Source organism: Rhododendron vialii, chromosome 11a (assembly GCF_030253575.1).
Source record: "Rhododendron vialii isolate Sample 1 chromosome 11a, ASM3025357v1".
Lineage (NCBI taxonomy): Eukaryota > Viridiplantae > Streptophyta > Magnoliopsida > Ericales > Ericaceae > Rhododendron > Rhododendron vialii.
This window is the reverse complement of record NC_080567.1, coordinates 21084011-21155208: the sequence shown is the minus strand read 5'-3', so window position 1 is coordinate 21155208 and position 71198 is coordinate 21084011. Positions and strand designations below refer to the sequence as shown.

At 38.5% G+C, this 71198-nt stretch overlaps 3 protein-coding genes across 4 annotated transcripts; 1 reads left to right on the top strand and 2 right to left on the bottom strand.

Moving 5' to 3' along the window:
• Positions 1-13527: 13527 nt before the first annotated feature.
• On the bottom strand, positions 13528-14091 carry LOC131306988 (uncharacterized). The gene has a single exon (XM_058333421.1). It carries the CDS (start codon positions 14089-14091, stop codon positions 13528-13530), a length of 564 nt encoding a protein of 187 aa, XP_058189404.1.
• A 10499-nt stretch (positions 14092-24590) lies between these two features.
• Positions 24591-31394, top strand: LOC131307427 (receptor homology region, transmembrane domain- and RING domain-containing protein 2-like). 2 transcript variants are annotated; one of them, XM_058333923.1, is made up of 4 exons: positions 24591-25000; positions 26003-26233; positions 29268-29672; positions 30348-31394. In XM_058333923.1, the coding sequence occupies exons 1-4, from the start codon at positions 24871-24873 to the stop codon at positions 31031-31033; spliced, it is 1452 nt and encodes a 483-aa protein (XP_058189906.1). In that variant the 5' UTR covers positions 24591-24870; the 3' UTR covers positions 31034-31394. The 2 variants fall into 2 exon arrangements, with proteins under 2 accessions (XP_058189906.1, XP_058189907.1); XM_058333924.1 differs by having other exon boundaries at positions 24597-25000; positions 26012-26233.
• Positions 31395-36323: 4929 nt separating this feature from the next.
• Positions 36324-43626, bottom strand: LOC131307426 (protein disulfide-isomerase 5-2-like). The gene is made up of 5 exons (XM_058333922.1): positions 43264-43626; positions 41304-41407; positions 40654-41024; positions 37555-37862; positions 36324-36986 (listed from the first exon to the last, which is right to left on the bottom strand). Exons 1-5 carry the CDS (start codon positions 43471-43473, stop codon positions 36672-36674), a joined length of 1308 nt encoding a protein of 435 aa, XP_058189905.1. The 5' UTR covers positions 43474-43626; the 3' UTR covers positions 36324-36671.
• Positions 43627-71198: the final 27572 nt, after the last annotated feature.

The window sequence follows — 71198 nt, the reverse complement described above, 5'->3', positions numbered from 1 at the left end:
TCTCCAACCAGGCAGTGAGACTATGCAATGCAAGCTTAGTGTCATTGTAGCATACACAGAGCCAAGAACTGTAGTTGTTTTACAATTTTCCTTTAGCAATAATTCTGTCTTCCACTCATTAAATCCTATATTAGCACTGATATGCTAATGGAAGAGGAACAACTCATTCTGTTTTTATTTATTAGGTGCATTCCTTTTTGGGCTGGTTTTATGAACATGTCACACTGCCTATAGGCTGGTGATTACCAGTATTCACATCAGCTTGGCGCTCTTTCTTTTTGGCTTGTTGCTCATAATCATGAGTTCATGACTAGCTAATGGTACATGCCTTGGATTATAATTTGTATTCCAAAGATGGTTGACTGTGAGGTACTTGAGATGCTAAAGTTTGTTATACTTAAAGCTAAGCATTCTATTAGTTATGTCTCAACATTCCAACTTATACTGGAATGAGTGAAGATGTGTTTTTGATTGAGATCACGTGGTCTGAAAAGACTTGCAATTCTAATTTCAGTTCCTATTTTGCGGGAATCAAGCTACCAGTAACAAATTCTACTCCTCGGTTTTCCATCATGGTCTGAATGCTAAATTGTTGCGAGTTGGCTTATTTACTTGCATTATCATGTTGATTCCAGAGGCCATGGACGACCAGGTGTTCTAAGTTTAAACTATTTCATGTGTAAAATTTGGAAGTTTTTGCCTTCTGGGTAATTAATTTTCTGAGACTTTCTTACTGATTTTGGGATGAATGAATTTTTTTGTTTTTGCTTTTAGATTATTTTCAGCTAATAGCTATTAGAAGAAAGATCTCGATTTTGGGTCTAATTATTGTGTTTTGTTCTTTCCACAGATATTGGAGTATCTGGCATCTCGTTAAGGACTATATATATGAAAAAGTTGGATTTTTACCGTGGATTCTACCGTAATTTAGTTTTGTTGAACTTTTGTATTATTTTGCGCTCTAGGGCATGGATATGATATGTTTGATGGTAGCACTTTTGTGGTACGATTTTTCGTTATTTTGTACTTTTGCGAATTCGGATACCGTATGTTAAGTATTTTGTGAACACCTTTTATTTATGGAAATTATGAATGAATTGTTCTTGAATTTCAATACTTGATTACAGTATATTGGTGAATAGATGTTCAATTTAATTTATTGTGAATCACCAAAAAAAAATCTCAGCAGATTTTAGAATTAATTTTAAAATTTGTAATATTATATTTAAAACAAATGTTACATTTCCCGACTAAATAATTAGTCGGCAATTTATTACACATTTTCCGACTAAATAATTAGTCGGTAATTTGTCAAATATTTTCAATGATTTATTAAACATTTGCCGACTAAATAATTAGTCGGCAATTTATATATCATTTTCCAACTAAATAATTAGTCGGTAATTTGTCAAATATTTTTCGTGATTTATTAAACATTTGCCGACTAAATATTTAGTCGGTAATTTATATAACATTTTCCGACTAAATAATTAGTCGGTAATTTATGCAATATTTGCCGAATTTATTAAATATTTACCGACTAAATAATTAGTCGGTAATTTATCAAATATTTGCCGACTAAATAATTAGTCGGTAATTTATCAAATATTTTCCGACTAAATAATTTTTCCGACTAAATACTTTGTCGAAAATAATTCATATTGGCCGACTAAATAATTAGTCGGCAAAAACAACAATTTTCCGACTAAATGTGTTTTAGTCGGTGTTTACCTTTGCCGACCGCAATACCCCGACTAAATTGCCGACTAAATTTTTTAGTCGGGAATGACTATTGCCGACTAAATTCCTACCTTTTGCCGACTAAATTGTTAGTCGGGAATGGTGTTTTTTCTTGTAGTGAGCCACCCATTGCTTACCCCACCGGTAAGAGATGGGAAGAAAAGTATGACTCGTGAGATCGCGTGATGATCGGGTGGTGCATTGCATTCCATTCTGTTTTGCATGTTTTTATTTGTTTTGTGTGTTTTCTTCGTGTCTTCTCTATCTTCTCTCTTTTCACTTTCTGTTTTGTTTGGAAGCCGGATAACACGGGCCGGTGGTTCTAATGTCAATTGTTTTGTGGAAGGTCGTTCTCTTAAGTCTTCTGCAGGGTTTATTTGCTACCACACCAGCCTTGGTAGTTTGGGTCTAAAGCCGGGGTGAGTGAGGCGTTCAGGAGCCCTAAGCATGGGTGCGGCTAAGCGCCGCGGTTGTTAGTCCGATAAAGCTTTGGATATGGCCCAGTGTGACTAGCTATGGTTCCGAGTTGGCAGAACCGAAGGTGTAAACCCTAGAAGCATCTAATCTGGCTGGAGCAAAGCATTGACATGAAATCCTCCAACTTGGTCGAGGTATTTAGGGGTTGACATTCCCCTTGGACGGTACATTCACGTACTCTTCCTTTCTTCGCTCTTGATTCTTAATGCTATGAGGGCATAGCATCGTTTTAAGTTGGGGGGAGGGGTTAGCTTATGTGCTATTTGTTTGATTTTTGTGAAAATTTGAAAACATTTTGAAAACTCAAAAACATAAACATTTGAAAATTGAAAATTGAAAATCAAAAAAATGAGAAAATGGAAAATTTCAAAAATAAATAAAGTTTTTTACTTGCAATTCTTTCCTTTTGTCATAGTTTTTAGTTTTTGTTTATGACTAGTTGCATGCTCAATAGTTGTTAGTTGGCAAGAGTTCGTAGCAACTCTAAGAATTTTGTGCTTCTTGATTTGCATGTTTAGTTGAAAATTGAATGGGTTAAGTTTTGAGTTAAGGTTTTGAGCAAGCTTTGGCCCATATCCCCACCTTTCCAATCAATTACTTGTAGTGTAGGTGAATAATCGCATATCCATCTCTAATTGTGTTTGAATGTCGATTTTCAATCATTTTGGAATCCAATGCGCACTTAGGAAAGGATACAAGGCATTCTTTGTATGATCATACCACATATGTGTCACCTAGTCCTATTTTGCATCCTGGTCCTCTTTTCCGTTCTTTGTTTTAACCTAGGCAACCGGATATTTGGAGGGTTGTGTGAAAGTGGTTTTCAATGATTCAAGGAGATTTTGGGGTGGTGTGAATGTGATAAAAGTGATTGGAATGCAAAAAGGCAAAGAATTGATACATGATTCCCTATCTTTCCTCTCTCACTACAAAAGCAAAAGCCCCAAATTTTCATCTCCCTCTCCAAAAAAACCCCAAAATTGGCTCCAATATCTCTCTCACTGCAAATTTCACCTCAAATGACTCTATTCCTCAAAGAAAGGAGATCAAAGAAATGTTACGAAAGAACAAAAGTGAATTCGAAAGAGGGTTGAATACTTTGATAAGAGAATTGGTTGACTTATTGGCTAGCATACATTCTAGATGAGAAAGAATCCGATGGAAAGGGAGAGCTTGAGGCTCAATACTGTGAGAAGCCGGATGAGGTGGTGACTTGGTGATGATCTGATAAGAGAGTCGGTGGCTCTAGAAATTCCCCTTACTTGGTCGGGGTCTTGGTTGGTTGACATGCCAACTATCCTATCCTTTTATTTTGTTTTGTTGCATTTTCATTTCGTAGTACAACTTTGCACATTGTTAGTTAGTAGTTGGTTTATTGGTTTGGCCGGTTTGGCCTTGACTTGGTTCATTTCATATGTTGGCGGAGGTCACTCGGGTAGTTAACCAAGCTAGTAATAGACCGTCGCCCATTTTTGCTAACCCGTTCTTTGTAACCAAGGTCATTACAAGTTGAAAAAGACCTTAGTTGATCTTTTGTGCGCATGGATTCCATTTTGATTGACTGTCTGATAGTTGCATAATTAGTTAATGGCATGCTTTCCTTTCGTTATCCAAATATCATCAGCTAGTTTTCAATTCTGTTGAATAAGTGCTTTCATTGTTTGAGGCATAGTATTTCTTGTTCACTGTTGCCTGTTTGTCAAGCACTTCTTCGGTGGATATGGTTTAGTTTGAATTCGCAAGTTTTGTGTCCCGTATCCTCCCATTGTTCGAGGACACAAACCTTTTTAGCTTGCTCTTTAACTTGCTTGATACTTAGCCTGTTTAATTGAATGCTGAAAATGTGAGTTGCAGAAATGAAATAAAAAGCTAGATTGTTGAACTCTTGCTAGGTTACAGAATTCAACATGTTCTAAGTTGTGAATTCGGAAGAATTGCATAGTTGCTAATGTTCTAATTTTCTGCATTTCGTTCGCTAGGGACTAGCAAACCTTAAGTTGGGGGGTGTGATAAGCACTCGAGAATGTAATGTAGGGTGCGCTAGTGTTTAGTTTTAGTTTAATTTAATTACTAATTAGTTATTGTTAACGTTGTTTGCTTGTATAGTGTTCTAGTTCTGTTTTATAGGTGAATCGCCAAACAGGAGAGTTTTCGAGGCGTAAGGCATGTCATTGCCCGAGCAGAAGCTGATTTGCCCGAGCAGAAGATGATTTGCCCAAGCAGAAGCTAATTTGCCCAAGCAGAAGCTGAATTGCCCGAGCAAGAGGCAGGCAGCCAAGGTAGAGGATGACGGCCAAGCATCGAGCTATTGAGCTCGGCATCGATGTCAATGGAGAAGGTCCATCGATGCCGAGCCTCTTAGTGGTCCAGTCCCTTAACCACCTCGGCATCGATGGGATGTATTGTGTTGCATCGATGCCGAGACCCATAGTAGAGCACTCTAAGGCCGTTGCCATCGATGCCGAGGGACTTAAGAGCGAATTTTCTGAGCATCTTGGGAATATTCCAGGCGCGGATCTTCAGGATATAAAAGCTTATGTCATTTTTTGTACAAACAAGTAGCATAGATTCAAGTAGTACAATTTTCTAGATCTAGATTAGATTTCTTTGCAATTCAAATTGTTCTTGAGTGTTCTTCATTTTTCAGTTTTAAATATTTCAATTTCTGCCCTTAGTTGTTAATTTTTGACATTGTCTCTTTAATTAAAGTTGTTTATTTTCTCCTTATCTATCTTAATCTCTAGTTTATTTCAAGTCTTGTTATTTCATTATGTTAAATAGATTTTTGCTTGCTCTTATCTCTCTAGATATGGGTGAGTAGTTTCAAGGGTTAGGTCATGGGATAATTAGCTTCTCATGGCTCGGGCGAAAATTACATTTTGCACCCAATAAAGCTTTAAACTTTGATTTGAAAATTGATGTGGGGTTCGGGTTTGTTTGACAAATTACCGATGTGTTAACCTCTTTGATCATGTGTAGGTGGGAGCATCGCCTACCCACTACACATGATGCTTAGAGCTCTGTCGCTCGAGGTATTTGCCAAATGAATTCTAGAGCTAGCTTGGTTCTCAAATCATTTTATCTTCCGATTTGAAAACTATAATCAAGTATCTTAAATTGTATAATTGGGTGAAGAGTGTGATTTAGCTCGAGTCTTGGGTGTTAATAATTCCTGGACCTAGCCTATCTTTTTTCTAGTTAATTCGTTTTTAATTTAGCCTTTTATTTCCACCGTTTAAAGTAAAACAAAGTTGGTTGTCTAAAGGCCGAAAGCCCTTACTTGCATCTACAAATCCGACCAAGCCATATAATTATTCCCTTGGGTACGATCCCGGATTTCCGGATTATCATGCTTCAACTGATGTATTAAGCCCTACGCTTGGGGCATTATCTCTTATATCGGAGCAAACGAAGCACCTCTCGTCGAAACGAATGATTAATCTCAAATATTACGACAAAAAACTCAACAAAAATTTACGAAAAGTAAAATTACCCAAACGTTTACAAGAACGCACCCTAAGACCTATATATAACATTACTCTTATTTGTTTATGAGAAGTGATTGTCACACTCCTCTTTTTACAATCCATACTCTCTCTTTTTTGTCTCCATACACATGAATTTACTATGTTGTCCTTTTTTCATTACACTTTTTTCATACATACAAAGGCAACATAGTAAATTCATGTGAATAAAGATAAAAAAAAATTTGTAAATTTTAAAATGGAAAGTGAAAATCATTTCCCTTGTTTATTACTAGTAGGATATAAATTCCAAGAATCTAAAATCTTTACAAAAGCCAATTATATATCCGGTCCAGTTGACCAAAACATATCTCTATTATAAAACAGAAGGGTGTGGGGACAAGTTGTTGGAGTGGCTAGGATTGGTTTGATCCAAGGGCTGAGAGGCATTCTCCTCATCTCATTAAAGAGCCCATTTTTAAAGCTAATTACACAACTGCCATGCATGCCTAGCCACCACATCCCAAAACGTATTCATCGTACTTCGTCTTTTGAAACCTCTACGCCAGAATCTCTCTCTCTCTCTCTCTCTCTCTCTCTCTCTCTCTCGGCACTACCTCCATCACCATCGTCCTCTCTCCCACTTCCTAACCCCCAACTTTCTCTATCCACCCTCCTTTGTCTCTGAGCAGCCCCGACCACCAATTTGTCGTCCATCCTAGCCTCCTCCATCCATTGCAGTCCTTCTCCGATTCATCGCCAACATATCAAACAACCTTTGTAAGTTCGATTTTTTATTCGTTTAGTACCCTTTTCTATTTTGAAGTTTGCAATTATTACTGGTTTTTGGTTCCTTATTAATCACACATGGCATATGTTCATTGCATTCTAGGTGTTTGTTAAAATGCATGGTAGAAATAGAATGAACTCCATTTAGACATCTTAAAAATTTATGGGCTTCCTGATATTTTTGTTGGTAACTTTACATCAGGGGCAAGGAAACAAATTTGTAGTAGATCTTCCATATTTTTGTTGATATTTTTGTTGGTAACTTTACATCACGGGGCAAGGAAACAAGTTTGCAGAGGCTCTTCAAATTCCAAACATCATTCAAAACTCCCCAATTATAGGCTCTTTTTTCCCATTCAAGCATTTCTTCCCACCCCTTTTGGAAAAAAACAAAAACAAAATAAGCAGCAAATTGTAGACGAAAAGCAAAACCCAAAGGAAAAAATACCTACCAGCATTATTTTTTTGATCAGTACTTACTGATGATGAAGTATTCTTCAGCCAATTAAGCAGAATAGGCCCCGAGGAAAAACAGAAAATAGTGGAGGAAAGGTTCAAAACGACCAAAACATATCAACAGGACAAAAAGTGATGTATAAAATCTAAAGCTGTCATTTAGTTACCTAACAGCGCTACGGGCGACTTATCAAGTGATTCAAGTGGAGTTCACATTCCCGCTAAGTTGTGTGTGGATTTTCTCCCTTAATTTATGCACTTCCAATTGAACTGTTGTGAATGTGATTGTGCGTTAGTTTTTTTGTGGAAGGTTATGAAAAGGAGAAAATATAATACAAAGACATTGAATAAATAATTATTAAGTTGCAGTTACTTGCACGTAGTAGTAGGTGCCCATATTCTACGGGTGACTTTCTCTTGCAACGGTCAGGTGGTCAAACGATGAACTGGTCGGCAGCCGGGCAGTGAGGCGGTGGTCAATTCCATTGGTGCATTCTTACAACTAAGCATTGACAGTCACTGTCCATGCCTACTACTCGCACTTACACTCATAGGCTGCTCTAAAGCTTTACTGATACTGTCCACACCTACTACATTCACCGTCTGACCAAGTTTACTTCTTGCTAAATATTAATTTCAACCTCATTTTTTATTTCATTTGCACGTTACATCTGATCAAGCTCACAACACACTCTTATAGAGACGATTCAATATCAGCCACAATAAGAGAAACATTCAAACAGCCTCTATTTGAATTATTCGCAAACTACTTACTTTTCCACATTTTATGTTTTTGGTATATGTATGATGTTTTTGGTATATCTATGATGGGGATCGAATTATTTGCATTGTTGGTGAGGTGCAATACGTCAGCAAGTAGAATGCTAGAGTCTATGATGGGGATCGAATTAACTTTTGCTTTACTGTCAATTTCCATAACCATCTTTCCCAACGTTGGCAATCAATTTCATTTTTCAGTCTCACCGACAAACACTCGATCACGGTATAAAATTGGTTTTTTTTTTCATCTTTTGCTAGGGCTGAATCACGATACTTCAGATTCGTAAGTATTCCCTTATTATGCAGAGTACTGACTGATGTGCTTATATCTGCTCTTATGTTGTTAAATGCAGAGCACTGGCTGGTGTACTTAGATTTTTTCTGATTTCGTTGATGCAGAGTACTAACTGATGTGCTACTTGGTTTTAACCTTTTACTTGGTATTTATTGGAATTCCATAAGTAAATTGATAGTTCTTTTCTCTTTCGTGCCACTAAGAAGAGGATCACATACTACACACTAATGTTTGAGCCATTAGCTAGCAATTGCCGTAGGCATGGGCAATTCCAAACCGAGGTGCGTAGTGCCGTAGGCACAGACAAGCACTAGTACTCCTATATCATACGGCTATCACAAAGCATTCATTGTGGGATCTAGAGTTCTAGTAAGGGTCAACCTTTGGATTTAAGTAGGTGTAAACCGGTTATTTTGAAAGTAAAAAAGTTTTTTGTTTGATCATGTTTATCTTGTCTTGTTCGGGTAAACATGATTTATAGTAGTCCGTCAGGGTCAGCACCCTCGTCACGTTTAGCTAAACAGGATACGTTATTGAAAGTAAATAGAGTTTTTTTGTTTAATGGTTTTCATCGTGTCTTGTTCGGGTAAACATGGTTTATATAGTAGGCCATCAGGGTCAGCACTCTCGATACATTTAGCTAAACAGGTTAGATTAGTGTCGAGGGCTATACAACATGAAACCCGACTTGACACAACACGATTTGCACAACCCTAGAGTCGTGGTGTCGGGTTGGTTGGCACTCACCTCGAGTAATTCTTACGGGACCAATCTCACCGTCTACTAGCTTGACGCAATTAATGAATGAACTGGTTCAATAAGATTTGGTAGCAACATGGGAGGTTTCGAATATAGGAGAAAGAACACACGTAAGTTCCAGACATTGACCATTGTGATAATACTTGGGATTGAGGAAATAAACTACTAAATAAATAAGGCCATGCACCCACTAAAAAAAAAAATCCAGATGAAACAAACTCATTTGTTCCAATTGTTTGTTGAGCTCATGTTTACACCCATTTTTGGCCAAAATTAGGAAAAGAACAGAAGAATGGCCTTGGAGGTAGTTTCAGGCCTTGAGAAGCCTTATAAATCGGTTACCTGCAGAATTGCGCCAGTTTGAATGCAAAAGGGCCAATTGAGTTTGCAAAGACTTAGGACAAACTAATGCCCAAAATATTACTTTCACAAATTCGGGCCCAGGACTGACCAAAGTCTTGGGTCGACCCACTAGGTTTGAGCATTTTATTCAAGCCTAGGCCAGTTCTTAGAAACAATAAGACCTTTTAGTAGGTTCAAATAAGTTAAAGCCTAGGTTTTTCTCTAGGTTTGGGCTCACAAGGCTTACAAAGGATGGAGGCCTATGATTCACCTCAAGCTCAGGCCCAAGTGACGGATGGGCCTGCTTCTTAAAAAGTCACATATGGCCTTCATTTGGCAGGAAAAGGCCTTAAGCTGCTCACAAGCAATTCAAAGGCCTAGAATGTTCTTGCTTAGTAGGTCTAGGTAAGTTGCTTGCAAGCAGCTCAAGGCCTAAGTCTCTACCATCCTTCAGTATGAAGGAAGGCTTGGGACACATGGCAGCCATGCATGGAGACATCCCAAGCTGCTCAAAGGCCTAGAAGGTTTCTCTAACAGCCCACAAACAGCTTAATTAACCAGGCCTGCTTGGTCTTTTGTTGCAGGGAAAGAGGGTTCAAGTTTCAAGGATTTTCTTTGTCTTGAGTCTTCTTGCAGAAGGAATCACCTTAGGGCCAATCAAGGTCAAAAAGTAGCTGAAAAGTCTTGTTCTTTACAAGAGAATTTCGACCTTTAGCCTTAAAAAATCTCATGTTTCTCCTTTGAGCCAATACCCATGAAAAAAAGGTAATTCAGGCCTGAAATAAGCTGATTGCTTATTTCAGGCCTAAAGCAAGTCATGCTGCTAAAATCTTGGAGTATGAAGCAAGGAATAGGGCCTGGAGATTCTGCAAAGCCAAAATTCCTTTTGCCCTTTTACAAGTTTTTGTACAGGAAATGAGAGTTTTCTCAGGCCTTTCAGGCCTCAGCTGATTTATTGGAGTGAGGAGCAAGGCTTGGACAGGTGGCAATCAATCATTGGAGGAAGTAGAAGCAGCTCAAGCGTAAGCCTTTACCGGGAAGACACTTAGCAGCCATGTATGAAGGCCTGTGGAAGCAACTCAAGCAGCTTAAGGCCTGGAACTTCTGCCTATAAATACCAGAGTTGAAGGCCTTGGCAAAGGTCCACGACCAACAAGCCCACGGCTTATCCAAATTACATTTCAATTATCTTTACATTTCCAGCAAATGTCTTTATCTTTCATCACACTAGCCATGCCTAGTTGATGCTTTGTTTTCCTGTATCCAGACTTTGTTAAACCCTTAATGAAGTCCCTTTAATTCTGTTTTAAGCCTTGTTCTACTTTTTCTTCCATTTTCTAACAACGGTAAGGAAATTTTTAAGTCCTTTTCGTTAAGGCAAACCACGAACCACCTCATAGTTTTACCCTTAGGCCGTGCACTTTCGTTCTATTAGAAGTCAGATTGAGGCTTTAAAGTCTTGATACAAATTTGAATAGCAATCCAGTCCTAACCCGCCCGTGACTCTAGCCATTTGATTTTTACACTTTTTTGGAGAAACAGTTCATTAATGATTGAATTGAGAAAGGTCATCCACTCAAAGAAAGTACCAGAGGAAACTAAATAAGCAGAGTCCTTGGTGCAAGGGTATACATTCATTGTTGATTGACACTTTAACAAAGCTGGTCCTCCCACTCTCCCAGTCAAATTATTTGTTGTTCGGTCCCAATCGCAATATAGTTGGTACTCCATTTTGTAGTCTCTCATTACAAATGTTTGCATACTCAACTTCTTCTTTTTTGCTCGATGAAAGTTAGGATAGTTAATGAGGTCTGAACTTCAGTAAAATGCATCGAAGTAAATGATGTCTAGCACTAGACTACCACTCCATTGCTTGCACACTCAACGTCTAAACTTTGTAAAACACAAATCCATGACACAACAGAAAGAGCAATTTTTGTTTTCACTTTTAACTGCTATATTTTTTACATAACATTTTTTTACGTCCACACATTCCAAACACAATTACGAATACACATTTCGTACAACGTGTGGATCTCACAGTGAAATTCACCATTTGCAATGTCATATAGTTTTCACAACCTTGATGTTGACCAGATTCTTTCTTTTTATTGGAAAAGTTATGCCCAACATAGTTCTGGAGATGGTAGCACTAAGGGGAGGGGTCAACGAAAATTGACTTTAAAAACGGTAATTGAAAAGACTAGATTTTAGGTATTTCATTTCTTTCATTTGTTCCCTTTTCAGTTTCCTTTCCGTTCAACAACTCTTTTTTTTCTAAGCAAAAAGAATGTATTAATCCATCAACAACTCTTATAGCCAATAAAGCGTATATTTCATCAACCAATACAATTCTTATGGCTTTTTGACCGACTTGCAAAGAAAAGAGGAGATAAAAAATAAAAAATAAAAGGAGAACACTCTACTTGAAAAGAAAGTGTCATGCTTTGGGATATTTTTTTCTTATGTAGATGCAAATAACCAAAATCCCAAAGGTTTGGCCCAGTGGTCTAGCTAGGCTCGGCACTTAGAGGTTTGTGCTGTATTAAGTCCTATGTTCGAAAGCTTCTCGGCGTTATCAATTATAATGGCAAGTCATTATCTTTTGTTACCAAACATAGCCCTAACAGAAACCCAAAAAATGGCCTGAAATTAATATTATGCTTGTTTTTTTCCATTGGGGCCCAAACCTTGTCTCTCACATATGGTTTTGTACACTACACCCATAATAATGCCATAAAACACCACATGCAATACTCGAAGGATGATCTACTTTTAGTAGATTGTGTTTGTAAGAGCATCTCTCCTCACTCTAAAGAGAACGATAAGTTCCTCCAAAATTCTTTCAAAAAGTACAAAAAGTAAAAAGAAAAGAGGGAAATTTTTTACAAAATCTCTCATCAGTATATCACATTCATTCTCCATTTAGAATTTTAGAGATGAATTGAAGATGCTCTAAAGGTACACTACAGTTCTGTCCGACAACTTAATATGCATATACTTAAACAATCAAACACTAATAGTAGTGTATGAAGCCTTCTCTCTCTTTTTTTTTTATAAGATCTAAGAACTTAGGGGTCTTGGCCAGTTCACGCACTTCAATTATTTTTGGGGGATCAATCTTACCGACCACTTGTGGGGGTCTCAATGAAAACCAGAGTAAAACTGTGTATAAACTGGCCTCAAAAGAGTTTATAACATTTGAAAGATTTCGAACTCTTGAGACTTTAGGAATGAGCAAACCCCTAAGTCCGACCGCTTGGCCAACCCATTGGGGTTGGGATTTACACAGCCTTGCCACCGTGGAAATTGGCTGTTTTCGATTCGTGAACCCATGACTGTTCAAATGAAAATGTAGCAACCTCACTGTTGCGCCAAGGCTCACCTAGTGCGAAAGGGCTTTCCTCAGCGCAGGGACACCTGTAGGTGTTATGCCTTGGACTACTGTGCTAAAAAACAGTCTGTACGTTCATTGCATAACACATCGATTAGATCAATCTTGTAATAAATCAAGTTGAAAAGACATATCGCGTGGCTACAGGTATACTCTGGTCAACTTGACTTTCTGAAGCATAATTTTGCTCGAAAAGTTCTATAAAATGAATGGTTTGACTTATATTGTTGCGCTCGATTACGAGAACAATAGAGCTGTTGAGCACTGCAGCTACCCCAAGTCCTATTTGAAAATTAAGATATACACGTAGTCTAACCCCTACTTGTGAATAACAATCTTACCTCTCTGCCATGATCATAGTAACACTTTAACACAAAAAACTTAAAAACTAAACAATGAGCACAGATTCAAATACAAATCATCATAACATGTGGGGTCCTGCAGAGAGATTATTCCATGTCCCCGGGGCATAGCCACGTGGTGCCCCGGGACTTTCTGCACCACATATTTCAGTGTGGGTCACTGAAATGTGTGGTGCAGAAAGCCCTGGGGGCACCACGTGGCTATGCCCTTGCGGCATAATATAATTTTTCGGTCCTACAGTACATAAAAATGACCAAAACATCCGAGATGTGTACACGGGATTTGTGCACCTAGAAGTGCTCTAAAGTTTAAACATGCATGGGATATGTGCACCTAGAACTAGCCAACAAGAGAGTGCAACTAAAGCAAGGAGCATGGCTCGAATATGGAAAGCTACAACTTGAAACATCTAAAACGAGAGATTATTTAGTGTCTAACCCTGGACCACCACCACGTGGTGTCACAAGTCCCTTTTTCACTACACATTAGTGTGAGGTTCACATACTCAACCTTAAGTCTAGGATCAATGTGTGGTAGAGAAAGAGCCTGGAGTTTATACACACCGCCACGACGTGTGGTGCCCCATAGGCACTACGTAATTTGTCCAGATGAACGTACACTTATCTATAGGACTTGGTCAGCCGGAGTTTGCGAGATCGCCCGCGTTGTTAACATCCCGGCCGGGGAATGAAAATGATGGACTCTGAGACTGCACAGCTCCTCTTGCAGGAAGCTTTTTCGCTTATAAATCCGAATCGGCCGCTTAATGTCCGAGGTACCCTTGATCCCTTGAGAATATTGCCAAGTGGGTACAAATCTGCGTCACGAACATCCTTGGAACACTCAACCATTGCCTTGAAAAATGGATCCTTCTCGGAGCTCCTCTCGGAGTTTCTTTGTAGTAAATTGGATTTCTTGGGGGAATTTTTCGGAGTGCGAGCAGGCGGCAATGGTAATGATGGGAAATAATCCTTCTTCTTGGGAACCTGTTTCTTGGGAATTCCCGGGAGACTTTCCCAAGAAAAGGGAATTCCCGCGAAACAGAGAGGGGTGCTAGGTGCAAATAAAGGAGTATCGTCGCCCAAAGGCGATGATCGTAGAGGTGAATAAGAGAAGAGAGAGCGAGTCCGGCGAGGGGATGGCCGGATTGGCGTCGGAAATAGTGCGGTGGGAGCTGATTCATCAGTTGGGGAAATTTTGCGACAGACATTGAAGGCTGCAGGGGAAGCCATGTTAACTAATTTGAGGGAGAGAGAGAGAGAGTGTGTGTCTATTTGTATGACTAGTAACGTTCTCTCTTTTCTTGATTTTGTATTGTATATATATGGGGATGTAGTAGTTCTTTTTCTTTCTACTTTGGTGAAGATAGTAACAAAACATGCAACCCGACGACATGTTGTCAACATTGACATGACATGGAGAGAGAGAGAGAGAGAGAGAGAGAGAGAGAGATGGTTAACATTGACATGACATGGAGAGAGAGAGAGAGAGAGAGAGAGAGAGAGAGAGAGAGAGAGAGAGAGAGAGAGAGAGAGAGAGAGAGAGAGAGAGAGAGAGGGTTGTGGTGAGGATTGTATGAATTGGTTATTTCAGGGGGACATCAATTTCAATTTGAAAACTATACATGTTAAGGGGGTGTCAGGTCAATTTTCTATTCGTTTGGTTGGTAAACCAAATAATTAGGCAGCATATCGATATCCCACTTACCCAGATAAACACAAGAATTTTAGTTTAATATAAGTGCTCCGTATGTGCTTAATCAGCTTACTGGAAGAATCTTTCAATCCTCGCACATCACATGTAAGTTCTGGAATACATGCCTATTTGGATTAAGGGTATAATAGTACCGTAATCTATATTACAAAATTTAGGACTATCCGAACGAGCCAGGAAGTGGAGAGTTTTACTTGGTTTAAAAAATTTATTTGTTTAGCACGAAAGCCAAACTGGCTAGTCAAGCTCGGTTTGTTTATCATGACAAGAGAACCGATTTCAAAAGAGCTTTGACAGAACCGATCTCTAGTAGCTTGAATCTTTTGAACACCGTAATCTAAATGAGTATGTTCAATTTAATTTGAGAGCTTAATTAATGAGCTTCAAAAAACTTAATTTAGTGGTATAACAAATTGATCGAACGGATTCAACCAGCAAACACAAGTTCGAATAAAGGTGATGCATGTATTATGAGAAAATGACATGTCTCGTAAATCAAGAAAGAAGTACTAAAAAAATAAGAATCTTAAGAAATATTCACTAGCGCACTGATAAATTAACTCATATAATGTATGTGCTTCTAAAAACGTAGATTAAGTAATGCTGAAATATGAGTTTAATTTAACTATCACTTGTTTGATTTATTGTCTCAAAACTGAAATTGTTTTAAAGTAGAACTTTGGTTAATTTTTTATTTTCATTTGGAGCTGCTAAAGTATTAGATGAGCTCACATCCTTTTAGTGTTTGGGCAATTAAAGACTATTTGGGACATTAACTTCACCAAAAGCTATTTTAAAGATTGTTTTACTAAAAGGTTGAATTTTTTTTGGGTAGCTGTTAGCTGCTGTACTTTTATCTAGTTGGCATCTCGCCATATTGCATGTTTTGTTGAATAAAATAAAACAAAACGTGAGGCTAAGTTGTGTTTTTGCGAATAACGTACAGATATTTTTTGAAGCTCTCTCATGCATTTATTTTTTATTGTATTAGATTTAATTTTTTTAGCATTTATGATTAATAAAATTTTCTTTGTCGATTAAAAAAAAATGTTGATACACCGTAATTACTAAACAGGGCCGTTAAAGGAGTACACGACAAAATTAACTTCAAAAGTATGTTGTTTATACATCTCCTTATACATTGTAGAACACTAATTTACTCTCTATTGATAGTTCTTCCAAAACCATGAGTTTTGGTTTTGGATGTGTTACAATTCCCCTATTTGGTATGTGGGTGTTTGGAGGTCAATTATTTTTTGGATTCTGGGTTGCGGATATAGATTGAAAATTATTGCCCCAATCAGAAAGGAACAAGTGGCTATTTACATTGCATTGAATAGAGTATGTAAAGAGTGAATACACTGGATCACACGTTTAAAAGGACGGTGTCATTCTGACTAATCCAGTGTCGTTTTGATGGACAGTTGAAGGGAATGATATTACTACTAGATGTCACTCAAAAAATGAAGGAGAGGAGTAACTACCCAGTTCGAAGCGAAGGGAAGCAAACGTTATCGTTTCAATCCCTTTAAATACGTGAGTGGAGCAGTTAAGCTTTATGGGCACGATCAAGGGAGAGTTTGAAAAGGGACATGAAAACTTCCCAACTCAACCACGATATGATCAAAGAGAGTGGAGATCATGGAGGGACTGGTCCACTACTAAATGGGTTCAAGTAAATGCTGAAGAACTTCGGAAGGAAAGCTTGAATTCAAAAGTAAGAATGACTTCGAAGTCAGTTTGGGGGGGAGATTGGAAGCAGTTAAGAAGACCCAAGAGCTTGCCTATAAATTGAAGAAATTGTAGAAGGAAACCTGAACAAATCATCAACAAATAGCTTTGTTATGTTTGGTTTGTTCTTAGGCAGTAATTTAGGACTTAGACTTAGTTCGAAGTAGTTAGGAGTAGTTTGTAGTCGTCACCACGTTATAATCTGTTCTTGTTGTTTCGAAGTTGGAGAATCATTTGGAAAGCAAATTGTTTTGATTTTATCAAGGTATCTTGTTTCTTTTTGGTTGCTGAATTTCTCATGAATTGTTGCATGTTTTGTTTCAATACTTTAAAGGAAAATCCTCTTCATTGAGTTAGTTAAACCGACATCATAATCACCTAATTAAGTTTGGCTTTTAGAAGTTTAATAAACAAAAAAGGATAATGACAAGTTTTTTCTGGCATGCTCGCATACAATTATATTTCAAAGTAACCAAAAATCTTAGCCAAACAGATATGTGTAAGATAGAGTTTGTGAAAATGTTGAGTTAGTATAATCGCAATCTAAAAAGCTTTGATCTCTATATGTGATTATTCGATTTTGCGTTAACTCCAGGTCATTTATTTTGGCAGAATTTATTCCATAACCGGTTCCAAAAAGCTTAAATTGCAAAAATGCAAAATTTATAAAGTAGGCTGCCAAATAGCTAATGTATATGTGTGTCATGCGAGTTTGATCTGCCTGAGGTTCTCCATGCGCGCGTAGGTCCAATCCGCTGGGTTTATCCCGGGGTTTATACCATATCACCTGGACCAAATATACATTGATTGACTCATATCTACTTAAAAGGCTAAGCCTTATAAGTAATGAGTTATCTAATTGTATAGTAATTAAGGTATTGCCTTTTTCGATTTATCCAATATAGGACTCAATCATTCAAACATGTTCCCAATAACGTTAACTACTAGTTTGATTTCTTTCACCGTTGTTGCATACGTATGGAGTAGTATTATATATCTTCTTCTTCCTTTTTTAATGAAGAGGGTCCCAATAAAACGGACTAATCTCTTCAGCCCCTACCACAGTATTTTCCACGCGTTTGCGGGAGGTGAGGTGGCCCTACAGACAAATCGTTATCGAGGGGCTCGATCCTACGACCTTAAGATGATAAGCTCCACCGACAAGTCGATTAATCACTGCAGCACGCACTCGGAGGGGTTAGAGTAGTTTATCTTTCACTGTATCTCCTTGTAAAATCGAAACTTTTTTCATTTGGGGTAACGTTGAAGGTTTCCCTTTGTTTAACCAATTCTTGTTGGGATCAAGAAAATGACGTCAACGGTAAACAATTGGGAAAGTTTCACTTTCATCATATATTGTGTCCACACATATATTACATGCACAGATTGTGCACAAATTATTTTGTGGGGCCCACCACAGGTCTCACATAACCGATTCGAGCTGTTCATTGAATGTAAAACATTTTTTCAATGGTCTCTAAGAAAAATCAGCTTAATACGATACTTATAGGTGCCCGATCTAATTATTTAACTTTTCATTTTCTGGAAATCTCAATGAAAAGTTAGATAATGGGGTTGAGAACTTATATGTATAGGATTGAGCTGATTTTTCATAGGGACCCTTGAAAATGTGTTTTATATTTAATGAACAGCTCGGATCATTTTTGTGGGACCCGTGGTGAGTCCCACAAAAAAATCTGTGCACAATCTGTACACTTTTGTCTGTGTGGATAGACTGGTTCTATATTGTTGGTCTGAAGGAGAGCATCTTCCCCTTTATTTTGGGATATGCTACAAGTGTCATTTTTGAGGTTCCGCCTTAGAGCATCCATATCTCTCTCTCCTCCCTCTTCTACACTAAACTTGCGAGCCAAACCCTAAAAACCTGGTTTGGTTTACAAGTTATTTTTTCTTTAAAAAAATTTTGGCCAGAAATCGCATTTTGAACTTATTTTTCAACGGGCCAAGGGTAACAAGTAGTGGTGCGGAGCCACAAGGAGGGGGTACCGGGCTGGGTAGACGCCACCCCATCCAGTTTCAAACCATAAGTTTTTTTCTTTTTAGGCTAGTGTAGTAATTTGATTAGCTAGCTGGGCAGGTAGTTGTTCTAGCTATAGCTTTTCATGCATGTCATTATGTCATGTCAATGTCACGAATTTAGAGTACTGGATGGTTTGTTTTATTTTAATGCGCGATTGTTACCCACCAGCGATGGGCGCTCAATTTGCGTGACGGGTGGGCAAGCAAGCATTATAAACTTATTGATTTTGAACATCTACAAGGATTATTGTATCAATTCTACCCATACAAATTGCAAAGATAATTTCTTTTCAACATCTTTGGAAGACTGATATCAATTATGCCAATACAAACTGCGAAGATACTGCTAAATATATATGGGGATACAATATTGTGCATGCGTATCTCTTTTCTCTATTTTAAAAAGAAAAGCAATAGAAGGTAGTGTTTACATCTCTCTATGCAAAGAGAAAATTTTCAGTGCCGGATGGGTACAAGCCACGTGGTTTGAGCACCATCTCTGCCGTCCAAATGTGTTTTGGACGGTCCAAATCTGTTTGGATAATTTTTAACTGTAAAATTATCAAAACACCCCCTTAAGCCCAAACAGATCTGGGCCGTCCGAAAGACGTTTGGACGGCCGAGATGCGTGCTCAGCACCACGTGACCCGTGTCCATTTAGCACTGAAAAACTTCTCCTATGTAAAATTCATCTGTGATAGAATTTAGATGGGCAGGTCTTATATATTTTAATAAAAAGAAAATGTTAGGCGAGCGAACTTATAGTATAATTTAATTTTATACTTGGGTATGGTGGTACGTAGCCCGGTTCATCTGCCCCTCGATCCGTCTTTGTTACCCAGGGTACTACACATTGTTCTGGTATTCTACACCGGTGTAGGCGGAGAAGAGATCCCCACGAAGGGTCTGCGGAAATCGTGCAGAACATTAATTGAAGCTCAAGAGATGGTGGAGCCATGGATCTACTTGTACTTAGATGGCTCATCAGTTTGTTGAACTTTTGTAACCCGGTTCTTTAATTCAAAAATTGATTGATTGGATTTTGGATTTTAATATTTCCATTATGAATCAAACTCAAATCTTCAATTTGAAATGTTTATATCTATTCCGTATATTGGTTATAAAGTAGTATTTTAAATAACAACCCAAATTCGTTGGCCGTTACGATTTCGTCTTGACGATCTAAATCTAATTAGAGATCGAGTTAGAAAATTACTTTGAACAGAGGGGGGAAAAAAAAATCTTAAGCGTGAAAAAAAGTTTCGATATGCGTTTTTGGGTCTCATCAACTCAACTTTTTTACTATTTTTTTATCAAGAACTTTCTTGGATTATGATCTCGAAAAATTCACCATAGGCTTATAAAAAAAATATTATAGGAATCATTTTGGAATCAAATTAATTCTTGAAGAAAGATCTTGATAAAGACTTCGTATTTTTATCGTACAATTAATCTGGGTCTAGCAACTAGCCAACTACTTATAATTCATGAATCATTGGAGAGAGTATCAAGTACTGGACATCTCCTTCCAAAGTGATTTGAGGACCAAATCCGCCTTAATTTTTAAGGCCCATAAGGCTTCTAGTGTTGAAGAAGCAAATTATACCAAGTTTAGATTCAGCCCAAATCACAAACGTTGCATCATCAAAATTAAATCTTTATACAGTTAATTTGGCCTAGGCAACAACCATTTTTGGAATCAGCTCGGGATAGTAGTTCTCCGTTTCGTAAAACTATACCAGACTTGTTACTATTTTGTGTTAATATTATTTGTTTAGTTTCCCAAAATAAAAAATTGGGAAAAACTCACGTGGCGTGATTGAAAACGAATATCCAATGTTCGCTGTATAAGGGCAAAACTGTTTCAATCAAAAAAGGGCAATACAATATGAGGATTTCATGGACACCATATTTTCGTCATTTTAAAGGGATTCACCATGTTTTCGTGATTTTGATACTTGAGACCATCAAAGTGGTGAAGGAAGATTTACCAAAAAAAACCAAAAAAAGAGAGTGGTGAATGGAGTAATTATTAATTTTATTGACTACCGTTCACACGTGATTTTCCCATTGAAAAGACATGACATGTAGTGAGCTTAATCCAAAACAAGTCCAAAAAAAAAACCCCAAAAGCTAATCCATAGTGGCTTATTTTTTTTTTTTTTTTAAATTTTTTTTGCATTTGTTAGTTTTTTGTTAATTTTTTAGAGATTATTGCTTCTTCATGACAAGAGAAATCTAAAAATGTAAAAAATTACGATCAAAATCCAATTTTTTCTTTAATAAAAACGAAAAAATTGGCTTATTGGCTTATTTTTGTTTTTATTCAAAAAAAGTAGGTTTTGATCGTAACTTTTTATTTTTGTAGATTCCTTTCGTCATAACGAAACAATAATTCCCAAAAAATTGGCAAAAAACTAACAAATGCGAATTTTTTTTGAATAAGGACAAAAAAATAAGCTATTTGACTTATTAAGCCGAACGGCCCAAAGAACGAGAAGTTTTTCAGTACTGGGTGGGTATATTCCACCTCGTGTCCGCTCATGCATCTAAGCCGTCCAAAAATGTTTTGGACGGTCCCGATTTTAAAAAACTTTTCCAGAGAAGAGTTTAACTTTTTCGGGAAAAAATTTCTTTAAAATTCAGACTATCCAAAACACTTTTGGACGGTTTGGATGCCCCGAGAGAGCACCACGTGGTATCCATCTGGCACTGACAAAATTTCTCGTTAATTAAGAACAGTTATAGATATGGACTGTCCATTTTCCATTATCTGTAATTTTATCTTCCACTTGGCCTTGACTTGACTTGGCTTGGCTGGCAGGATAATACCGGATCCATGATAGAATATCATTTTTCCCCCCTCTTGAAAGGAACAAAGATAAAGGACATCTCACTATAAAAAGTAAGGGTCATCATTTAGCCTGAAAGTCTGCGACTCGTCCAAAGTCTGTCCGGCCTATTAGGTTTTTATCCGGTTCGAGCCTGTGAAACGGGCAGGCTAGCCCGGTCCGTAGTTTGTAACGGACGGGCTCGGGCCTATAAAGTTTTACTCGACCCGCCCCGTGAGCCCGCCCAAAAGCCCCCCAATTGGCCCGCCTATTAGCCCAAAATCTTACAAAACCCTTTCTTTTTTCCATTGGTTTAGTTTCACCCAAGGAAATTTAAGCCCGCCTGTTGGCCCGCCGGCCCGCCAATTGGGCTAGCCCGTGGGCCGGGCTTGGGCTTTAATTTATGGTAGGTAGCCCGGCCCGCCAAAAAGAAAAAACCCGATGGGCCCAGTCCGTGGGCGGGCTTGAGCAGTGACTTGGCAGGCCGGGCCGGGCCGGCCCGATGATGACCCTTAATAAAAAGTATAGAATGGATAGTGTAAAGACAGGGCCGGCCCAAGGGATTTGGCTGCCCAATGCTAAATTGTGAGGTGGTGCTCTACGTATTTTAGAATTAAACAATAATGATAGATATGTTTCTTTATATTACTACTTTAGACTTTATAATGCATGTTAATTACTTTGTCACCAACGGCTAAAGTGGGTTGGCTTGAATTCTATTTGACTTGGTTTCGAAAACCTTGCAGTTACAATAGCATTATTTTTGGGAAAAAAACATTTTAAAAGAAAAAGCTGTCCAAAAGACTCAAATTCGGAACACTCCGCATGGACCAAAATCAACTTACCACTGAACTAGCAAAGACATTTGTGTTATAAAACGAACAAATAACATATATATTAATTTAAAAATAATATTGAAGTGCCTCTAAAATTTAAAATTTTTTTGATGCCTGAGGCCCAGGCCTCTTGAGCCTGGGCCAGCCCTGTGTAAAGAGTAATGGGCATTGCTATGGCCAGTACAGGTGCTTTTTTCATAATATCCACCGTTTATTGAAATAAAATTTATGCTTTGTTTGGAAGTTACGAAAGAGAAGAGAAAGGAAGAGAGAATAATTATGAGAGAAAGTAAGGGAAAGTTAGAGAGAAAATAGGTAGAAAGTTGTATTCATTTTGTTGTTTTTTTTTGTCTTCTTCTTGGTCCGTTCAGTTGCCAGGAATGTTGTACAGAAAAGTTATTCTTAAGAAAAGTCAAGTAAAGTGAAGTAAAAGAAAAAGAAATTATTTTCCTATGAGTGTTCATTTGACAAAAGAATTTTGCAAGAATAATTAAGGTTTAGTTGTTCATTTATCAGGAAAAAGAAACTTTCGGGAAAATTTTGTGAGTGTTCACTCATTTTCCTTTTCCCGCGACGCAAAATTCTGTGTTTTTTGCAGGATCACTTTTGCAGGAAAGTAATTCCTGCACGAAAACTTAAAAACATGTTTCCTACTACTTTCCTGCCAACTGAGCACTACAAAAATCATGGGAAAATTGATTTTTCCATCATTTTCTGTACTTTCCTGGCAACTGAACAGAGCCATAGGGATCCAAACAAGTGAGGAGAATTTTTTATTTTTTTTAATTTTCCCATCCTTTTTCTTCTCTTCAGCAACTTCCAAACAATGCATTAGGGACAAAACGAGCGAAAGAGGCTATTGTCGACGTCATTAATTAAATTTTTATTTTTTTTGATGGGTTATATTTGTGATCTTATTGTAATAGCTGCACATGATTGGAGTCTTTTATTGTATAACTTTTTTTTTTTTTATTAATATACAAAATTTCTTGCCATTCTCTTAAAAGCAGAACTGCGGTTAGTCCGGTTTGGGAACACTATTGTGTATGTAAAATTTGTAACTACATGAAAGTTTTTCATTTCAAAAAGAAAAACTCAAATATTTATAATGTTCTTCAAGAATTTTTCATATATCCATAATGAATTCGATGCAGGTGATACAACACAACGTTAGAAAACAACAAACCATTATAGATCCTTCTGTGTTCTTTTTGGGTCTCTAGAACTAACTTTTCTCTCTGCGCATCGTTCTTAATAAATTTGCTCACATATTATTATTCTCATTTGATATTTCTCTCTTTCTTTTCACTCATTACTCAAAAACCTTTCTTAAAATTTAAACCAAACAAGGTATTTTTGCATAGTATGGGAACGACTCTTCTTGAGTCTTATCCTCAATAGGTACATGCTAATGATTACATACATCTATAGAACATTTAATAGCACAACCGCACAAATAATGTAAAATCATTTTGCATAGTTGGGCTCTTCGGGACGGTTACAACTTGCATGGGAGCGGAATTTGCATGGCATTCATGTGGAAACAAATTTTTATGACCTTGGTGCAACTCATTAGCAAGAAAGAGATGGATAGCCATGAATTAAGTAATATTTTATCTGATTGTAGAGTGTTGCTTGATCTCTTCAAAGCAAAAGTGCATCATGCAGACATTTTTTTTTATTGGAACGTATACTCAAGTATATCATAAGGTTTTTGGTTTCCAATTCATTACATTTGTATATTGAAATGAGTTTTTGGTTTCCAATTCATTACATTTGTATATTGAAATGATTCTTTAGGCTACATCAACTATCATGTGGTTATTTTTTATTTATAAAAAAATTGAGAAATGAGAATGTAAAATAACTGATTTTTTTATCAAATCAAACCAAAATTATTAAGATTATAAGTAGCTATATACGAATAATTATTAATAATATTCAATCAAAGTGTGGATGCCATTGCAAAAACTAATTTTAGTAATATTTGTAATAGCATTGTTGTTATTTAGTCGATTCTGATCTATATTAATAAGTTATCCTTGATGACATAAGGGGAGTTTTAAGCTCCCTAGACTATGTTTTTAATTTCTGTTCTATCTATGTCAGTTAAATAAAAAAAATGTAAAATCATTTTAAAATAGGAAAAATCGTACGAACGTACATAGTATATGTGGTTGAAGATACAAAACTATCCTATAACACTTGTTTATTTTATTTTTAGACTATATTAAAAGACGTAACAATTCAATTTATAGTCGATAACAATTGCAAATGACATCGGATAATCGGATCCTTTTTTTTTTTTTTTTTGACATGGGGATCCCAATTAATTTAAGTTGAAGAAAATACCCACTAACTTTATAGCACAGATTGACATGAAAAATTATCAATTTAAAGAAAAAAGATTGACATGAAAATATAGCAAAGATTGTCAATAGCCAAATACTACCAGTACTTAAATAAACCGACCTAGCGGATCAAAAAAAAAAAAAAAAACCGACCTACTTTCCAAACAATACATGGACTCGTATCATCTAGCACTTAAATATGTTTGTCCAACAAAAAAAAAATTAAATTAAATTAAATATGCATGTTAGGTTTTCAATATCAAATGGATTTATTTCCTTTTCCATGTCCAAGATGAACTTCGTTTCCCTTGCAAAATCAATCCCTGAAAATCCCAAAGATCAGAGAAGAAAACCCATCAAACAATTTTGTTTGAGATGGAAGCTGATGTTTCCATTATCAAAACCCTGTGTTTTCTCTCTGTAGGAAGCAATAGTTTTGTGGGTTTTTCTTCGTTTTAATTTTTACTTTTTGTGGGTTTTATCAAATTTGTGGGATTTGGGTTAAAGAGATGGTGAAAAGCCTGGGGCTGCTGTCCTGCTGCTCTTTTCTCTCTCTAATGGTTTGTGTGGCTGTGGGCAACGTCTTGTTGATTGGCAACAACGTCAGCTTGTCTTTCGATGACATCGAAGCCAACTTTGGTGAGTTTTCAGCTTTCTGAATCTTTCAAACGATTGAACTGGTGAATCTTTTGTGCGGTGGGATTGGGCCCGGGATTAGTCGAGGTGTGCGCTGGCCCGGATACTTGATTAATAAAAAAATGAAATGACTAATCTTTTGCTAGTTGTTGAGAGCAGTTCTGGGTGTTGTTTTTGGAAAGCATCTTTGGATTCTTTATGAACTTATTGGGAATCATGGAAATCTCTATCAGTTTTAGGTTGTTAGTATATGGGTAAGTGGAGACTTTAGAGTTCAGAGTGGATGTGAATATATGAATCACAAAGAAGTTAGGCCGTGTTACCTGTGGGTTTCAAATGAAGGGACAAAACGTTCAAATTTTTGTAGAAACATAAGAAGATTTAGGTATGAAGGCTTTTGGAACTAGAGAGGAAGATGAAAGAATTTCAAATCACCGCAATTGGGTAGTCTGTTCAAATTCATCACGATAAAGCCCTCGAACCAGACGTTAAAATCTGTATGTGAACTATCAAATGGAATATTTTTTGATCGGCGAAAGTTAGTATTGTTAGAATAACATGATTAACACCGTTGAGGAAGAGTTGAACTCCTAACCTCCTTTGTCCTAGCACTTAAGTGCACCCATGATGCCGTTGAGCCAAAGGCATCTATGCAACTATCAAACTGAATTTTAGCATTCTAATTGGATAATACTGTCACATCCCATCGTTTGAACTCCATATCTGTGCAAACATAACCTTACTTTTATGCTCATAGTTAAGTCAGGAATGATTAAAGATTTGAGATCAGTATATATTTTCCCATCCTTGAACTATTGAATGATGCTACATGAATCGTGGTTTTGATCTTTCTATTTCCCGAGAAGGGTTTGTGTAGCAACATAGAATTAGTTTATGATTGTTTTGATGACCTTCTTCTGAACACGAAACCAATATTATGTGTTGGCGTTGTGATTGATGATATTTTCAATAATTCATTAATGTATGTTCTGTTCATGATTGAAGCTCTTGCAGTAAAAGGGTCGGGGGAATGTGGCACGTTGTATGTGGCGGAGCCTTTGGATGCATGCTTGCCCTTAGATAATAAGGTTAATTCAACTGCAAAGGGCACTGGTTCCCCATTTGTATTGATTATTAGAGGAGGATGTAGCTTTGAGGATAAAGTTAGAAGAGCACAATCTGCTGGTTTCAAAGCAGCCATTATCTATGACAATCTAGATGCTGATTTGGTGGCAAGTAAGGGTCTTTTCCTTTGTGGAACTTTGTTACTGATATCGTTCAATTAATACTCTTTGTCAACATACTTCTCTATTTCATTATGTAATGTGAACATTTATGAACTTCTCCGAGATACAAATGATAAGTCATGCTAGTAATCAAAACGGAAGAGACCTGAATACTCAATCTGCAAAAGACCTAATAGCTGTGATGTGTTACGGATCTACTAAATCAGCAAAAGTATCTAGGTTCGGATAAGCTTTCTGAGTAACCTAGTTATACAAAAACAAAATGAAGGATTGACTCCTAAGCTTTTGAAAAAGCTTGGAGAGTCCTGTTTCGCTCCCTCCAAAGAATCCACATCAAGCCCTACTTGCAGGAAGCAGCAGCAGGGCTTGGTAAGCGAGGACGCATAAAAGATTCTAAGGGTGTGAACTGATTCCTTACAATTTAGTAACAGATACACTTATCAAAAAGTTAGCCTGTTTCTCGCCTTAAGTAAATGTTCGTAATTGCGGAGTGCTGAAATAAATTTGACTCAATTTATTTTTGATATTACTCTCACCACAAGTTCATCGATTTCTGTTTTTGATAGTTGGTACTGTTTTTCTTCTATTTTATGCATTTAACTCAAGAAACAAATCTTGACAGTATAAATATTATGCACTTGACATACATCAGTACCCCATCTCAACCCCAATCACAACCCCAACATTGAAGCCAAAAGGACAGCCTTAGGACATCTCCACTGGGAAGAATATCTAACTTGGCCACCGTAAGCCACGTGGCAGTTCAGAGCATACCAAAAGACCAAACCATCATCACTGTAGTGGTCCCATAAAACATGATTGTGACATCAACAACCTGAAGTTTAGAGACCACGAACGGGGCTTCCTCAAGCATACCCATGAAGAGATCCATAAACCCCCTTGCCGCAATTCTTATTTGTTGAAGGTATAAATAATAAAGTTACCCTCCTCTCTAACAGCTTAAGCTTTTAGATGAGTTGGTGGTTAACAATTTAACATGGTATTAGAGCAGGCAATAGATCCTGTGTTCAGCCCGCTTATGGAGGAGAGCCTTGCTACACGTGAGGGGGCGTGTTGAAGGTATAACCGTATAAATAATGAAGTTGCCCCCTCTCTAACAACTTAAGCTTTTAGATGAGTTGGTGATTAACAATCTAACATTATTGTTCTAGACAATGCCTTATTATTACCCGGATAAAAAACAGAGACGACAAAGGATCTCCTTGCCTCAAGCCAATCTTTGACTAACTCAGTTGGTGATCCATTCAGCAGCACCAAACCAAAGCCACAAACAAAGGGTTCCTTTGCCTCCAACCAATTGAAGACTGGAACAGTCAGTTCGTTATTCATTCATTAGCCACATAAGTAGAACCATAGTGATTCAGTATGGAGTACATTGAAAATTGCATATACCTTCAAGAGAAGCATTGTATGAGTCGGAGAGCACCGAGCTTAACCCCTTTTGCAACTTGTGCCTCTAAATCTTTTGCACTAATTTAAGCCCCTAACTTAGATTCATAGGCCTCAAGTCCTTTAAATCCTCCACATCACGTTTTAGGAATCAAGAACCTGAAGGATGCATTCAAACGCATTTTATGCATTCATCCTCAAAAAATTACGCATCAGTACTTACGTCCTCCCACTCAAACAATACTGGAAGAAATTTGTTGTCATACGATTCGGTCTAATGGCTTTATTCTCATTAACGTCCTTTAGACCTTAAGGACCCAATATTCTCTGAATGGTCTCCCCAATAAATTCATTACTTCGGAGAAATACAAGAGAACTCCATCACTCCCTTGTTTGGTGCCCCGCCCTCTTGTAGCAAGCCCTCAATAGGAGTTTGCAATCCTATCTCTGACCTCTTGCTCCTCTGTGAGAACCGCACAATTGATCCCCCCCTTCCCGAGGATACAGTTAGTAACCGATAGAAATCCAGGGAAAGAAACGAGTAGACATGTCCACCTCACTCCACCTCCTTGGAAATTGGACCCAGAACTGGAGCATTTTGCCTATACCCAGCATCCTCCATCTTTGCAATCCTTCAATTTGTGTTTCGTCCGCTCCCTTGTCAACCTTTGACAGGCCAGACCTTTACCCCCAACCAATAGAGACGTCTTCTTTTGTCCAATACCTTTATCCTCCGAAAACTCCTTATTTCATGTCTTCAAAATCCTAGAGGCAACTTCTTGCATATGACAACAGGGGAAGAAAGGGTTGCAGCTTTGTGGTCAAAGCTAATGATTCTTTCTTTTGGGAGATAAGCTTTCTTTTCCCTCATAATGGTACCAATGATCACCATTGGTGGCAACCATAACCAGTATAGGGTAAGATTCTGCTACTCGCCTTTTGCATTTGTTACATTTTCCACCATGCACTTTTTAGTTGCTCACTTTTTCCAGAATCCAAAAGCACTCCTGAATTATGCTTTGCATGAAAGGGGAAGAAAATAAAAGTGAAGTTCTTGTATATGACTTGCCAAAGTTAAGTTTGGAAGCCCAACTAAACAGTTGGCTAATCTGGATTCCAATTTCTCGTCGATTGTGTGTAAGATGTGTTTTTGTGTATGTGATGGAAATTACTGGCAAAGTGGTTTAACCTTTGAGTGTAAGTTAATGGGGACGGCAGGACAGCTCTTAAAAAAATACATGTTACCTGCTGCCATCCACCTGTTACAACTCTAAGACTAACGATTTCCTTCGGAAGAAACTGAAAAGCAAGATGTTATCCCAGAGGCTTCCTAAATCTTTGAGACTTATCTTAAAATAACTCGTCTCTAAAGCTTCCTGAATCTTGAGACCTATCTTGCTGTCTTTTTTTCTTGCTCTCTTCTAAAATGTTGGCTGTTTTAACCCTTAGTTAGCCAGTTAGGACCTAAGGACCTCATATTGAGGTAGATAAACTTCCTTTTTTCTTTGTTATAAATGATAGTTAAGTTGTTTCCCTAATCATTTCAATTACCGAGATTCATCATAGTTTTGTTTTATACATGGGAAAATCTAATCTAGCCACATGAAATGCAGTGGCAGGAAATTCAGCTGGTATAAAAATCCACGCTGTGTTTGTTTCCAAGGCGACAGGCGAAGTACTCAAAAAGTATGTTGGTGTTAGCAACGTGGAACTGTGGATACTCCCAAGTTTTGAGGACTCAGCATGGTCAATCATGGCCATATCTTTTATTTCCTTGCTTGCCATGTCTGCAGTGCTTGCTACTTGTTTCTTTGTTAGAAGGCATCGAAGAAGACGAGAAAGTCCTCGCTCTTCACATGCTCATGAATTCCATGGGATGAGCAGTCGTCTTGTGAAAGCAATGCCAAGTCTAACATTTACAGCTGTTGTAGAGGATAATTGCACTTCAGCGACATGTGCTATATGTCTTGAAGATTATACCATTGGAGAAAAGCTCAGAATACTGCCATGTCGTCACAGTACGTCTTTCTGTTACGTTCTGAAGATAATATAGTGGATAATATTGATATCTGGATTTTTTTTCCCCCTGTTTTGTCTTTGAATAGACGAATGATGGTCAATGACTGCTTCCTTTTTGGTGGGACAATCGATATTTTCAGGTCCATGTAGAAATAATTGTTTTCTTTATTTTACATGTAGAGTTGTTGGGAAGCATAAGATCCTGACAACTCCAAATGCAAAGTAAAGAAACAGTGTGTTACCAGGAAACTGGGTTACACTTTGAAAACTGTGTTATATTGCTAATTCAGATATGGCGGTGTGCTGATTTTTTGTGCCAGTTTTTGAGTCATACAAGTTCAGTACTTGCTGTACTAAGAAGAAATCTTGGTTACCGATAGTACAGGTGCAGTGATTCGGTTTTACTAGCCCTGTTGTTACTGACTTTCGGATATTTTTTCTCCTTTAAATTTGGAAGTTGAACAAGCCAGCAAGTCCAGTTTGATAATGTGAGATTTTGAGAGGTTATATTATTTCACTTTATGGTAATTATCAGCCATCTTGTTTAGCTTTAAGTTAACGTGATTAGCCATTCCTTAATCACTTCATTAGTCATGTCACTTTGCTGTCTTATTATGCCACTTTGCTGTCTTATTATGCCACTTTATCATTAACTTGTTCTTGGAATTTTGCAGAATTTCATGCCTTGTGTGTGGATGCTTGGCTGACCACATGGAGAACCTTTTGCCCCGTTTGCAAGCGTGATGCTAGAACTATCATAGGTGATCCTCCAGCTTCGGAACGGACACCATTACTTTCATCAAGCCCCGCTTCCTATGCTTCATCTTCAGTGCTATCATCTTTCAGATCATCATTAGCATCATCTTCAGCCATACAAATCGCCCCGCCTTCATCTCAATCCCCTTCAGTTTCTCGTATCCATTCCGTGGCTAGCACTCCTTATCTGCAGCAGTCTTTTCAAACCTACCACCAATCCCCTTACTTAAGTGCAAGCCGAAGCTCGTTAGACCTCAGAAATGCGTCTTCCCAGAGATCATATGCTTCCCATTTGGTTTCTCCTCATTCCACCGGCTACCCTTCTGTATCACCGCTGAATTCTAGATATATGTCTCCATATATCCCTAGTCCGGGCAATGCTTCACCGCTGAATTCTAGATATATGTCTCCGTATATCCCTAGTCCTAGTCCGGGCAATGCTTCACCGCTGAATTCTAGATATATGTCTCCATATATCCCTAGTCCGGGCAATGCTTCTAGTTATTTTGGGTCATCTAGTCATCAACCACACCCGTTGCATTGTAGCGAGTCAGCCACAAGCTTTTCTCCATTTGCTTCTGCTCAATCTCTTCCGGGATGCTGATTGATTCAAGCTTTACTGTATCAGATCTTTGTGGAAGTTCTGCTGTAAAGAGGTGAAGACGTTGTGGCCGAGTTCTTTTCACCTCAACTGCAGTCCTTTAGACATCCACTGTCAATTGGTTCCATCCGATAGGGAAAAGTGAATTGGTTAATGCGAGAATACTCCAAAGCTGATGTGTTTCACTTGTTTGTACAGCATAGCATAGGGCTTGTGTTAATTTGTTTGGTTAAAGGTGATAAATTATGGCTCATATACTCGAGGTATCTCATATTTCATAGTACAGTGTAGTGGGTGTTTGAGTTTCATGCTTTGGTTGTTTCTGTTTTGGTAATTGGTGTACTGAATTTATTATTGACCAGAATACTCTCTCTCTCTCTCTCTCTCTCTCTCTCTCTCTCTCATGCACGCGCGCACACGCACTTAACTCATTTCCTGCTTCCTGCGTTTACGGGACATGAAAACCTTAACGAGGGAGTCTGTCTAGGTAATTAACCCTATCTGTTTTGTTTACATTCACGTGTTGAAGACTTTTCCTCCACCCCACCAATTCGACCAATGCATCTGGACAAAAGCCAATGGACTAATTTAATCATAGTATCAAACAGTATAAAAAAATGTGCATGTGACTTGAATATTGAACTAAGGTTTTTATTTTTATTTTTAATATTGTATACATTAACTGAGGTTAGTGGAGTGCTAGAATTAGCACAGGGAGTTCAGAGGTTATCCATAGCCTTGGTCTCCAAAGCCCGCCCCTCGTGAGGCTCAAACCGAGGCCTACATGGAGGGAGAAAGGAGACAACGGTTTCTCGAATATTGAACTAAGTTACTTAAGGACTAAATGCATGCATGACTACACAAACTACTAAAGGTATATTCGAAGGTCTACTCTTAGCCACTCATCATTCAAACCCATCATTCATATTTTACGTGCATCGACCAAATCAAAAAACAAAAAACATATACCCTTTATTGTAACTACTTTGTATAGTAATTCCAAACACTAAGCCCAAAGAACTTAATTTTTCTGTCCATATCAAGTCTCAGTTACACCAATACACATGAAAAACTACCTTTTGAATATGAAAGCCAGTAAGGGCGTATTTTGCGGATAAAAATATATATATATATATATATATATATATATATATATATATATATATAGACCACTTGGTTGTCAAAAAAGAATATAGACCACTTGATTAGATAGAAGGTTCTTGTGAGCCTAAATCTTGAAGGAGATCATTGGGTTCTTCCATGTGTTGCCGATAGTTGGGTAATGTACAGTGATAGTATTACGGTATTACCTTATGTACTCATGTAATGCTTATGTGCCAAGTATCTATGAGGAAATTTGGTAGTATTTATGAGACTAACTCATTAACCGTTAATGGCTTTGTAAATAAAAGTATTACCCACCAAAGAAAAAGACATGATTATCAAAATGACAATGTAGATAGTTAATCATATAATGCTTTTTCCCACAATGTATGTTCTCCTGACCAGCATTTGTAACCTAATAAGTACAATTTTGCTTTTAAACGATCTGTATTTCTCATCCTAAGGTCCAAAGGTTTTGCCTCAGCATACTTGACATTCTCACATATAATTTATCAAGTTGTTTGGTGTTATTATGCTTCTAACAACAATAGAAATACTCCTATTTTGATAGTCACAACAAAAATTAGACAAACAATCAAAGTAAGAACATAAGATTGAATGTACTTATGAATATGGGATAGTCTACAGATGCAGATTCTAACTACCATGCCCTCAAAATATTAACAAATACCTGCATCGATGAACCAAAAAGATTAGTTCATAAGTTAATTTGTTTGGTACATCTTCTCGGTTTCACTTCCTTTTTGCAAAATTCTTTCGTTGTTGGGCTTGAAGACAATAGGAGGAAAAGACAAAGATATATAAACAATTACACACACACATAGATATAGGAGAACTTTTCAATTTTGACCGGTAAAAATTATCTTTTACCAGTCAAAATTGATTTCCAATTCGAATCGTCCAAAACACTTTTGGATGCTCTTGATCGACTTCCGTAAAAACTTGTATACGGAACCCTCCGCATAAAAGATTTTTTGTAGACATAAATACGCCAACTATTCTCTACAACTTAAGTTGTTCAAATTCTAAAGCAAGTTTACTATGGAGTCTACTTGATTGTTTGTGCCTCACTTAAGAGCTGCATTCCACTCATTTTGAGGGAGCAATTATTAATAGCCTAAATGAAACACACAATCGAATATAAATTCACATACAATTCCATTTTCCCGCTTCTTCCGTTCTCATATTTGAAGGCTGCATGCTATTAAGAAATTGTTAATATCAACCGACAACGAATGAACCTTAATTTGAGGATAAATTTTGGTGGCTTTTGGGTGGATTTAGGCACCACTTCTCCCCGGTCATGCGAAAACATGTTGAGGACTTGAAGCGAAGATTTGGTGTGCATAACGTCCCCTGAAGGGAACCCTGTCCGCACTACATATTCTATCAATAAGACAAGGGATAAAAGGCTAAAATCATTATCCCTAATACAAACAAATTTTTAGATTCTGAAGTTGTAGTACAGCCAAAGCAAATAATCCGCTATGTCAATTTCCTGTTCTACTGATGAATATTATGGGAATACGGTGGATATGTTTGGGCTGGCCAGAGGCATCTCGTATCTGTAAGAACCTTATTAAAAGGGCGGAGATGGGGGGCGGAATATGGAGACTATGTTTGTCTTAGAGCATCTCCAACCCATGCTCTATTCCTCCGTTTGAGAGTATGGAACTCCTCCAACCCATCCTCTCAAGCCTCCTCTATTTGAGAGGATGGGATTTTGATTTTCCATATTTAGAGGATGGGAGAAAATATGGAAGATCCCCTCTATAATACTATTCACCTTTTAAAATGGCATTTGTATTCTTATGAGCTTTTGTTTATGTCAACCATATCCTTTCACCCTGGCACGTTTATGTCAATCTTTTAACACTGTCTACACTTCTACAACATCAACTTGTTTTGCTGTGGCAGGGGGAAATGTAGTGGAAGCCATGGGGTCTACAAAACTGGAGTAAAAATTAGGAGGGGAACTTGTTTTGCTGTGGCAGAAGTTAATTTTGGAGGGAATTTTTGGAGGGTGATTTTGGAGGAAGTTAATTTTGGAGGGAATTTTTGGAGGGTGATTTTGGAGGGAATTGGTAGAGGTTAATTTTGAAGGAAAATTTTAGAGGAAAAAATAAAGGATTTGTGGTTGGAGTAAATAGGAACAGTGATTTCCTCTAAAATCACTTTATGAATAAAATAGAGTATTTTGATATTCTCAAATAAAGTATTGGATTGGAGATGCTCTCAATAGATAATTCCTCCGACATCGTCATCGCCGCCAATAAATTCAACTACGGAAGGCGATGGGAATGCCTTTTTTAATTTGCAGGTCGTGGGAATGAGTTTTTTGTTGAGGGTTTGTTGCTTGCTGTCAACTGACGGATGTTTGCATGTTTGCCGTTTTCATATTTCGCAGGCGGACGTGACCTTTGGAAGTGCATCCGTTGGTCATGTGAGCCACGTTTGCAGGTTAAGGCACCAAAGGGTTTTTTAGGTATTTAACTGATTTAGGGAGGGCATTTATGGGAAGAAAAAGGAGAAAACAATAGATTAGGCTTTCGTACTTTTAAAATAGTAGATATAAATACAGATTCAAGACATGATCAAATATTTGTGACATCATTTTGATAATAATAATACTAAAAACACGATAATTGATATGCCAAAATACACCACAATCTGTGGTACTTAAATATTGCACATAAATCATCAGAGCTGTTCTATATCTTAAGATATATTTTCACGATGTTCTTCAAGAAGAAGGTACAATCTCATCTCTTTTAATAATACCCAAGTTTAACCGAAAAAGAGGCAGTTGTAGAATTCTTAAGTTGCCTACGTACCCTTGAAGGGGATCAAGTCAGAATATAGTTCAAAAATTATCTAAATAAAGCTTTTCTCATACTTTTAGCCGTTCACATTTGATTCTCTTGTGAGCCATGAGTAGCATAACTTTGGTACTATGATTTTTTTTTTTTAGTGGATTGGCTGAGCTCAAGAAGGATTCTTTAAGTTGCTTACGTACCCTTGGAAGGAATCAAGTCAGAACGTAGTTCAAAAGGAAATTTTTGGTTTTTGTTTTTTTTTTGAATGACTGAGCTCGAAATTCAAATTGCTTACGTACCCAACATAATGTCAAGTTTTTTTGGATACAACATAATGTCAAGTTTTTTTGTATCCAAATAGTTTGAAGCTGTTGTTATTTCGGAGGAATGGACGTTCATACTGAACAAATATTTAGATACTGTTCAAGGCTGTTATTCATCCTACAAGGAGTCGTATTTTGTGGTTAAACTAAATGTGTTGGGTAAATCTCATGTGGACTAACCGTTCTTTATTTTGGAGAAAAGAATATGTAGTTCAATCCGCTTCTCATATCCGGTCAAACAAACGGCACATCCTCATTGGTATTTATTGGCCAAATCCTTCAACCAAACAAGAAACTATCAAGTTCAATAATAACATCTGGAGAGGCATGTGGCTCCGTTTTGTTTCGATGTAAAATATTTTTTTAGAAAACAAACTTTAAATTTTTATTTTTCGGTATTTGGTTGGCATTTGAAAATATTTTCAGAAATTAACAAAATAGTGTAGAGAGAGAGAGGAGGGCTTAAACGGTGAAGAGATCTAAGAATATTGGAATTGAATGTGGCTCAAGACTGATAATCGAGGAAACTGAGTAGTGACAATTGCAGTAGAAGGCAGCGGGTTCATTTCGAAAAATAATTTACGGGCGATTTAATAGTAAGTCATTTTCATCCAATTGATGGAAAATATTTTACATGTGAAATGTTTTCCTAATTTTCTACATAACCAAGCACTAGAAAATATTTTACACCCAAACAAACTGAGCCACAGTGAAAACAGAAAAGAGAGGGAGTGAGGAAGACTCAAACCATTAAAGAACAAATGGTGCTAGGTCTTTTGACCACCAGGCTCAATCAGTGGAGCTGAAAATCACCAAAGTTCCATTCTGCCAATGTCGTCACAAACAAAATCTAACATTCTCATGATTTTCTAGCTATAATGTTGCAGACGTTCAGATGATTCACTTTTAAAAACATTCCCAGTAATGTTTTTGAATTTATTGGCAGAATAATGTTCAAACAGAAGAAAAGGTTATAATGGTAATCCCATATTCACATTCTAAGAAAATGGAAACTGAACTCTCTCATCAGGATGCAAAAACCATGATTGGTATATAACATTTAACGGCACAAATAAATTGTCGTCCAGCGTATGCATCAAAATACACGCGCGTCATTATCGGTCGAATCATGCGAGCAAAATTGCAAAATTAAAAAGCTCATCTAAAATACGAGGCGGATACACTGTATTCTGTATTATGATTTTCTCAAGGGATAGATGGAGGGAAAGAAAAGGAAGATTTGAAGAAGCCAAATTAAGAAATCTTGGTTTCCATAATTTTCCTTCAGTTAGAGCTTCCGCAAATCCATTATCCAAGCACAGCTTATAAAGCATTCTTAGTTTCACCATGTGCAGTGACCAAAGGCAAACCCCAAGCTTAATCTTCCTTGTCTCCAGAGCGATGCACCTCTTTGCTCTCAGCCGGAGAAGTAGAGCTGCTTCCACCATCATCGGTGTCCCTAGTACCAACCCTGAGAGGTTCTTCTTTGTTGATGGTTTGGAGGAGCATAATCACAGCAACCGCAAAAACGATAATGTATATTAATCTCATGCCAATCAAAGAGTTGATATAGCCCATAAATGATTGACCGCTGATTTGTTTCTGTATTACGCTTCTTTCTCTGTATCCTTCTAGAAATCGTGTGATTTGTGATCCTTGATCGTGTTCATCTATGCTCTCTGAACCAATAACCTGTCATCAAAACAGCTGTTTATTAAGATACAATGAGAAACAGATTGCATGAGAATACAACCTTATTCAAGCAGCAGGCTCACACCATCATGTTTCTTTTTGTAAAACACAATCGGTGGTTGCACTGGACATAAAGCGTAGCCACTCCTCTTGTTACCAATCCCCAACCAATAACTCACTATTTAGCTAGTGATACATGTATGATTATGCTCTTTGATTGATACAACGAAAAATCTTTTGGCAATAGCCTACAAAATTCTCATTATTTAGATGCAGCCATACAGATGATAAAAAAAAAGATGCACCCATACGCATAAGCAAACACCGAAAAGAAACAATCACTAGTATAGTAGTATGTGTAGTAGGGCAGCTGTCAACATTGTGAACAAATAGAATATGCTATCTATTTGTTTGATATTATGGCATCTTCCATAGCAAAGACCTACAATTATGAATATGCTATCTGTTCAAGTAGAATAATAACTACCAAGAACCAAATAATTTATGCAACACTAAAGCCTGAATGAATAACTGAAACTATCTTGAAACTGAGGAAGCTTGAACTTACTGAAAAGTACTCCTCATTGCCATCCCAAACGACCATTTTCGGCAATTTGGTTCTCTTTGTGATTTCAAATGATTCGGAAAATTCTTCCCACTGCTTGAAACCTACATAACCAAATACCAAATCGCGGTTTGCAGATGCAGCAGCCTTCAATAGCTTGAATAATTCCTTTGATTTCTCATCTTCCTCATCCTCCAAAATTGTCAAAACAACTTTCCTGTCATCATCTTTCAACAACTTTAATGTCTCCCGATTTATGGGCAAAACCAGAGGAAACAAATTCTGCTTTATAAAAGCCTCCAAGAATTGATCTGTTCAAAACAGCGAACGTCATATCAACTTTTATAAATGAGGCCAATCCCATGATCAAACCTACAGTAACTAACATAGATTTATTAAAGTCTTGCCAGTTTATTAGTTCAAATGATGATAATATCGTGCGAATCAGAAGGAAATTCAAATTTCCAAGCTGAAAACTACCAAGAAGTTGATTTAGTGCTAATCTAATCAAGGTGTTGGACATTATGCTAATAACGACCGTGCCGGATGAAATGTACAAAAATACTAGGCAAAACTTTCGAAAACTTAAACAAAGGCCATTCCGCACTATTGCTCCTTGAAAATTGAATATAGAGTTCATGTTGGGCAAATATTCACGAAATGAGCATAAAAAGGTAAGTAATTCAAAAAGACAGGAAAATCAGTCAAACTAATCAATCTTCAGAAAAAATAGATTACCGCGCACTGTCCACGTATCCTATAATAAAGAATAAGTGGTTCCAATAATGATAGGGACAAAAACCAGATCTGTAGATCACACGTTTTTCTCCATGAAAGGTGTTCTGTAGCCACAATATGAATGTACTATTTAGATGGCGATCAGCACAAAATTGCTTTTACACTTTTGACCTTTCATGATAACTTGGCTAAACAAATTATAGTGCTTCCTCACTCAATTAGATCCTTCATCCATAGAATAAATAGGCAAATCCTTACCACCCAAGGATAGCTATTATGTCCACAAGTTCTTTGTAAAAGATTTTTAAGGCTGCCCAATATCCTTTCCGGTCCACGCTTGGTCAGACGACATGTTGATGTCATCAATTCAAAGGGTCAATGCATAGTTTTTCTTTATTCCTTTTTTCTATTTCCTTTGCTTTTCCTTTTTTGCAGTTTTAAAACTCTATCCAGTGATACATTCATGAGTGGGGTTAGCCACTATTATCAGACCTTATGCATGGAAACGCTTATCCTACATTAACACGTTATTCACTTTTATAGCCTATGGATACTTCTTGGATCCAAAGTGTACTGAGTCTAATTATACAAATATGAATAGGAAGGTACCCAGCCTAATCTCTCCCAGTGACCAGCACCTCTCTTCCAGTACCCTCAATTAACAGAAGCAACACTAGGTAATGGCCCTTTTTTTGTCCTGTTTCAATGTTCTGGGAATTTTTTTACTGCTGGTTTCTACCAATCCAATGTTCTGGAACTCCAATGATATTGCCAAACAACAATGACGAATAAAGCTGGGGAGCAATTGAAGAGGGATTTCCCCGGACAGAGTAAACACAGCCCGAGCACGTGCGCAACACATGACCGCATGGGAGCACCATGTGAGGGTGCACGGTATAGCCGTACAAATAACCTGGTTGGTGGCACCACGCAAGGGTGCGCGACACTATTGCCGAACACATGATACAGGTGCACCATGGTGTATAATTGGACAAACCCCAAAAGGACAGCCAATGTGGTACGGCGGAGAAAGTATTCTGGAAAGTTCTAGAAGGGAAATCCACGTGATAGTCAAGTATCCCATGAATAAAGGGATTGGGATTGAGTTACCACATGGAAGGGAATTCCATAGGGGTTAGGTTTCCTAACAGGAGAGGAAAACCTAGGCAAAGAGGGAGACTTGGAGAGCAAGTCAGGCTAAACCTATAAATAAGAGGTAACCTCAGGGAAAAGGTACACTGTGATTCATTATTTTACCTACTGTTAATTAGGGTTTTGTGAGTATGAAATACTGACTTTGGCATCGGAGGGCCTTTGCTGACAGGAGGCAAAGGTGCGCTCACAGTGGTTTGTTTTGTAGAACTAGGGTTCCGGCAAAGGGCACGTACAACTGATCTCAAAGAGCGTAAAGCAACACTACGTGGATTTTCCCCCCATACATATACCATATGATTGTCCATAAAAAACCAGAATACCATGTTAGATCAAATCTAGGAAAATTACTGAAAACCATCCGCACTAGCCCAACATCAGTCTCCCCTCAGTGTGGCGATTACTGAGAACCATATCCTGGAAATGATATCGGAAAATTACTTGGAATGCTTTCCAGCAACCAACCAAAACTAGAATATCAAAACTCCATAGCTAGGTTACTGCACTCATCAGTATGGCTTTCCGCCATCAGGTACATGCAAAACTACAAAGCTAGGTTACTTTGCCACTTTGTTAAACTTGTCCAATTTCTCAACCTCTTATACTGACTGTCAATCTGTCATAAGAAACCTTGATGAGTGCAAGAGATAACCTGGCTCACCTGACAACCTCACCACTAAGAGTTACCGAACTAATATATGCTGTAATATTAGCATCAAAGCAATAAATAGAGCATTCAAGCTACTCAAAGGTATTCTCTCATGGAATTTCCATTACTTTCATCTCTATAGAGCATTCCCTAATCATCCAAAGAGTCTCGCACTAAATTAGTCATGGATTCAACAGGCTTTTTCTCCCATTACAAAATAAAACATCATCTATTTTTAGCCGGCGAAATCGAGGGTGACGGAGGGAATAAGACTAAATTCACAGTACCATAAATATCTTTGGCATCATTCGCATTAAGTTGCTGCTCCTGAACATCAATTGGTAGCAAATTTACCAGAAAAAAGAAATAGACAATAAAGTAGTCTCTTAAGACAAAAAGTGTGATATGCCATGTGCTCCTAAAAAAATAAATGCTAGCCAATAAATTGCAATCATGTCTCGGACAAGCATGTGGGATCCAAATATGAGAACACAAAGAAAGTTCAAAAAAAGATTCTAGCTCAAACATTTCCAATCAAGATACTAATCTAATTACAAACTAACCTTCAAAGGGGCCATAAAATATGCTGTGTTCATTGTAATTTGGATGAAAGGATGCCAAAGCAGGAACCTTGTCAAAATCATACAGCACCATGACATCCTCAGAAAAATCTTTTGCCACAGAAAACCAAGCTTTTTTCTTGTACTTTATAGCCAAATTTGATATCATGGATTCATCTACACCAAACCCTACATAAATAGGAAAATCAGTGCCAGCTGCCTCAACAAAGTTGATTATGTCGGAGTCAGACTTGAGAATGGCAACATCTGAAGCAACAAATTTCTTCAAGTATTGAACAAGTAGTTCTGCTTTCCTTGGGCCAAAATAGTCTGTTGGAACGCCATGCATAAATATCTTTAAGGTAGGAAACCCACTGCGTCACAGAAAGTATATGATCAGCATAACAAAGGAAGTGTCAACAAATGAAGATCTCCATCTTACAAGTAATTTTTCGTAGAAAAATTCAGCCATTCGTTTGTGCTTAAGAGTGCATTATGCAAGCTTACTGCAAGAAGTACTTCTTAAAGCAGTAACCATATCATCATCATTCTATGTTTATTCAGTTGAAAAAGGAACCTCTGTTTTCTGCATATGAGAACATTTCAGTTAACAATCGAAAGTTGAACAGAAAGACAAGGCTCTAGCACCATACTCAATTTCATATTTACGAGCAAGACGAGTGAACTTGTCGGCATTAACTTTGGCAATCAATATGGGCGCCCCCAATTCAGCAAGAACAAGAGCAGCTTTGTCTAACTGCAAATGCGACAATTAGAGTTGTTATTCTTCTTGGTATTCAACTTTTAATTGAAGAAATATCTGAAGTAGATCATTAAGTAGTGAACAAAAAGGAACCTCGAAAACAAAGAATCTTACAGTAGTCTCAGAATTAAGTTGCTTTCAGTTAAACAGAAATTTGGCTTGTTCGGATGGAGTTTCGGAAAAAATTCCAACTCCAAAAACACTCATTACCCCTACTTCCAATCATTACTCTCATTTCTCTATCCACTCATTACCCCTTTCTCCTATCATTTTTCTCATTTCTCCCTCTCTCTCTCTCTCCACTCATTACCTCTATCTCCAATTATTACCCTAATTTCTCTCTCCACTCATTGCCCCAAAAACCAAACCCAAAAATTTTCAAATCACCATCTGAACAAGGCATTAGACATGTCAAGTAGAGGCAATGGTCAAATATAGACATTCATAAGCGATAAAAAAGAATCATATCCACAGCGAATGTTTCAGTACATAATTAAATCTAAATGGTTTACCTTTGTTCAAATCATAAAATTTTATAAGAGTATAGAATGGATTACAAAAGTAACTTTGAAGCTTAACAGTTCAACGTGTATAAGAAAAAAAATTGTGTTAGTGATCAAAGATGAAACCAACTGTAACTGATGCATCATTTTAACCACAAGTTATACAGCAAAATGGTAAAGCATTAAAACACCCCACAGTAAAAAAATCTAGTTACACTTCGATAGAAAATATAAGAGCAAGATGCCAGGATCTATTAATTCATTTGATCAACCAATTGAATGCATAATAGGAAATCATTCTGTTCTCCTTGAGTTTTTCTTCTTAAACTTCAAGTAACAGTTAGATTACGTGTTGTATAAATTGATCATGTAGATGGTCATATAGGAGGAAAAGTCCTATGTTTTTGACATATGGGAAAATCAAAACCCTGATTCCATTAATTTTGTGTTTCCGTTAATCTAGTAACTGGAGTAATGTACCGTAACAGCTCCATTATTTTTCTATTTAGAGGGAGGGTGTTTCAAGTTCTTAGGAAGAGCTGTACGAGGCAAAACGCCGATAGAAGATTTATGCTGTCAAAGACTTTAGCATGTCATGTCAATATATCTATATCGTTCTGGTCAATCTTTTTTTTTACTTTTGGGTAAGTTAAGCTTTTCATTGAACAAAGAACGAATTACAAAACCACCGGGGCATACCCCTAAGACCAAGGACAGGCATACAGACTAACAGGCCAAAGCCATACCAAGGACAGGCAAGGAAAAAGACACACTCCTAAACAAAACAATCAACCACCAGCCAACAGTGAGCTACACCATGTCTAGAACATTGTTCTAGTCAACATTGCCACTTGGGAGTGACACTTCGGACTCTATCCCAACCAAAAGTGGAATCAAGTAGTCAAACATTAACACAATGCTACATAACATCACCAAAGTCGGTAGAAAATTAATAGGTTGCTCAAGTCAATAATCATTTATGCTTCCATCTTCCTACTTAGGCTTACATACATTTTCTATTAACTAGAGAAAATGGCCTCATGAACCTAACGAAGCTTTTACCCAAATTTACGCTAAGATTTGTGTTTGTCATTCTAGTGTATCATACCAGAGGAAGCCTTTACTCAAATTTTTACTGAAATTTGAGTAAAAGTATGAGCAAGTGCAGGAGATGCTGTAAATATCTAACGAAATGGGTCAAAGTACATTTTTTTAGATTGAACAACAATTGTTTCTTTCCCCATTTGCCCCTGAATTACTTTTCTTTTATGTCACGGCTGCAGATTGAGGATAGCAAACACAAAGTAGATACTGAACTGAAATTTAGAGAGAGAGAGAGAGAGAGACCTCGGGAGAGAGGTGCTTGCAGTGGCCGCACCAAGGGGCGTAGAAGTCAACGAAGACGTAATCGAAGGTGGAAATGGCGGTGTCGAAGGTCGATTCGGTGAGCTCCAGCACCTTTCCATCGATGACGAGCTGGTTCGAAGAGGAAGATGAAGAGATCGATGGTAGGAGAGAGAGTGAGATCGATAGTGCGAGTACTAGTAACAACTGCATCGTTGAGCTGATTGATGAATCCAATTCCAGACGATTGTGATGATTTTGACGGAATTCGACTTTACGGCTGTTTTGATCCGAGAGGAAAGTTCAACGGAAAAACCGGACCGGGCGAAGCGAAGCGAACATTTTAATATTTTGAGGAAATTTAGTTCAATTTAATTTTGGTAATTGATTTCATTCCTCTTTTTTACAACCACAACTCTTTTTTTGTCCTCTTGTGAGAAATTACAAAATTAACCTTTTATTTATATACTTTTTCATATTTGGAAGGATAACATTGTAAATTCAAACCACAAGAAGACAAATATGGAATGTGGTTATGAAAAAAGAAGAGTGTGAAAATCACTACCCTTTAATTTTACGAGGAACAAAGACCGAGGGTGAGCCTGGTGGTTTGACTTAATAATTCCTTTTTTTTATTATTTTTGTATTTACTATTAATTTGCATAAACTTTTATGAATTATTGATTTCTCTTATGAGAAAAATAGGAAAAAATTACAACAAAAAAAATTTAAATTTCCAATACACATATATTAGTTCTAATTTTTAATGTTCAAGTATTTCTTCTGTAGTGAACTTTTAAACAAATTGATTATAACTTTTTAATTGTTTAGATTTCTGTCATCGAGATGAATAATAATATAAATAATTTAAATCAACAAAAATAATTTTTTTGAATAAAAAAAATTTTATTTAGCCTAACTAGCTCTATAAGTTTTTCTAAAAAAAACAAAAGTCTACAACTTAAGGCCAAAAGCCAAGTTGACCAGCCCAGAGGGTAAGCTTCATAGGAAGCCCGCATTTGAGAGGAATTGACCGTTTTGCCCCCATTTGTATTATTAGGGAAGTAAGAGCATCCACAGTGGAATAAGTAAAACAAAAAATTATTAAAGTTAGCAATGTTGGATAAAAAAAGTGCTCACATTGAAATAACCAAATCTAGCAACCTCTTAACAACTTATCAAATTTTGGCTCTTCAATAATCAAAGTTAGCAATATTTTGTCAATAACCAAATTTTATCTCTCAATCAAGTACACCAACATTACACAAAAATCTTCTCTCTCAACAATGTTTTCCAAAAATAATTTTAAAAAACTGTAACTTTTAGATTTTTTTTTCTATTTTTTTCAGAAACCTTTTTTTTTTTTTTTACAAAAAACAACTTTTTCAAAAAAATTTAAAACTGTTAGTAAATAAAGTGTGTTTTTCAAAACTCTTTTATAGAAAACTGTTTTTTACACAAAATCTGTTTTTAAAAAGCTGTACTTATAGTTTTTAAAATTCCAAAACTATTTGTGTAAATACAATTCTTTAAAATTTTCTCAAAATTGTATTTATAGTTTTTAAGTGAACAAAGTGTGTATTTTTTGAAAAACTGTTTCTAACATAAACTGTTTTTTTCTTTCAAAAATCGCTTTTTTCAAAAAATATGCATGAAATGAAGGGAAAAAATTTGGATGACCCATTTGTTTTGATTACGGGCAAAAAATAACTAATGTGGAATTTGGCATTGCTAACTTTAGCAACCTCTAAATGGATAATCAAAATCTGATATGGCATGTTTTGATTATTCACATTTGCTTATTACACTGCTGATGCTCTAAGAGCAAAATGTTAATTCAATTGTTTGTTGGAAATAATGCCATGAAAGAAAAAAGAGAGGAGAAGTCCATTTAGTCCAATCAGCCCATTTAAACAATATGGGAAATAACTTGACTTGAAGTTAAGTACTACAAAAAAAAAAAAAAAAAAACCGAAGTTAGAGAGAGTCTCTCCCCCGGCGTAGGTCTACCACCCTTTGCGCCTGTGGCATTTTCGCCAGACAGTCTTGTTTAGGGCTCGAGCAACTCTCTCTCTCTACTTTTAGCAGTTAGGGTTGTCGTTGGGGGTGGGCCTGGCCCCTCCTCCTCCACCACCCTCATCTCCTGGCCTCCCACCGGCGTTCCTTACCGTTTTTCCCCTCTTCTGTGTTGTTTTCCTGACTCTTGACCCAACGATCCGGCCTCACGAGGCGGTTCTCGTCCGTGTTGTTCGGCGCTCTTCTAGTTCAGATTGGAGCAAGAGATGGCGTGTGGTGGTCGGACTAGTAGTGGCCAACAGTGCGGCTTAATAAGGGAGATGTGAACCGGGTTGTGTGTTTTTCTATTTTTCATTTCTTTTTCCACCAGCGGTTTCCCCTATCCGATTTTGTACCGATCTAGTTGTTCCAGATCTGGTGGGTGATGGTGATGGATAAATAATTTTGAAGTTATTTAGTAGTTTTTTAGCTGCTATGTGTTGTTTCTCGGGGGTTAGTGTTTTCTCAAACTATTTTTTCTTGCCCACCGTGGCCGCGGGGATTCATCGGTGGGACTGATGTGGCTGACAATGCAGCTTAATAAGGGAGATGTGAACCGGGTTGTGTGTTTTTCTATTTTTCATTTCTCTTTCCACCAGTAGGTTCCCCCTATCTAATTCTGTACCAATCTAGTTGTTCTAGATCTGATGGGTGATGGTGATGGATAAATAATTTTGAAGTTATTTAGTAGTTTTTCAGCTGCTATGTATTGTTTCTCGGGAGTTAGTGTTTATCAAACTATTTTTCTTGCCCGTCGTGGCCGCGGGGATTCGTCGGTGGGGCTGATGCTTGTCGGCATTTTGCGTCTCGTGGCCAGAGCCTGCAGTGTCAGCGGGGGCTTGCCTTGGAGTAGCGTCATGTGTTTGTGGTTGCGAGCCTGTGTATCAGGTCGACGGGCCTTGAGCACGCCGGTGTGGCTATTTGGGATGACAAATCCGTGCTCCAAATTTCATATGTGCTTTATAGGGTTTGAATTTGATGTCTTTGTTGGATTCTCTATTGCTTTTTCCGCGACTGGTTCTTAAGTATCGACGTTCTGCCGGGCCTGTATTTGCAGTAGGTGTCTGTGTGTAGAATTTGGTAATTTTGGTTCATTCCTTCATCTTTTGCTGATTTCCTAATGTCTTATGGCTTTGATATATGATATTGATCATTTCAAAAAAATAAAAAGTTAAGTACTACATTAGTTTGTTTAATCCGTTTAACCCGTTTAGACAAATAAACTTGACTTGAATTTAGACAAATACACAAACTTGGACTAACTCTTGCGCTCTTTTGTATCCAGCCCAGTTAGTAGAACTAGATCAGACCCTTTTCCAAGTGGACTATCTTTTCTCCATGTAGCCCAGACCCAGACTCCAGAGTAACACTAAAAAACCCTACATTCTTGTATTTTCATGGAAAGTTCTTTTTGGTAAAGTTTAGATGGAGGTTTTTGAGTAATAAGTGGAGTTAGATAAATGGAGAAAGATAAAACACTTATTAACCGTGCTGAGAGACGGAGTAGTTCTGGAAATCAAAGTGAACAAAAGCATATTCCTAAGATCTAATTATACTGCCCCTCTCTCTCCGGCGAAAATATGCTCTCTCTCTCTCTCTCTCTCTGCGGGGGCAATTGGCAATTGGCATTGCACAAATCAACTAATTACCGGCGTGTCACTCTAAGTCAAATGGATAAACAGATTTTATCAATATTCTTCTAGTGAGTTCACACTATATTGTTTGTATTCAGATAAACGTTAAAATACCACTTGTTTTCACTACAAAATACTACTCCGTAAATACATCTTTTAGACAACAAAGTTAAGAAAAATGAGTTGTCTTGAAATAGCGAGTGTTTTTGGACCAAAATACCAAAAATACCGTTTAGACAATAGCGTGAGCTCACTCGTCCGAGTTGTTCAACGAATAAGACCATATCTATATATGTTTGTGTGCAGCTGATGTTGCCCTCCGACATTTCCTCTTTCAAAAATTCATTTTTCGGAGTTCAAGTTTACGGTTTTGCTTTTTTAGTTTTCATTTGGAAAATCATAAACCTATTGTCCCGACGAAAAAGGTTTTTGAAACGGTATAGCAAATCTAACAGAGAAGTAGAGAAGAACGAATTGCGATGCACTACAAATCACAAGATGAAGAAAAGCACAACTTAAGAAGTTGGAATTGGATGTTCACCTTCAATTCAAAACGATCCATCTTTTGGCTTTTCTCTTTGTTCTCTGAATCACCGTTTACCTTAAACTTATTCCGTGTCTCCTTTTTATCCATGAAAACATACGTAACTTTTTGCGATCTCAAGACCTTCTCAATTGTCCCATCCGATGCCTTATCACCCTCCAATCTCCTTTTATCCCCCAAAACATTATACGTCAAACCCCATTGTTCCATTGAATTTGAGGGCTGCATGGGGTCATACATCTTGAGCAGCTTGGGAAAATAAATACTGTGTGGTTTGATTTTTGAATTTTTTTTTGAAAAATAGTAGGAGTAATAAATGGAAAGAGATAGAAAGAGAAATGTTGAAAGTTAAGAAAAACAAGGGGGAATTTTTTGAAAAGCAAAGAGAACAAGGCATAAATGTGCATGCCCTTGGTGATGGAGTCAAGGGGTTCATGGGTTCATACATCTTAAGCGGCTTGAAAAAATCAAATGCGTATGTCCTTGCTGATGGAGCCGGCCTTGGGGACCTTTGAAGTTGGGTTTGGGTGGAACCGCTTTGCAATGTGGGTTCGGAAGTGGTGGTGGGAGTAATGGATAAACAGTTATGGGTGGGTTTAGGTTTAGGTTTATGTAAAGACCCTAATTTTGGCCATATATTTTTATTTTAATAATTAGAGTAATTGTATTCTTCATAAAGTTTACTTATTATGTGACTTAGAAGGTACGTGATTAAAACCCTAACTATTAGTACTCCAGCCAACTAAAACCCATCAGTAACCCATTCGGCTAAATAAGTCAACCGGTTTATTTTTTTATTCTTATTCAAATTTTTTTTCGTATTTGTTAATTTTTCGTCAATATTTTAGAAATTATTGCATCGTCATGATAAAAGGAATATAAAAAGTAGTAATAAATTATGATCGAAACCTAATTTTTTTGAATAAAAACAAAAATAATCTAATAAGTTAATTTTTTTGTCTTTATTAAAAAAAAATTTCGATAATAATTTTTTACTTTGTATATTCCTCTTGTTATGTTGATGCAATAATTTTAAAAAAATTGACAAAAATTAACAAAAATAAATAAAATTTAAATAAAAACAAAAAAATAAATCAATTGGCTTATTTAACTGAACGAGACTACCTAACCCCTAATTTTGCCCAGTGGACAAAATGCTCTGAGATGAAGAGACAGAACATTGTGGTTGATGCAAAAATAATGATAAAGAAAGAGGGGTTTTCCTTGGGCAGTGCAGTGATGATGGAAATTTGGAAAAAGACGAATCTATAATGATAAGAAAGGAAATGAATTGGAAGATGATACACCCACCGCGGCTCTCCCACCGCACCGCCCACTGCACGCACGCCGGGCTCACTTCGGCCACCGAACGGCTGATCCGAGCCGTCCAAAAATTCTATAAAAAAAACCGAGTGGGCCAATGCGGGAATCAATGACATCCGACTTATGTAGGTCCTCGATCCGAACTTAAAAAAATTAGATGATCTAAGACGTTAAAAGTGGAAGTTCGGATCGAGCAGCTACACACGTCGGATGCCATTGATTATTGCTTAAGCCCACTCGGTTTTTTTTTATAGAATTTTTGGACGGCTCGGATCGGTAGTCTAGTGGCCGGAGTGGGCCCGGCATGCGTGCAGTGGGCGGTGCGGTGGGGGAGGCTCGGTGGGCGTATCATTTTCCAAATGAATTGATTCCTCCCTGAGATAATACTTTTCCCATGCGTATAAAGGCATGCAACTAGACTGACTTTCTCTTCCCCATAAAATCGGAGCAAACCGTGTTCATGTACTATGTATGGATATATATCCGGTCCGGTTCGGTCCGGCTTCTAAGCGACGAACATCAGAAATTGAACCCATTTTCAAAATCAGACAAATTGCAGATCAGAATCAGAATAAAAAAATTCGATTTAAAAAATTCAGTCCGATCTGATTTTCCGATTTTCAAAATCACCCCTAGATGGACAATGAAATGAAATAAGAAGCTAGGATAATAGACGGTGTCCATTCTCATATCCATCGGATACCTGAACAAAACTCATTCTATAAACTATCAGGCCAAACTAATATCCCCGGCCAACTATTTCTACTGGTACCGTGGTACCTGGCCAGTACTCTTCTTCACCTATACTACTTTTCTTTTCAACACATACACATGGCTGAGAGAGACAGAGAGCAGCGTGTGAGAGAGTATTTACATCCATTTTTGGCCAAAATGAGAAAGAGAATAAAAGAATGGACTTGGAAGTAGTTTCAGGCCTTGAAAAGTCTTATGAATTAATCACTTGCAGAATTGGGCCTTTGGAAGAATTTAAAGTGGCCATAACTAGGCCGAATTGAGTTTGAAAAGCCAAGAGAGAGTTTAAAAATTGATTAGGCCATATTAATGTTTGGAGCATGGCCTAATTAGTTAAGGCCCACATTGATTTTTAGATCTAGGCCCATTTTCAGGCCTTGGCCCAACTAATCAAAGCCTGGACTAGTTTTTCAGGCATATCTAGCCTAATAAGGCCAAGATTCATTTTTCAGGTCTAAGCCCAGTTTTTTAGATTTATTTAGGCCTAAAATTGACCAAGTCAAAAAGGCCATATAAGCTGCCTAGTCATGCTTGGGAAGCAAGCTGCTCACAAGCAGCTCAAAGGCCTAGAAGCTTCTCCCTAGCAAACTGCTCAAGCAGCTCAACCAGACCTGCGTTTTTTGGCCTTGGTGGGCCTAAATATCCTTTTTTTACGAGCATCTATGCACGCAAGCAACTCAACCAGACCAAGGACACGTGGCAACCATGCATGGAGACATCCCAAGCAGCTCAAAGGCTTAGAATGTTCTTGCTGGGCAGACCTAGGTAAGCTGCTTACAAACAGTTCAAGGTCTGAGTGGACCCCATCCTTCAGCATAAAGCAAGGCCAAAGACAGGTGGCGCACATGTAGCCCTTGGAGCTGCTAGTGAATGATTCATGCAGACCTAAGCAAGCTGCTCACAAGCAGCTCATCCAGGTTTGGTTGATCCTTAGTTTCTGGATCCTTCTTCCGTGAGAGATCAACCTCAGAGGAGTTAGAGGGCCCACAAATTATGCAAGGTCCAATAAAATGATAAGAAAGGCCTGGTGAAGTATTGGTCTGTAGCTGTGGGGGGCCCGGAATGGCCTGGATACTGTAGGAACTGAAATTTTCTTTGCCCTTTTTCAAAGTTTTATACAAAGAAGAAGGATTTTTCAGGCCTTTGCCCTTTTCTTGGAGTAAAAGACACGTTTTGTTCAGGGAGCAGCCCCTCATTGGAGCATTTTGAAGCTGCTCAAGCCTAAGCCTTTACAAGGAGGACACTTGGCAGCCAGGCATGAAGGCCTGTGGAAGCAGCTCAAGGCCTAGAACATCTGCCTATAAATACCAGAGTTGAAGGTCTTGGCAAAGGTCCCCGACCATCAAGCCCACGGCTTATGCATATTTATTTTTCCTTTATCTTTTATCTTTAGGTCCCTGACCAATCAAGCCCCCGGCTTACTCAATTTACATTTCAATCATCTTTTATCTTTCGGTCCTCGACCATCAAGCCCACGGCTTATGCAAATTTATCTTTCAATTATCTTTAGTTTCCCGTTCAATCTAGCCAAGCCTAGATTTTATTTCATTTCCTTGTAATCAGACTTTATTAAACCGTTAATGAAGTCCTTTTATTTCTGTTTTAGGCCTTGCTCTACCTTTCTTTCCATTTTTCACACGATTAGGAAATTTTAAGTCCTTAGCCCGCAAAGGCAAATCACGAACCTCCTCACGGTCTCCACCCTTAGGCCGTGCACTTTCGTCCAGTTAGAAGTCAGATTAAGGCTTCCAGGCCTTGATACGAATTTGGGCAGCAATCCTGCCCTGGCACACCTGCATCAGGCCTAGAACTGTACTACTCGCTGTTCCTAGGCCAATTGTTACTTTTTGGAAACAATCAGAGCGGGAGAGAGGGGAGTCCGGCCACCACTACCTCCTCATCACCACCTTCAACAGGCCACCATCACCTCCTCCATAACCACCACCACCACCAAGCTCACCCCACCACCGGTTCCCACCGCCAACCGAGATCCCCACGCGCGCACCACCACCACCTCTCACCACCTCACCACCACCACCGGACACCACCACTGCCGTGCTCACCATCATTACAGCCGAGCTCCCCACTCCGACGCGCCACCAAAATCTCTCCGAAACCCGTTTCGCGGGACGAGAGGTGGTTCGGAACTCACCTCCTTACGTATATATCACGTTTCTATAATGATATTAACATTACGGTGTGATAATATTTGAATCCGATGTCACCGGTCAAAATCCGGTCGAAACCCCCCCGTTTTGCGATTTCCCGTGGCCACTGGATTTTGAAGTTTTCTTTGAATAATTGCATTTTAGTCCCTCAAGTTAGATTAGCTTATAAATCCAACCCTTGAGTATTAAATGCTAATATTATAAGTCCCGAGGTTAATTAGTTTTCGATCGGTTCAATCCTAGTTTTGGTTGCAAATACGAATTATTTTAATACTGTCAACACTCGAGGTGATTAAGAGTAAACGTAGACCTTAGCTTAGAAAAAGAAAAGAGAAAATAAAAGGAATCACTTAATTTGTTTTAATCGCATGATTAGTGTTATCACACGGTTAAATATTTTTAGCATGTTGGTATGTTTAGTTGGATTATTGAATCACATGATAATTTATTGTATTTGTAGATTGGACAAATAGGTTCCGGGGTTAATTGCGAAGTATGGACTTATCACCTAAGACGTAGAAATAGGATAAACGGAAAATGGAATAAAGTGAGAGGCTATGATTTTGATTCCTGGTATGGAACTCGTGGTAAGGTGTTGTTGGAGGTGAATTTGTGAATTTTGTTTGACTTACGAAACCTTGGGTACGGTATGGTGGTGATCGACTCTCGGAATGTGGGACGAGACGTAAGGATGGTATTATGCTTGCGTCACAACCTTGGATAGAGTGTGCTTGTGGGCACCCGGTGAAATTTTATCCGAACTTATGGTCGCGGATGGAATACGCTGGTATATGACACAATAAATGACATTGGTAAAGTAATAGCAATTCTTTTTTAAAGCAATTTCTGTGCACAGATCATGAACAAATTTTGACGCCTACTACAAATCCCACACAATGACTTGAACCGCTATTTAGATCTAAAAATATTTTTCTAAGGTCTTGAAAGAAAAATCGATTCAACCCGATACCTAAAACTGCTCAATCTAATCATCTAAAAGTGAATTTTCTTAATAAAGGTACTTGTGTGCAAGTAGTTTGATTAGAAGTAATTAAAACCCCAAATATCTTCCAACTATGCCTTCAAGATTCTCTCTGACCTTAAACAGTTGGGCCCACCCAAAACTATAGTATTAAATTCACTTTGCCAATTGAGTCTTTGCTCTGTCGATGTGAGACAAACAAATTGTAAAATAAAGCCTCTCACCTATAGCTCCACATCGCTAGTTGAAGGAAACAATGAAGGCAACGAATCTTTTATAAGTTGAAAGTCCTACTGCCTCAGTATCAATGCTTAAGAGACTGGGTCTTGCTTCTGAAACTCGAACTGAGCATTTCCTAAAAAAAGTCCTACCCAACCCAAATATTAAAAAAAAATTGGGGTGCCCCAAAAGATTGGACATCTTAGGGATGCCCAAGGCTCAGGCCTTGTGGGCCTTGTGCTTGGGCCGGTTGTGCAAGCACTTTTGTAGTGCTAGTGCAGTTATGCAGGCAGTAGATATAAATGAGTGTGATGCTCTAGAGTCAAACAAAACTTGTACGCAGGTACTATATAACAGTAGTGTACCTTGGGTTAAAGAGGAATCATGCTCTTGTTCTCCAGCCTGCAGCGCAAAGATACGCCCTCCAGTGCCTTGTTGGGTTCTCATGGGCTACTTTCCCTTGTTCTACCCATTTTGCTGTTGCGATGGGCCTCCAGGGTTTTGCTTCACAAAATCGGTCTGTTCGGGTCGTTGAATTTTCTGATTTCCAAAGCTCTCATTCCTCTCCCTTTGAGGTTGGGGGCATTCGCGCCTATAGTGGCCCATAATCTGACAATTGTAGCACTTAATTGTTGCTATGTCTCGATTGCCCCTCTGCGGTTCGCCACGTCCGGGTGTGGCGGTCCTCTAGGGTTGCTTGCTTTGAGGCGGGCTAATAAGTTTGGTGGGGGTAGGGTCCACGGTTGTTGTTTGGTGGTTGAGTTCGGATTGATCTACCGGTGCTGCCAGTCACTTTCTTCCATTGGGTTTTGAAGTCCATCTCCCCACTCTCTAGCCGAAGGGCACATTTCACCACTTCTGCATAGGTGGTAAAAGCTTGAGCCATCACAACCTTTCGAGCAGTCGTTAATCCCCACTCAAATCTCCTTGCATTCTTGTCTTCGGTTGGTATGGAGTTTAGGGCGCAATGGGACAGTTCTTCATTCTTGGCCGCATACTGGGTGACGCTTAGCGTTCCTTACTTCAGATTCAGGAACTCCTATTCTTTGGCTAGGCGAAGAGGCATGGGAAAGTATTCGTCGAGAAACAAATCTTCAAACTCAGCAAAAGTTAAGGTGGCTATAGTATGGGTTGCTTTCATCAAGTCCCACCAATAGTGGGCCTCTCCCTTCAATTGGTAAGTGGCAAGTGCCACACGGTCTTCGTCTAGAGTAATTCCTAAGGTTTGAAGAATCACCTTGACGTCCTTTAGCCACATCTTAGCCACGATGGGGTCGATGTCTCAGTGAAAGGTCGGGGGTCGACGTTTATAGAATTCATTCATGGCCTAGGTTCGGGTCATTGGTCTGTTGTTATGGTTTTGGGTTTGGCAGTTGGCGTTTAAAGCGGTTATAAATGCTTGCATGATTTAGGTCAGGTCTGGGTTTGCGTTAGAGGGTCCCCCATTATCATGTCATAATCCATTGTGCGTGTTCACCATCTATGAGTAAAAATCGAAAGGAGAATTCAGTCTACTTAAACAAACTTCCTTTTGCAAATGGTGTTTCTTTCTAAAAAGTCGAAAGTAATTTATCAAGTAGTATGCAACAATACTCTTTAATAAAACAAGTTTTTTTTTTATAGATAAGCAAAAAGATATAACATAAGCATAGAGCTCTACTACAATGGCAAGTAAGGACACAAGATGATATTTTCCTAATACAAGCTACGACGAAATGATCCTACATACTTCTACTACATGGTTCTACAGGTTATAGGCTTTATTCGACACCGTTGCTACTCCACTCTAGGGTAGACCAATTCCATAAATCTCTCTCAACCACTTTATGTAGTTCCTTTCAGCAATGGTCTCGGCTTTCTCAAAAAGCTCACGCTCCTGCGTAGGCAGCTCCTCCTCAGTCAGGATGGGCGGTTCTTCCAACGGTTTTAGGCAGCACTGGGAAAGGTAGAGCGTGGCAGCTTCCAACTCTGGGTCAGTCTCCATTTTAAACATAGGGAGGTCGAATGGTAGCTCGAAGCCCTCAATAGGTTATGCAAGGACTTCAGTAGGTGGAAGGTACTCGAGGGTCACAGTTGGTGGGGGCATCTCGTAGGTGATTGGGACTTCGCATAGTCCCAAGTCATCATCAGGTGTGGGTGTTGGTCCCGTGTACTTAGGTGTCAGCAATGACCGGTAGTCGGCCAAGACTCGTGGGGTGAAGGGTTGGCATCCTCCTTGTCGCACGCTCGACATCTATAATAATAAAGAGATTTATATAATAGACTTAACAGTGTAAGGTGTACTCATACATGAACAGTAGGCAGGCACAAGGATAAGTGTGTACATGAATAATGATCATGTACTAAAAGCAACATATAAGAACAAGTAGTATATGAAACAAGCCTTTTATTATCAAGCATAGCAAGAGTACAACCTAAGAAATACTAAACAGACATCGGTGACCCTAATCTTCAACATCCTACGTCCTGAAGGATTACAACTGTTGCTAGCTTTTATTTAGGTGCGCCTAAGTAGTATCTTTGGCTTTCATGGGTCTTTTGGAGCCTCATCCTCCTCGAGATTCCTTTCATCTGTCAGGTTTTCTTCCTTAGTCACCTCATTGGTGCCTTTATTGCCACCGATTTCTTCTTCTTCATCACCAACCTCAAAGTATTGCATCGGGGGTAGGGCACCGAATAACCCATGGAAGGCATACAAGATTGGAAACATTTAAAAAATCAGAGATCTCCTTCAACGGGAATAGAGGTATTCTGCTGCACTTTCTTGAAATCTCGTATTTCTGTGAGTACAGTGGCAATATTGTTGGGATTCTCCACCAGTTGAATTGTCTTGGTTTCTATGGTATTTCTGAGTTGGTGAGCTCCAGCTAATAGGTTGACTAGGTGGTTCATCTATAAGGAAATTTTTAAACTTCAAATCTGTAACATTTTAAGATATGGATTTACTAACTTCTAAAATTTTTTTTTTTCGAAATTTTATATTCGATCCTTGATTTAAGTCATCATCTAATTGTTCGGGAATTCCTAGCTCAGCAGTATTGCCAATTTCCACACCTTGCTTCAACCCGTAGATTATTTTGTCAGAATTCCACCCAATTTGGGACGGTAGACTTGAACTCATTTCACGTTCGTGGAATGATTGAACTATTTTATGGTCTACTCATACTACCCATGGCCGAGGTTTTGAACCTAGTGCTCTAATACCATGTTGTAACGCCCTAAATTTTGGGAACGTTAGATATACATTTTTATTAAAAACCTAAATAGAGTCTTGTTCATTATTACAGCATAATTCTCACAAGAGTACATTTATTCAACAAAGGGAGGGAAACTTGGGTTCCTATCTACCGCTCCACTTGCTCCTTCATCTTAGCTAACTCCTCGGCTCCGAAAGCCTCCAAGGTGTAGAGTTCACCCTGCTCATCTACAAAGTTTGACACATTATATCGGCGTCGCCCCTAGTATAATATGTCAGGGTTACAATTGTAACATCGTGAGCTACAAAAGCTCAGAAGAATAATCCCATACTCGCTAACCCATTCAAATAACAGGACATAGTAGCAGCACACTATAGCAGGTAAATAATCCGTATTAACATGTCAATAACACAACTTCAGAGATTAACAATAACACATGCAAATTCATTATTCAACTGGCGTCAGTGTCTATGTAATCAGAGTTTTCCCTACGCAACCTTTTCGTAGACCGTGTCTCCATTTTCAGTATCGATTTCACTTTCCATTTTTCCAAATCAATATTTCCAAAATTGTTTTTACATACCCAATCTTGGTTTCGCTGTTTCGGGCTCCCGAGTATTCTCACAATGGTTCTGCCATCCCGGGTTTCCATTGGCACACAATTTGTATTGGCTCCTCTCCGCGGATAACCAAGCGACACACCCAAGCTCGGTTCTGTCGTTCCGAGCTCCCGAGTATCTTCACAATGGTTTCGCTATCCCGGGTTCCCATTGGCGCGCGCGCACACACACACACATAATGGGCTACTAAGTCCGGTCACATGTGGTTTCAAATACATTTCCTTTTTAAAACACGTATTTTCATTTTCAACACCATACGTGTTATGTTTCTAGATTTTCTTGATTTTCGTGTCTCGTTTTCAGGCCAGGACTCCGCAATCGGATTTTCCACATAAGAACACTATATACGATGTCTCGTAAACATGCATTATTGATCTTAATCTTAAAACTAAACTAGAATAATTAAAATAACAAGATCATCCAATTCTATGGTATTTTTCATGCTTAATCCATCGACCAGTCTATAAATTCAACAAGATATGCACATAGCTGAACATTAAGACAAGTAAATTAAGAATTGAAAAAAAAAATGTATACATGCTCATAACCTTTTTTCAAGTGAAATCTAGTGATCATACTACCAATCAAAAATGTTTATTTAACATTCCCAAAATTTGGGGCGTTACAACATGGTATTAGAGCACTAGGTTCAAAACCTCGATCATGGGTAGTATGAGTAGACCATAAGATAGTTCAATCTTTGCACGAAAGTGAAATGAGTTTAAGTCTACCATCCCAAATTGGGTGGAATTTTGACAAAATAACCTCCGGGTTGAAGCAAGGTGTGGAAATTGGCAGTACCGCCAAGCTAGAAATTTCCAAACAATTGGATGATGACTTAAATCAAGGATCGAATATGAAATTTCGAAACTCAAAAAAAAAAAAAATTTTTTAGAAGTTAATAAATCCCTGTCTTAAAATGTTACAGATTTGAAGTTTAAAAATTTTCCTTGTAGATGAACAATCTAGTCAACCTATTAGCTGGAGCTCACCAACTCAGAAATACCATAGAAACCAAGACAACTCAACTGGTGAAGAATCCCAACTATATTGCCACTGTACTCGCAGAAATACGAGATTTCAAGAAAGTGCAGTAGAATACCCTTATTCCCATTGAAGAAGATCTCTGGTTTTTTGAAATGTTTTCCAATCTTGTATGCCTTCCATGGGTTATTGGTGCCCTACCCCCGATGCAATACTTTGAGGTTGGTGATGAGTAAGAAGAAATCGGTGGCGATAAGGGCACCAATGAGGTGATTAAGGAAGAAAACTTGACAGATGAAAGGAATCTCGAGGAGGACGAGGCTCCAAAAGACCCGTGAAAGCCAAAGATACTACTTAGGTGCATCTAAATAAACGCTAGCAACAGTTGTAATCCTTCGGGATGTAGGATGTTGAAGATTAGGGTCACCGATGTCTGTTTAGTATTTCTTAGGTTGTACTCTTGCTATGCTTGATAATAAAAGGCTTGTTTCATATACTACTTATTCTTATATGTTGCTTTTAGTACATGATCACTATTCATGTACACACTTATCCTTGTGCTTGCCTACTGTTCATGTATGAGTACACCTTACACTGTTAAGTCTATTATATAAATCTCTTTATTGTGATAGATGTCAAGCATGCGACAAGGAGGATGCCAACCCTTCACCCCACGAGTCTCGGTCGACTACCGGTCATTGCTGACACCTAAGTACACGGGACCAACACCCACACCTGATGATGACTTGGGACTATACGAAGTCCCAATTACCTACGAGATGCCCCCACCAGCTGCGACCCTCGAGTACCTTTCACCTACTGAAATCCTTGCACCACCTATTGAGGGCTTCGAGCTACCATTCGACCTCCCTATGTTTAAAATGGAGATTGACCCAGAGTTGGAAGCTGCAATGCTGTACCTTTCCTAGTGCTGCCTAGAACCGTTGGAAGAGCCACCCATCCTGACTGAGGAGGAGCTGCCTATGCAGGAGCGTGAGCTCTTTGAGAAAGCTGAGACAATTGCTGAAAAGAACTACATGAAGTGGTTGAGAGAGATTTATGGAATTGTTCTACCTTAGAGTGGAGTAGCAGCGGTGTCGAATAAAGCCTATAACCTGTAGAACCATGTAGTAGGAGTATGTAGGATCATTTCGTCGTAGCTTGTATTAGGAAAATCTCATATTGTGTCCTTACTTGCCATTGTAGTAGAGCTCTATGCTTATGTTATATCTCTTTGCTTATCTATAAAAAAAACTTGTTTTATTAAAGAGTACTGTTGTATACTACTTGATAAATTACTTTCGACTTTTTAGAAAGAAACACCATTTGCAAAAGGAAGTTTGTTTAAGTAGACTGAATTCTCCTTTCGATTTTTACTCATAGATGGTAAACACGCGCAATGGATTATGACATGGTAATGAGGGACCCTCTAACACAAAACCAAACCCAAACCTGACCCAAATCATACAAGCATTTATAATCGCCTTGAACGCTAACCGCCAAACCCAAAATCACAACAACAGACCGATGACCCGAACCTAGGCCATGAATGAATTCTATAAACGTCGACCCCCGACCTTTCACGGAGACATCAACCCCATCGTGGCTAAGACGTGGCTAAAGGAAGTCAAGGTGATTCTTAAAACCTTAGGAATTACTCTGGACGGAGACCGTGTGGCCCTAGCCACTTACCAGTTAAAGGGAGAGGCCCGCTATTGGTGGGACTTGATGGAAGCAACCCATACTATAGCCACCCTGCCTTTTGCTGAGTGAAGATCTGTTTCTCGACAAATACTTTCCTACGCCTCTTCGCCTAGCCAAGGAACAAGAGTTCCTGAATGTAAAGCAAATAATGCTAACCGTCACCCAGTATGCGGCCAAGTATGAAGAACTGTCCCATTATGCCCTAAACTCCATACCAATCGAAGACAAGAAGGCAAGGAGATTTGAGTGGGGACTAACGACTGCTCGAGGGCTGTGTGGCTCAACCTTTTACCACCTATGCAGAAGTGGTGAAGTGTGCCCTCCGGCTAGAGAGTGAGGAGATGAACTTCAAAACCCGGTGGAAGAAAGCGACTGGCAGCACCGGTGGACCAATTCAAACCTAATCACCCAACAACCGTAGACCTTACCCCACCAAACCCTTTAACCCACCTCAATGCAACCATCCTTAGAGGACTGCCACACACGGACATTGCGAAACGCAGAGAGGTAATTGGGATATAGCAATAGTTAAGTGCTACAATTGTTAGGTTATGGGCCACTATAGGTGTGAATGCCTCCAACCTTAAAGGGAGAGGAATAAGAGCTTTGGAAATCAAAAAATTTAACAACCCGGACAGACTGGTTTTGTGAAGCAAAATCCTGGAAGCCCATCGCAGTAACTGAATGGGCAGAACAAGGGAAATGAGGCCATGGGAACCCAACAAGGCACTGGAGGGCGTATCTTTGTGCTGCAGGCTGAAGAACAAGAACAGGATTCCTCTGTAATCTAAGGTACGCTAGTGTTATACAGTACCTGCGTACAAGCTTTGTTTGACTATAGAGCATCGCACTCATTTATATGTACTGCCTGCATAACTGCACTAGCACTAGAAACAGAACCCCTAAGTACGAGTATGAAAGTTACATCACTGTTGGGGGGAGTATAGCTATTAGCCTAGTGTGTAGAGGGTGCGAACTAAAAGTAGCCAACCTGCGTCTGACCTGTGACCTTAGAGTGTTCGACATGACAGATTTCGACATAATCCTAGGGATGGACTAGCTATCAGCACATCAAGCGGTCATATACTGCCATCAGAAGATGGTGACGACTGATACCCCTGACGGGACTTATTTCCAATTTAAGGGGGATAGACAGACGATGAATTCGATGACGCGAAAATGAAAGTGACAGAATCAACTGTTTGGATGGCTAGCTAGTCTCCAAATGAAAGAAGCTGATAAGATGGAATTGAGATTACCACACATCGCTTGTGAGTACGCCGATATTTTTCCTGAAGAACTTCCTAGCTTACCACCCAAGAGAGAGATAGACTTCACCATAGAACTCCAACCTGGAACCGCACCAATTTCTATGGCGCCGTACTGAATGGCCCCTACAGAACTAAAAGAGCTCAAGACCCAATTGCAAGAGCTGTTGGATAAGGGGTTTATTAGGCCAAATACGTCACCATGGGAGTGCCTACACTGTTCGTAAAGAAGAAAGAAGGGACGATTCGATTATGCATTAACTACAGGAAGCTAAATCAAGTCACAATCAAGAATCGGTATCCATTGCCAAGGATCGATGACCTATTTGATCAATTGAGAGGAGCAACCTGCTTATCTAAAATCGATCTCCGATCAGGCTATCATCAGCTAAGGATCTGGGATGAAGATATCACCAAGATAGCCTTTTGCACTAGATACGGACACTACGAGTTTTTGGTGATGCCGTTCGGGCTGACCAACGCTCTGGCAGTATTTATGTATCTCATGAACAAGATCTTTCAGCCCTATTTAGACAAATTTATAGTGGTGTTTATTGATGACATTTTGATATAATCCGCCAATAAAGAGGAGCACGAAGGACACCTTCGGATAGTACTACAAGTACTCCGAGATAACCAATTCTATGTCAAAGCAAGTAAATGCGAGTTTTGGCTGGAAGTGGTTAAGTTCTTGGGGCATGTGGTATACAAGGACGGAATTGCGATGGATGAAAGTAAGGTCGAAGTAGTGCTGAATTGGAAACTTCCGACCTCAATATTTGAAATCTTGAGTTTTCTAGGATTGGCCGGGTATTACCGAAGATTCATTCAAGACTTCTCAACCCTCCCCAAGCCAATGTCAAGACTGACTCAGAAAGGATTGAAGCTGAATTGGAACGAAGCCTGTGAGAAATCTTTTGGGGAGCTGAAAAAGAGATTGACCAGTGCACCGATACTCATCATTCCCGAGCAAGGTGTAGATTATACGGTCTACTGTGACAAATCAGGAGACAGTTTGGGATGCGTACTAATGCAGAATGGAAGAGTTGTAGCCTATGGATCTCGGCAACTTCGATCACACGAGAAGAATTATCCCACTCACGACTTGGAATTGGTTGCAGTAGTATTCGCCCTTAAGTTCTGGCGTTACTATCTGTGGGGAGAACAATTTGAGGTTTTTACTGACCACAAGAATCTCAAGTATCTTTTCACTCAGAAGGAGTTGAACCTGAGGCATTGTCGATTGATGGAATACATGGAGGACTACAAGTTTATGCTATAGTATCACCCCGGCAAGACCAACGTGGTGGCTAACACTTTAAGTCGAAAGGACAGGGTACAAAAAGTCAAAACTGCCATTAAGGAGTGGGAAATGGTGGACACTCTGAACGAGTTCAACCTATGACCATCATCAGAGAATGGGAACGCACGTCTGTATGCTTTTGTTGCAGAACCGGCACTCCACTGAGAAATCCTACTAGCTCAAACCTTTAAGTAGGATTGCGAGTTCACACGATCTCGAATATGAGAGGGAAAGGCACTACCTGGATGGACAATCGAGGATGAAAACAACCTAAGATTCAAGAGAAAGGTGTTCGTACCTAACATTGGAACCCTTCGAGAAGCTGTACTCCGAGAAGCTCACCGTTCGAACTTTGCAGTCTACCCTGGCGGTACAAAAATGTATCATGATCTGCGAAGGACGTACTGGTGAGAATGAATGAAGAAGGAAGTGGCCCAATTTGTGTCTACTTGTCTAGTGTGTCAGCAAGTCAAGGCTGAACACCAGAAAGCTGGAGGAGATCTTCAACCCTTACTAATTCCGACCTGGAAGTGGGAGCATATCTCAATGGATTTCGTAACTGGACTACCAAGGTCCACCAAGTCCAACACTGCTATTTGGGTGATTATGGATCAACTCACCAAATCTGCTCATTTTCTGTCTGTTAAGATGAGAAAGAACGTAGAGCATCTGAGCCTGCTGTATATTTGAGAAATTGTGCGTCTACATGGAGTACCTATTTCAATAGTATCTAACAGGGACCCACGTTTCGTATCACATTCTTGGAAAGGATTGCAGAAGGCATTGGGAACAGATGTTAGGCTTAGTATGGCCTTTTACCCACAGTCAGATGGACAAATGGAGAGGACAATACAAACACTGGAAGACATATTGAGAGCTTATACCTTGGATTTTTTTGAAAACTGGAAGCAACACTTGCCATTGGTGGAGTTCGCCTGTAACAACAGCTACTGAGCGAGTATCGAGATGACACCATACAAAGCTTTATACGGTCGACCCTGTCGATCTCTAATCTGCTGGACAAATGCTGGAGAAACTAGATTGATCGGACCTGACATAGTACGGGATACCATGGAGAAGGTCAAGACCATCAGACAAAGGATCCAGACCGCTCAAAGTTGATAGAAAAGCTATGCGGATAAAAGAAGCTGACCATTATCTTTTGAAGTAAGAGGCCATGTGTTCCTAAAGATCAGACCAAAGAAAGGAGTTATCAGATTTGGGAAAAAGGGAAAGTTGTCTACAAGCTACATCGGACCCTTCGACATTGTGGAGAAAATCGGGAAGGTTGCGTATCGTTTAGTACTGCAGCCACAGCTAGATAGAGTACATAACATGTTCCACGTTTCAATGCTCAGCAAGTATCTCGTATTGCCCACACATGTCCTCAAATGGGAAGACATCACCATAGACGAAGACGCAACATACGAAGCGGAACCAATAGAGATTCAGGGTTGAAGCGAAGATAATCCGAAACAAAACGATCAAATTGGTACGAGTTCTGTGGAAGCACCGTGGATCTGACGAGATCACATGGGAGAGAGAGGAAACCATGAAAGCAAATTACCCACACCTATTCAAATCCGAGCGTGTACCCAATTTTGAGGACGAAATTGTTTAAGGGGGATAGTTTGTAACAACTCTGAATTTTAGTAAATAAAAATTTCATTTGAAATTCCTTTATTAATTCTTGGATTTCTTTATAACTTTCTTTTTAAATCTTAATAATCCGTCGTAATTAAATTTAAGACTTGTAAAATTAAATTATTTCGCACCGGACGATCTAGTCATTTTCTAAAGATAAGTATGCTTGTAAGAACACTTGTATATTTTCTTAGTGAATGAAATAAATTCTTAATTTTTTTTTTCTAGGCTAGAAATCCTACTTGACAAATATAAGTTAATTTCTAACCAATTAGTTGGAAAAACCTAACCATTTCAACCTAGTTACATCCTCCTAACCCTAGATGAACCTTTTCAACCATCCTTGAACCACATGAACCCTTCCAAACCCTAGTTGAACCTTTTCAAGCTAAAGAAATAATCATTTTGCTTCTATAAGTAGTATTCATAGACTTGTCATGCATGCAAGTCTAGAAATATTACACTTGAACCTAATTACTCTTCAAGAATAACTTTCCTAGATTTCCTTATAGGTGTACATGTATGCAAGACTAGAATTAGCCTTTCCTAGATCATTGTAGGTGTTCATGTATGCAAACCTAGACTTAGACCGATAACAAAAAAAAAACAAAGGGGAAAGAGTGAGGGGAAATTTCGGCTAGGAGAGAGAGAGAGAGAGAGAGAGAGAGAGAGAGAGAGAGAGGAATGATCATTGTCTTCAAATGTGTAAGACAAGTAAACCATTTTAGGCTACTTTAAACGTAATCCTAGCCATTTATTTTCTTCTTTTTGCAAGCAAACCCTCCTATACAAGACAATGCTAAAACCCTTTATGATAACCTAGATTTTGACCTAAATGTAGAAATGACAAGTAAGGGAATGCTATGGTATGTTTAAAGCCAATATTTGAGAAAACAATAGAGCAAAATAAAGAAGAGAAATAGAGAGAGAATGCTATGGTATGTTTAAAGCCAATATTTGAGAAAACAATAGAGCAAAATAGAGAAGAGAAATAGAGAGAGAGAGAGAGAGAGAGAGAGAGAGAGAGAGAGAGAGAGAGAGAGAGAGAGAGAGAGAGAGAGAGAGAGAGAGAGCCGGCTAGGTGAGAGGGAGGGGGAGCTCAATTTTTGCTATAGATTGCACCCACTTGCCTTGAACTCACACTTTCAATTCCCCTCCAACTTCTCTCTAGAAAATTTCAGTGTTTTTGAAGTAGTTCTTAGAGTTCTTCCTTTGTTCTTGAGTTCTTCAAGAAATTCAACCCAAGGCTGCCACCACTCGATCACCCTCTCGATTCGAAAAGTTTAGTAGTTTAGTCAAGATTTAGTTTCGAGAGAAAAAAAGTCTTTCCTTTCTCTTTCGAAGTTACCGTAAGCTTACCGTAATAAGTCACTTCATTTGATAGCCACATTCACTTTCCGTAAGCTGACGTATTTTCTTTTCTGTAGACATACCATCCACCAAGAACGGTAGAATATTACTGCTCACTTTCTCTAGTAAAAATTTTAGTTATATTTTTTTTGTGTTTAAATGCATGTTAAGTTAAAGTATTAAAAATAGTTAGCAAACTTGTTTTACTAAAATTTCGAAATGAAATATGATCATGTTGAATATCTCGACTTTTATTCCGAAAAATATATGTTGTTTTGAACTTCCCAAAAAAGAAGAATGAATGAATTTTTGAAATATAAGAAATAGTTTGATTGGTGGAATGATTACTTAGATTTTATTTGAGAGAGGTTATGAGCTTGTATACATTTTTTTTTGTTCTTAATTTACATATCTTAATATTGAGTTATGCGTTTATCTTGTTGAATTTATAGACTAGTCGAAGAATTAAGCTTGAAAAATACCATAGAGTTGGATGATCTTGTTATTTTGATTATTCTAGTTTAGTTTCAAGATTTTGATCAATGATGCATATTTGCGAGACACCGTATATAGTGTTCTTATGTGAAAAGTCCGACTATAGAATCCTTGCATGAAAACGAGATACGAAAATCGAGAAAGTCTAGAAACATGACACATAGGGTGTTGATAATGAAAAAACGTGTTTTAAAAAGGAAATGATTTTGAAACCACAATGTGGCCGGATTTAGTAGCCCATTGTGTGTGTGTGTGTGTGTGTGCCAATGGGAACTCAGGACCGCAGAACCATTGTGAGGATACTCGAGAGCTCAGAACGGCGGAACCGAGGTTGGGTGTGTGGCTTGGTTATTCGCAGAGAGTAGCCAATGCAAATTATGTGCCAATGGGAACTCGGGACGGCGGAACTATTGTGAGGATACTCGGGAGTTCAAAACCGTGATTGAGTGTGTAAAAATGATTTTGGAAATATTGATTTGGAAAAATGGAAAGTGGAATCGATATTGAAAATTGGAGACACGGTCTACGAAAAGGTTGCGTAGGGGAAACTCTGATTACACAGACATTGATGCCAGTTGAATAGTGAATGTGCATGTGTTATTGTTAATCTCTGAAGTTGTTGAATGCACGTGTGTTATTGACATGTTAACACGGATTATTTACCTGCTATATTATGCTACTATTATGTCTTGTTATTAGAAGTTATAGGTTAGCAGGTATGCGATTATTCTTTTGAGAGCTCACGGTGTTACTATTGTAACCCTGACATATTATACTGGGGGCGATGCCGGTATAATGTGTCAGACTTTGTAGATGAGCAGGGTGAACTCTACACCTTGGAGGCTTTCGGAGTCGAGGAGCTGGCTAGGATAGAGGAGCAGGTGGAGCAGTAGATAGGAACCCTAGTTTCCCTCCCTTTATTGAATAAAATTACTCTTGTAAGAATTATGTTGTAATAATGAGCCAGACTTTATTTAAGTTTTCAATAAAAATGTTTATCTAACGTTCTCAAAATTCAGGGCGTTACAACGTCGGCTTACGGAAGGTGAATGTGGCTATCGAACGAAGTGACTTATTACGGAAAGTTTACGGTAACTTCGAAACAGTAAGGAAAGACTTTTTTTTTTCTCTCAAAACTAAATCTTGACTAAACTACTAAACTTTTTAGATCGAGAGGGTGGTCGGGTGGTGGTTGGTGGCGGCCTTCGGTTAAGTTTCTTGAAGAACTCAAGAACAAGGAAAGAACTTTAAGAACTATTTCAAGAACACTAAAATTTTCTAGAGAGAAGTTGGAGGAATTGAATGTGTTAGTTCAAGGCAAGAGTGCGGTGTTATTTATAGCAAAAATTGAGCTCTCCCTCCCTCTCACCTAGCCAACCCCATCTCTCTCTTTCTCTTTCTCTCAATTATTTTGCTATATTGTTTTGTCAAATCTTGGCTTTAAATATGCCAAAGTCTTCCCTCACTTGTCATTTCTATTTTTAGGTCAAAATTTAGGTTATCATAAAGGATTTTCGCATTGTCTTGTCTAGGAGGGTTTGCTTGCAAGAAAAGAAGAAAATAAATGGTTAGGATTATGTTTAAAGTAGTCTAAAATGGTTTAGTTGTCTTACACTCAAATGTGTAAGACAATGATCATTACTCTCTCTCTCCTAGCCGAAATTTCCCTTCTTTTTCACTGTTTTTTTTTTTTTTTTTTTTGGTTCTAGGTCTAAGTCTTGGTTTGCATGCATAACCACCAACAATAATCTAGGAAAGGCTAATTCTAGTCTTACATACCTGTACACCTATAAGGAAATCTAGGGAAGTTATTTTTGAAGAGTAATTAGATTCAAGTCTAATATTTCTAGGTTTGCTTGCATGACAAGTTTAGGAGTACTACTTATGGAAGAAAAATGATTATTTCCTTGGGTTGAAAAGTTTCAACTAGGATTTGGAAAGGTTCATGTGGTTCAAGGATGGTGAAAAGATTCATCTAGGGTTAAGAGAATGTACCTAGGTTGAAATGGTAATTAGGTTTCTCCAATTAATCGGTTAGAAACTGACTTATACTTGCCAAGTAGGATTTCTAACTAAGAAATAAAATTTTTAAGAATTTATTTCATTCGCTAAAAAAATATACAAGTATTCTTCCAAGCATACTTGTCTTCAGAAAATGACTAGATCGTCCGGTGCAAAGTAATTTTATTTTAGAAGTCTTAAATTTAATTATGACAGATTATTAAGATTTAAAAAGAAAGTTATAAAGCAATCCAAGAATTAATAGAATTAATAAAGGAATTTCAAATGAAATTTTTATATAGTAAAAATCGAAGTTGTTGCAAGGGTGGTATTGTGCTTGTGTCACAACCTAGGCTAGAATGTGCTCGGGTGCATATTTGGTGAAGTTTTATCCGAACTTATGGTTGCAGATAGGATACTTGAGTACATAACTTAGGTATTTTTTATCTGGATCTTAAAAAGGGGAGTCAGACTACCTTACACCAGAGGTTAAAGGTAGGAACGAACATGTGGTTAAGATCTGAGGTTGCACATAGGTTAAAGAATAGAAATAAAAATAATTGATTGTTCTCTTTTATGTAATTTTATCGGATTTCAATTATATATATCCTGCTGCTTGTAAGTTATCGATTTCGAGTGGGTTTTGGCTACTGAGTGTATTCGCTCATGGTACTATGTTGCCATGGCATTCAAATGCCTAGTACTGAAGTTGGAACAGAAGTGTCGTACGAGCAAACCGAATTCAACCCTGCTATGGATGGAGGCGAGAAATCTTGGTTGTCGTACGTTTAGCTGCTCTGATAGATGTTCGGTCAATTTATTTTTAAAGCTTAAGCATTTAATTTGGGGAAATGTGTTAATTTTGACTCATTTGAAACTTTAAACTTAATTCAATATGGTTGTAATATTATGACGTAGGCTTTTGGAATGACTGACGCAGTAATTTGAATTAACCTTATGAGAAAATTGCTTTTTAATATTTATTTAATGTTTATGAAATTTGGTGCGTTACAACTTGATATCAGAGCCTAGGTTTATCGATAATCGCGAGGACGTGAGTAATGAGTAGAAGTAAGTTCGTGGATATTTAACTTTGGGTAGCTAAGCATACCATATATTCGTTAACACCACGCTTCTTTCAAATTATCAATTTCTTAGAATATTTTACTAATAAATCTTAACTCTAAAATGTAGGATGTCGTTCGATCCCGAGTCGCTTGACAAAAGCTTTGACACGTGGGGCTTCTACACCACTCGCGACCGTGGGGGAGATCTGCAGCCCAGAAACCAGCACTAATTTGAGTGGAGGCTGACATACTTGTCCAAAGAGCATCTGAAGAAGGATATCAGGAAAGTCGCTAAGGAGTTCAGTTGGTACTCTGAGGAGGAGCAACGAAAGTTGGTTCGTCGTTGGTAGAGTTGTGGGCTGAAAGAATGTCGCTAAGCGCTACACATTCGAGCGCAATGATGCCGTCTATGCTAGCTTGAGGGCAGTTGCCCTAGCCCCTCCACAGCCCAGTTACTGTTTTCGCTCGTCGGAGAGCATAGGGTCTTACGTAGCTAGTCCATCTTCGCTGCCAGATTCGCCTAGGTAGACTTACCACCACTAGCGCCAGCACCTTCGGTTTACATAGACATATTCTCGGACTCAGAGGAGGAGGACCTCAAGGAGCCGTCGATGGACGACTTGGACTAGAGCACTTAGTACTTGTTAGCGAACGCTAGTCATACTATTAAGAAGGGAAAGGTTGCTGTACTTTTGGTAGTGTACTCTTTTGTTTATGATGGTAGTGCTAGCAATATGATTTCCTTTATGTACTGATGTGATGGAACCGTGATGTTGAGATCTATGTTTACACTCTTTTGACTATTAGTAGAATGATATTTCAGTTCAATATTGTGTACTTCTTGTCTTAATTGAAAATTTTATGCAAACAGGCAACACACCTAGAAAACCCTTTTGACTTTCGAATCTGACTAATATAGATGGTGGAGACACGAGGTGATAACAATGTGGATCCGAATCATAGTGTCACTACAGCCCTGGCAAACGTGGCCCAGATACCGTAGAACCTCGCCGCTAATCCACGAGGTCAACCTGGTGTAGCCCAGACCGTTACCATATGTTCATTGAGTTCAAGAAGCAGAGACCTCCAACCCTTCACGGAGCGCCTGACCCACATGCTGGTAACACCTAGATGGTAGTGACACTTTGATTCGGATCCATGTTGTTGTTACCGTTGTTACCACCTCGTGTCTCCACCGTCTATATTAGTCGAATTCGAAAGTCAAAAGGGTTTCAGGTGTGTTGTCCGTTTGCATAAAATTTTCAATTAAGACAAGAAGTACACACTATTGAACTAAAATATCATTCTACTAACAGTCAAAAGAGTGTAAACATAGATCTCAACATCACGGTTCCATCACATCAGTACATAAAGGAAATCATACTACTAGTACTACCATCATAAACAAAAGAGTACATTACCAAAAGTACAGCGACCTTTCCCTTCTTAATATAATGACTATGGTTTGCTGACAAGTACTACAGTGCTCTAGTCCGAGTCGTCCATCGGCGGGTCTTCGGGGTCCTCCTCCTCTGAGTCCGAGGATATGTCTATGTAAACCGGAGGTGTTGGCGCTAGTGGTGGGTAAGTCTACCCAGGCGAATTTGGCAGCGAAGATGGACTAGCTACGTAAGACCCCATGCTCTCCAGTGAGCGAAAACGGTAACTGGGCTGTGGAGGGGCTAGGACCTCAGGCAAGCATGGACGGCATCATTGCGCTCGATGTGTAGCACTTGGTGACATTCCTTCAGGCCACAACTCTGCCAACGACGAACCAATTTTCACTGCTCCTCCTAAGAGTACCAACTGAACTCCTTAGCTACTTTCCTGATATCCTTCTTTAGATGCTCTTTGGACAAGTATGTCAGCCTCATCTCGAAGTAGTGCTGGTCTCTGGGCTGCAGATTTCCCCCACGGTCGTGAATGGTGTAACAGCTCCACGTGTCAAAGCTCATGTCAAGCGACTCAGAATCGTATGACATCCTACATTTTAGAGTTAAGTTTTATTAGTAAGATATTCCAAGAAATTGATAATTTGAAAGAAATGTGGTGTTAACGAATATATGGTATGCTTAGCTACCCAAAGTTAAATATCCACGAACTTACTTCTACCCATTACTCATGTCCTTGCGATTATCGATAAACCTAGGCTCTGATACCAAGTTGTAACGCCCCGAATTTCAGAAACATTAAATAAATATTAAAAGGCAATTTTTCGCAGAAGGTGAATTCAAATTACTGCATCAGTCATTCCAAAAGCCTACGTTATAATATTACAACCATATTGAATTAAGTTTAAAGTTTCAAATGAGTCAAAATTAACACATTTCCCCAAATTAAACGCTTAAGCGTTCAAAATAAGTTGATCGAACATCTATTAGAGCAGCTAAACGTACGGTAACCAAGGTTCCTCGCCTCCGTCCATAGCAGGGGTTAATTCAGTCTGCTCGTACGGCACTTCCGTTCTGTCTCTAGTACCTATCGTTTGAATGCCATGACAACGTAGTACCGTGAGCGAAGATGCTCAGTAGCCAAAATTCACCTGAAATCCATAACGTACAACCAGTAGGATATATATAATTGAAATGCAATAAAATAACATAAAAGAGTACAATCAATTATTTTTA

Excerpts from the sequence above, each read along its gene's own strand:
- LOC131306988 (XM_058333421.1), bottom strand. The coding sequence starts at position 14,091 with ATGGCTTCCCCTGCAGCCTTCAATGTCTGTCGCAAAATTTCCCCAACT.
- LOC131307427 (XM_058333923.1), top strand. The coding sequence starts at position 24,871 with ATGGTGAAAAGCCTGGGGCTGCTGTCCTGCTGCTCTTTTCTCTCTCTA. Across the intron at positions 26,234-29,267 it reads AGATGCTGATTTGGTGGCAA|TGGCAGGAAATTCAGCTGGT; the intron begins GTAAGGGTCTTT and ends CATGAAATGCAG. Across the intron at positions 29,673-30,347 it reads AATACTGCCATGTCGTCACA|AATTTCATGCCTTGTGTGTG; the intron begins GTACGTCTTTCT and ends GGAATTTTGCAG.
- LOC131307426 (XM_058333922.1), bottom strand. The coding sequence starts at position 43,473 with ATGCAGTTGTTACTAGTACTCGCACTATCGATCTCACTCTCTCTCCTA. Across the intron at positions 41,408-43,263 it reads GCAAGCACCTCTCTCCCGAG|TTAGACAAAGCTGCTCTTGT; the intron begins GTCTCTCTCTCT and ends TCGCATTTGCAG. Across the intron at positions 41,025-41,303 it reads GCTCGTAAATATGAAATTGA|TGGGTTTCCTACCTTAAAGA; the intron begins GTATGGTGCTAG and ends TCTGTGACGCAG.